Source organism: Hirundo rustica, chromosome 6 (assembly GCF_015227805.2).
Source record: "Hirundo rustica isolate bHirRus1 chromosome 6, bHirRus1.pri.v3, whole genome shotgun sequence".
Lineage (NCBI taxonomy): Eukaryota > Metazoa > Chordata > Aves > Passeriformes > Hirundinidae > Hirundo > Hirundo rustica.
In genome coordinates this window covers 25821217-25893305 of record NC_053455.1, presented here as the reverse complement: position 1 = coordinate 25893305, position 72089 = coordinate 25821217, and the positions used below count along the sequence as shown (strand labels likewise).

Here is a 72089-nt window from a genome sequence, read left to right as displayed (position 1 = left end):
CATATGTACTGCACTTCACTAAATTCACAGGTGTGCCAAATAATGCAATCTACTGGAGCTATAGGCAGCATGATAGAGCTGAACATAGGAAGAAAATTGACTGCCTTGCATAAAGGGCTGCAGTATTGACAGCTGATTGCTGTACTTCACTTAAGTGAAACAAATCTTCAGAGAAGCATATTGACAATTCTATGCAAAAAAATCATTCCATAGCTATAAAGCTGGAAAACACAGACTTTTCCTGACAGCAATATTCTGCTGTCCCTTAAGAGGGCTAGGGCTCAAGGAGATGATACTTTAATTATTGAAATTTTATTGTCCCCTAAAAAGTATCTTCATTTTCATGTAAGTAGCAGAATAAGGGCAACTAAACCAGCTAGAGGTGGATTTATTCCTCTGCTTATAGAGCATCTTTCCAGTATGGCCCCTATCTCTGCAGATTTTGCACACCATAATAGCAAAAAAACCCCCAACATTATTGATGGTAATATTTTTAACAATAATAAATGTTAAAAAAAAATTTAAAAACTCCAAACTAAACACAATAACCAGAGACCAACAAAAATATCAGTTGCTCTTTTGCCATAGGTGAGATATATTAAAAGGAGTGTAAACATCAGTTCTTCTTTCTTTACCTATTATCTTTGGTGGTTAGAGTAAAGGAACATAACACAAAAACAAGGGGAAAATATAATGCAGAACTAATGCAACATTTGCTACTTATTATCTGATTATTGTTCCTGATGATATTTCCACTTCTCTAATCTTTAATCTTCCTGTATGTAGATTGAAAGACCTTCAGGGCAAGACTATTTTCACATGTCTGTATAACATCTAAAACAGTGAGATCCTGATCCTCCCTCTAGCCTCCAGAAATCTATGAAATTAAAATATATAAGTGATAAGAGTCTCCAAGCTTGACTCACCAAAGCATTTGGGAAATACAGTACTTAGGTTCTCAGCACTCCTAGGTACTTTGCCAGCTTGCAGAACTGAGAGTCCCTAATCAGGTGCCAGGTTCCGCTGGCCTGGGTAGAAACAACTGCAGTACGGATAACTAACCAGTGCCAATAACCAAGAATATGCTAGTTAGCAACTGGATGATCTTGGAGGTCTCTTCCAGCCTTGATGATTCCATGAAGCATTGATGGGACCCTTCAGGTCTCCACACCTCCTTGGCAAATCTGCCGCTATCGTTGATGACAGGCTCAACAGAATCATGTGCATGCACATTACTCCAGAGTGCACAGTTGTAGATTTGCCCTGTGTTTTATATTGGCTCAAACAGTTTTGTTGCTAAATGTCAAACTGTGTCTAAAAAGGGGTTACTTAGCCCAGCTGCTGCTCAAGCAGAGCAGTGCTGTTCCACAGCCCCACAATTTCAGCCTTGTTCAGGGCACAGACATGCAAGCAGGAGTCATGAGGTGGGAGATGAAAAGAGAATTCCATGTGTTAAACCAGAGACCTGCTGTAAGGAGCATTGCCCCTGTCTGGTCTGGATGCATAACCTTCAGCTTTCCCCTACACTAAGGAGCTAACCCTTGGCCACAAGTCATACCTAACATAGAGAGATTTTGGTACAACTTTGCTCGTGTTCCTCGTGAATTCAAACTCACACGTCTCACATAATAGGTGTGCATCCAGGACCAGGATGGTGTCAAAACCACCAGACTGAAGCTGTTCTATTTTTTCAATAAATACTTACATATTCCTTGGGCCACAAGAACAAAAGAAAGTACAGCTACATCCTTAAAGCTTAAACTCAAGAGAAAAGAACAAATTCTTCTTCTAATGTATACTTTGATGTTTGATTGTAGGGTTTCATTAATATTAATTGTTGTGTTTAAAGCCAACTGTCTCAGAAGTCTTTCTGAATATTACTTCCCCCCATAAGTAAAAAACTACTGTCATAAAAATTTTGGTAGCTATCAAAAGGATAGATGAGCTGAGGAAATACAGATACAAGATCTCCAGAAAATAATTTGTCTATTCCAACAGTTCTAGGAAAGTTTCAGAAAATTTGATTAGGGAATTATTAAATAGACATTTACATGCAAGACGCACTGTGCAATTAGAATGCAAGATGCACTGTAGAGAGTTTAAACCATGTTCGAACCAAACACAGGACCATAACTTTCTTTTTAAGTTTCTGGAACATGCATTTCTTTGAAGGCAGGCTATTGCCACTCTCATTTTTTTGAATATGGCAGCATACCATTTTCACGCAGGAAATGAAATTTGCCTTCTTCACCCATTAGTATGTGGTTATATGTGGTTACAAGAAGACACCTCATAAAGCAAGTTAACAATGAAAAAGCTATCTTTTTTTCAAGAGACAATAAAATCAATAACAATGCAGGGAGACGACTTCTGCCAGTTGGTCAGCCACAAAAACTGTGGAAGACAGAAAGGTGTGAGCTGGAGGACTCCTCCCTGCTGGGCTCCCACCAGTGCTACAGTGGAAAGTGAAACCCTGCAAGCGAGCTGCAGAAGACAAAGTGGAGTTTAGATGAAGTATCAGATAAATAAATCTATACAAAGCTCCAGTGCTCCTGACTGGAGTCCTCCATGACAACTACACAAACTCATCCCAGGAGGGCTGGATGACTATGCGGATTCAAACAGAGATAGTTCAATGCTCGCTCTTCCTGGATTTGCAACAAAAGGTTTGGATATTTTGAGTATTGACACGTTATAGCAAGAATCATTGCTTCTAAAACCCAGGTAGCACATACAAAAGAGGGTGTCACTATGGGACAGAGAGCAAGGTGGCAGGTCACTGTGACCACGTCTCTTCAGCTGCAGCATGAGGAACAGAAACACTTCTTCAGACCTTTCCCACGTCTGATGTTTTTGTCTCCCGCAATGATCTCTCAGGGCCAATTTGCGCCAAACAGCTACTCAAATACCTCAGGAGCATTTGCAGCCTTCAGAGTAAACACAACAAAAACGTGTGTTTGAAGAAGTAGAGTAACAGCTACCAGCAGGTGGTCCAGCAAATAAAATAATTTAATCTCAGCAACCATCTACTTGAGACTGACAGCTCTCCTTCCATGGTGCCTCTGAGCAGTGGGGAATGACGGCTGAAGGACTCTGTTAAATTGAGATAATACAAGATGTTGACTAAATGTCAAAGTATGTTATTTTAGAGGTCACAGTCTACTACAGAAACACCCAAGGAAAATATATGAGCAAGGATAATGAAACTTTTTAAATGGGAAAAAAACAAAAACAAACCACTAAAACACTTTCCCTGAAGAGCAGTCAGCTAGAGGTTGTGCAGAAGAGGTCACGGCAGAAAGGAATTCACAGTGAAAGATGGTCAGAAATACTAAGGCTGGTAGGGAGTCAGAGCACAAGTAAACAGCACAGTAATATGAAATTAGTCTGGAAGGCATTTGGCATTAAATATATATATATATATATAAAAAATATATGTATATAAACTCAGGTATATGGACATGCCACCAATACCATTTTAACTGGCTTATAAATCATTACTCACGGTTTGCTAATGTCAAGAAACAAAGCTAGTAATAGTACTAGACTGGATAATCAAAGTTAACAGTCAGTTAAGGTGATATTAATTGTATTTGACTGATGAGACGGGGCAGGAGACTGAATAGCTGGCAGAGGGAAAATGTAAAATTTGATGCCTGCTAAATGAGGCATGATGAATAATGGTTTTTCTTGTCAAAACCACTGCTAGATTCCCCTCAAGCTGCGAGCGGGTATTCAGGAACACGTGTCTGGTTTTAACCAGGGGTCTGATCGTTCTCCTAATAAAAGCAACAAAAAATGTGATAACTGATGCAAAAAAGAGCAGAAAAAGACCATGATAATGTCCTACAGCCACAAGCTGAAATTCCATCTTATTTCACAAAATATACATCCAAAGCAAGTTAAAAACAATGCAGGGAGGGTACCTATTATCTTGCATGAACAGACAGCAGTTGTTGACAGGAGTTAATAGCATTTCTCAAGAAACAGGGCTTAATCTGTTTTTTGTTGAAACATTTTTTTTCATGTATTTATTTACAATAAGTAGAATTTCTGACAATATACTCTCTAAACAAAGCATTAAAAGTGGATCTCACCTAAATAAAATAATACAGCAGAAACATAAATCAATCAGATCTTAGGATAAGATTATTCAGAGAATTAGTATCAGTGGTTTGTGCTTATCTTACTTGCAAAATCTTTCCAGAAATTGTTCAGCTGTTAGTCTGCTCTATTTATAAAAGCAGTTGTCCTGTTACAATGTGCATGAGGCTGAATTGCACTTTTTTGAGGAGGAAAGCAGAAACAATTGCATCTGTATTCTAAAACTTCTCTCCGTTCTTGTTTTAGAGGATCAGGACATTTCCTATCATCATTATTAAAAAATGAAATTGTGGTAGGGCAACTAATAAATCATTACCCTCTTTAGTTTTCTTGTTATGCACAAGACAACTCTGTCCAATTATTGGGTCAAGAGCCCCAGGGGTTATGCACATAGAAACTTACTCCACATAACAAACCAATAAAGATGCTGAAAGTCATATGCAGAACAGAGATGTGCAATAAAAGCAACAATGCCTGAGATTCATTCCCTCCATAAACTACCTTTCAGACATTTTTTCTTTATTGTTGCTGAAGCAAACTGATGCTAGATGTTTAACAGCAAGCTGCAGAAATAATTTAGGCACAGAACAAGCAAAGCACGTCCTGGGGATGAACTGCTGAGCGAGCAGAGCCACAGACCCATCAAGGTCCCACTGATTCCAATGAAGAAAACACTGAGCAGCAAGGGCTATGTAACTATGGCTATGTAACTATGTGGTTTCCACATCCAAACTTTTAAATTAAAGGTCAAAAAGAGCCTTAGCCAACCATTCCATTACAGAGCTTCTTACATCTTGCCCAAAGCATCTATTACTGGCTACCTTGAATGACTGTGAAACAAATAGATCCAGTGATTGCCCAGATTGCCAGGCACACAAAGGAAATCAAAGTTTTGAGAGATACAGAATTAGGTCTCACAGCCCACTAAATCATAGGATTGGAAATGAGACCACATCAACCAAGTTCAGGCCAAAATTCAAACTTCCCCCAAATTTAGAGGGAGTTCTAATTTAGATTAGTCCAAGTTCTAATTTAGATTATATTAATTCATAAGCTCAAGGGTCTTCAAAGTCTGTTTATGAATCATGCTAATAAAATCTACGTTACAAGTGCACAGTTGCCACTGAGATCAGTGAGGAGGCCTGAAGAGTTTACAGAGCCCTTCCAACCCTTACAGGCAACACAAGGCACAAGTAGAGGTCAGGCTGAAAAGCAGAAGGGATTTATCCACAGAGCACGACTTAAACCCAACATCCATCTGCAATGTAAATTCAAAGGTACCACCAGTCATGTGTTAGTACTAGCTAACTGATACCAGGAACCTTATATTTGACAGCTTCCTTTCACTATCCTTGCAGCCCTGAGGTTACCCAGTTTTTTCTAGTTCAAGAGCTCTGCTACACTGCTGGAATACTCAGGGTACTACCTCTGCCAAGTTCCTCTCTGCACCACTGCAGAGGTGGCTCCAGGCTGTCCCTGCAATGACCCTGTAACCACAACTCCTTTCTCAGACACAAACATGTCTTCCTGACTCACACACACCTACAGCCACAAGCACCATCGAAACACAGCCTCACAAAGCCTCAAGATGCTCCAGCATTTACCCTGCCACGGGAAATGCATCAACAGCACTTTGCAGATGATGTGGAAGCATCTACCTCCTGAGCACCTATACTGGGAGATGTGGCAGATGAAGCTCTAGCCTGGGTGTGTGCCAGAGGAGGAGTCTGGCTTTGTGGGCAGTGTCTGAGCAACAAAACAGGCAAAAGTGTGCATGGGCTCCATGCAGCCTGCACCCTGCTGCTCAGACCGCACTGTCATGCATCATTCAGAGAGAAGACACTGCATGCTATTACAGCCTTCTGGCTAATAAAGCCCATGATGAGGAAAGTACATACTACCCAGGTAGTAAATAATTCAAGGTTTTGATATCCCCTATTTTGCAGAATTTTTTGTGAGAGGTTTGTTTTTGTTTTTTTTTAATTACAGCGCTTGTGAAAGTAAAAATACTAGCACTGGAATGACATAAACAAATTCCACACAAACTTGTAAGCAGACTCTTACAAACACTTCTTCAGCCCAGCCTGAAATACCCCTGTGGATCCTATACAAAACCTGCCAGTTTCACACAACTGCCTGCTGTTGATGTGACCTTTCAAAGATGTCGAGTTGAAGCGAATTACAGAAGAGTTCAGTATGCCTCAAAGAGGCACTGGGAAGAAAGCACAGTAGTATGTGTTGTTCAGGAGAGGGGAAAGCACTATTATGTACGTGCCTTGCTGGAAACCAGCCCCTCATTTCTTTGTAACAACAGGGTCTCCCACTCTGCGCTCATTTCTGCGAGGAGCACACATCGGTTGGTTTAATAACATCAATGTAAGCAACACACAAAAAAAGGAGAACTTTCACTCCTTTTTGATTTCGCCCTCCTCCCCCAGCCCTGCATGTATGTGAGATTTCCCCCCTCCATCACTTTATGTTGTTTTTAGCAATATGCCTCTTACACAAAGAGGTGCTGAGGTTGATTGGGACCCTTTGTGGGTCATCTAGCCCACCCCGTGCTTTGCTAGAGATTTGTAATCTCTGTGTTACAAGCATGCAAAAGCAGAACATATGCAGGAGATACTCATCCACGCACTTTACAAAGAGCTCAAAAGCCATCTAACCTATTAACTTATCCAGACATCATACTTTTATTTTTTTCCACCAGAGAGAAAAATAGATGTTTTCTTACGGCACCATGAGAAACAGGCAACAACAAATTCTCATAAACACACAGTGAGCATCGACAGTGAATAGGTGCAAATGAAGCCTTTGTAAATTCACATACTTATTAGCAATGGTACTTATTGCCAATGGTAAAACTATAGAGAAGGTCGCACTGCCACTAGGCATCATCTGCCAGAAACTGCAGCAATTCGGGTCACTTTATCTGTAAATGGAAGTACATCATCTGCAGCACCTGTAAAAACAGCCCCCACGTAAGAGCTGTCCTTTACATGTGCTCACACAAGCGTGGGCTGAGGGTCTCCTTGTGCAGGGTCTTGGTGGGATGAAGCAGGGACAACGTCTATCTGCGAAACTTCTGAATCGATGGAAATTTTTTTATTTTCAAACCAAGAGAAACACTGGTGGTGTTGAACTAATATGCAAACACAATATACCAGCCTGCAGTACAAAAAACAACAACAAGTACATGGGCAACATCCCTAAAAACTGTGTCTGAAAATCGGGCTCATGCAGATGAGCTGGAGCCAGGCTGTGAGGCTTCCCACTCACTCACAGCAGAGGGCTGTGTTGGGCTGAGCAGAGCCGGCACTGACAGCCAGGACACTTAGCTGCAGGAGAAAAAAGAGGTTTTAAGCAGAAACAAATCCTCAGGTCTCTCACGGTAGGACAGGGAAGAATCAGGAAGGACCAGTATGACCTCCTCTCGTCTTCCCCCCTCAGAGCACTGGAGGTCCTGTTCTGCTTCTTCCCAGTAATTCACAGTACATTGTGAACTCTGGGCCACGAAACCCACCCTCCTCTGAAATAATCTTACTTTTCCCGTGGTCTCACCCAATTTCAATTCCAAACATTAATTTATTGTGTAACACACATTTATTCCAGGACAGCGTCTCCTTGGCTGCCACTGTACAAATCGATTGTCCGCTCTTTGCCATACGCACACACACATTTCTGCTCGCTCCACTACAAAAGGGATACATCAGCACTGAGAGTCTTTCTGGGACAAATGTTATGGATTATTAGAAACCCAGGAAGTGTAGAGCAAGTGCAAGGAAATTGAGCTGTTATCTAAGAAAGGAGATGGGTGCTACAACATATCCTTTAAAACACCACTGATTCTATGCACCTGATAGAACATGAAATATTTCATTTCAGTGATATAAGGTGGGATATTCTGAGATATACAGTATGCACTGTTGCTATAACAACATGTCAGGAGTGCTACCATCACAGCATTAAAGCTGCAGATATTTGTGATGGAGCTTGATTCATAAGCAAAGAGACAGAAGCCTAGAAGGCTGTAATGAGCAGAAGCCTGAGGTCAGATCAAATACATTTAGGGAAGGAGGGAAAAAAAGAACTGGAGGATTTGAACAAGGCAGAAACAGCATTAGGTGGTTGCAATAACCACTCAGCCCAAATAACTGCCTAGCACCAACGCTGCTTTATCGTAACAGATTCATTTTGCTGTAATGGCAAAAAGTGTCTCATGTCAACATGAGGAAGGGTTCTGTTTCACCTCTTGTATGACTTATGCACATGAGGCTGACCTTCAGTGTAAGAAGTGCTCATTTCAGGGTCAGCTCTTCTGTTCCTGGCACGTCTTTGGAAAAATAAGCTCCTGTTTTGCTCACTGTGACATGTTGATACTCTGAAGAAATGACAAGTCTTGCAATCTAGATAAATCTATTGGTGAGCAGCTGCCTTTCATGTATTTTTGAGAAGTAATGGTTCTGGTGTCTCCTGGAGTTTTATCAAGGGAGCTCTTTCCTGGCAATAACATGAGGCAGAACATCAGCAGAGAGACGTTCTGTATTTATGACACTTTCTGTTGAGCGGGCTCTGTATCCCACTGCTATTTTCATTGCTGAGTCACCCAAGCACTGAGGCACTTCTCACAGGAACACTTTGCATAGAAACCTATTTTGAGTAGGCTAAGGTTCACTCTCAGAGGTACAGTGATTGCACATCAGGCAACTCAGGCTATTCTTAAATGAGTCGCAAAAATCTCCTTACAAGGGTAAATGTCAAGATACACGGGCCATGAGTCACAGCTGTCATCCTCCCTCTGTTCTGAAAGGTTTGAATCCTTACAAACTGTCAGTGAGACTGAGACGGAAGCATGATGCTGCTAAACTTGAAACACTGGAATTAAGCATTTCCACCATCATTTACATGGGTCTGTCCTGTAGCACTATTTTCAGTGACTGAATTAGCACCTGGACCAGAAAGGTGACAATTTATATAAACAGGAAAGAACGAGAACTGTCAGAAACTCATTATCCCACAGTAGCAAATCTCAAGTCTTGTACGAGATAAATCTCATTTAGAGGTTGTGAATTACCGTCTCCCTTTTTATTTTCCTATACATCCAGTACAACCTAGGAATGGGTATTAGTCTGAATATAAACAATCTAATCAAAGCAAAAATTAGGAAGTATGAGAAATTGACAACCATCTTGAAAAAATGGTGGGTCTCATTCAAGAGGTATAAATCAACAACCAAAGACAAATTTAGGAAAGTGCTGCTGCTTTTTCAGGTGAAACTATGAGACTACTAGTCTATTCATACCAGCTTGAAACACACAGTGATGTACTAATGCAAACAAACTAATCCCACTGTCACATAGTTTAAGGTTTTGAATAATTTGCAGCTAAATTCATTGACAGTTTACAATGAAGCTTAATTGGCTCTAGATTATTTCATTGTATTTTGTACACCTGGCTTTGTTTTAATTTCAATTAGCATTGCTGACATTGTAATCCCATTATTGCTATTATGCTGACAAGGAACAAGTGTCTGCACGTGTTGTCTATCTGCTTCCAGAACATAAGCTCCATGACAGGCTGCAAGGTTCATTATTAGAGAGCTCCAAAATCACGGACCAGTGCAGATTCAACCACCTCTTTTTAGTGCTGACAGCTGTGAGCACCACAGTCAGGCCACCTGCATGCAGCATCAGCACCCGTGCCTGGGGACTGCAGGGTGCACCTACAAGAGATAAGCACTGCCCAGGCACAGCACCACCCACATCTGCTTACCTTCTCTATGTCCATCACAAAATCCAAGAGGAGGTGACAGTGAGTCACAAGCTATTAATCAATAACCACTCATTAATTTAGTAACTGCACATTCCCCTATGCAGGGGAGTAGACGGAGCAGGGATGGTACTAAATCACCAGCACTGGTGATGTCTCAGGTTAGACAGGCATTGGTCTAGCCTGATCAACTAGTCTAGCCAGGCATCATCTAGTTCAGCAAAGCAGATGCTGCTGATCTGCACAACTGGTCCTGCAGTTGGATGGGACATGAGCAAAGCCATGTCCAGTGTAATTTTTTCTGTGGAACTCAGATTTTGCTATCCTAACGTCGCCTTGCTCTTTTTCTTTTGTCTGTTCATGGAAACAAACCTCTTGTTGACTTAAAAACCCACAAACGTGCAGAGAAGTGAGAGTTGCCTCCCCCTTACATCAGACTAACTCTGACCCTCAGCAAGACAATCATTACACTGTCTGAAGAAAGGTAATCAAAGGGGGCTGCACCGGCCACTCTGCTCAAGGTCACCTCAGCTCCAAAGCACAGGCTGGAACAGCGTCACACACTGGTCCCGCCTGCAGTAAATAACGTGGGTGTATTGCCCGAGAGTAGCTGAAACACTTCAGATCAAGGAGTCAGGTAAAACACCTTCCAGAATAGACATAAAAGCCACACTGCAATTAGAGGCATGGTTAGGAGCACACCCAAGCCAGACCCTCAGCAAACACATCTGACACTGTAAAACCACCTACTTCTGCCACATTTCACCATGCAAGGAAGAGTTAGATGGAGTTTTGAAAACTACAGGTGTTTGTTCCTTCCCCACACCAACTCTTCTGATAAAATTAGCCAGTAACCTGGTTGTACAAGCCTTCCCTGACAATTCCCAATTATTAATTCAAATTCCCCTCACAATTACTAATTATAATTAATAATATCAATTATTAATAATTAGACCTCTGTTAATATCCAGAAGCTGTGGCTGGGGGAAGGCACTAAATAATAATCAGGAGTAATTTTATGGCAGACCAAGCCAAAACAACATATGGATCCTGGCTCACCAGGGGAGCTCCTAAATAATCTGTAACTAGCAGTCCACAGTTCTTTCCTAAACAAAATATCTACAGCTACTGTAGGAAAACAACTTCGGCAAAGAAACACAACACAAGTGTAAATCGAAATGCTGAGAAAGCTAAAAGTCCTGGGCTTCATTTGTTACAGGGTATGCTAAAAAATCTAACCAAATAAAACCAGAACAGTAGGGTAATAAATATGGAGAGGATATCCATAAGGTAAGTATTACTATCCTTGCCTCAACAGCCTTAAAACAAGGAAAAATATAATCAACCAAAGACTTAGAAAATGGGATGAATTAGGAAACAGATTTTCAGTATAATCAGAAAGGGCACAAATTTAAAATAGCGTGCAAACTGAAAGTGAAAACAGTGAGCAAAGAGGGGACAGGGCCAACAGCAGAACAAAAGCAGGAGGACAGCAGAAAAGAGCAGTCTTGTCAACTTTTGTCTTCATAAACATAGGAATTCTGTCTCCAAGACATCACTAAATTAATAACAACAACAAAACTAAAACAAACAAATAAACAAAAAACCTGCAGGATTTCAAGACTGAAAAGACTCCCCCCCCCCCTTTTTTTTTTTTTTTTTTTTTTTAAATAAAGAACAGGTTTGATCTCACTTTGTTTATTAAAGATTTTGCCTGTGCAGAGCCTGCACTTGGGTGTGCCTTGTTCAGCACTGACTTGTAATACAAACAAACTCCAGCTGCGATGCATGAAAAGCTTAGGAGCAGCAGAGAGCTTAATGTCTAATTAATGTCTGTTTGGACTTAAAATGAGGCATTGGAGACTCTAGATAAACTTTGGCACATAACACATTTCAAAGGGGAATTAGGAACCAGATAAATAGGAGTTTGTCACTACTGTGCTCTGGATATATTTGCAAAATGGAGATGGTGATAAGATCAGAGTATTTTCTTCTGTGCTGTGCCCAGGCATAGTCATTCTTGTGTCTCCCTTTTACTGCACAGCAGGTCAAGAAAAGGAGAAAGATGTGAAAGAATACCATATTTAACTTAGCTTCAGACCCACCCTTTAAGCACTGCAGCTACGTCCAGATTTTACTTGAAACATAAACCATCTAAAACTGGTTTTCAATGCAGATCTGCTTTTCAAACAAAAAATGATTGAAAGTCCTCTTTAAGTGAGGACAAAAAAGACCAGGTTTGTCAAAGTTTCCATTAAACCTACAAGCTCTAAAATAATCATAACCTTTCTGGTCTCTGTGCATCACAAAGAAGAAAACACAGACAGAGTGAGCTTCTGCCACTCTGGAAAACCCGAGGGCATTTGTGGTACAGGCCATGCTCACTCAGGTCCACCATCCTCAGAGCACAGACCTTTACTGGGCTCCATATTCTCCTGCTGAGGTTTCACTGGCTGTGATAAAAGCACAATTAAAGGCAGTGTACAAATACCATTTGCCTGAACTTACAGTCCAGAAGCCAGGATCTTTAGTCCTCCCATCAATACCCCTCCTTATCAAGCAATGCTACACACTTCCACACTTCTGTTTCATCACCTAGGTCCTTGTTACTGCCTACTTGCTCAGGCTTGACCACAAATACTTGGATCCATAATAAAAGAATTTTGAGTCACTGTCCTGTTATGTAACATATCTTCCACCCTTCACAGGTCTCAGGAACATGTCACAACAGGTCTGGCTCTGAGGCTCATCAGTTCTCACCTGCAGTGCTGGCACGGTCACCAATCCCACGGTCCCCAGATCCCAAAGATCTTCTGAAGCCAATTCCAGAAAACAAAACAGGAGTTCAGGCTGCAAGGTGGTGGTGGCTAAGCAGATCCCGTAGAAAAAGGGTTATTTCAGCTTCTTGTGCATAAGAAGAGAGCCAAGACAGCCAGCATGTGGCAGCAAATGTGTGTACAGTAGGATACAGCATAGAAATAGTATGCTCACAGAATGCAAAAATTAATTACCATAGTGAAAAACAAAATAGACACTGAGTCTGGGATAAGTCAGTATAGAACAAAAAGTCAGTCCCTTCTGTTCCCAAAGCAAATCAGACCACTGCGAACCATCCACAAACCCTTCAGCAGAAACTGGCCAGCACAGGGTTGGCTCTAACTCAGTGCACTCAGTTAACCAATTTCCTCAGGTGCCCGTTGGTCACAGCCTTCAAGAAGGGGCTTCTATGAAAAAGGAGTCAGTAATGCCTTCTGGAAGGCTCCATCTCCCCTCAGAAACACTTTATGAACAGGAAAGTTCAGATACAGATAATCATTGAAATTATCAATGGTATCTATACATATAGTGGCTCATAATGAAAACAGTATTTAATGACCAAAATTTTGAAATAACTTCCAGTGCTACTGTCATAATTATGAGCTTCCATTCAGGAAGACAGAAACATTCAATACCAGACAATCCCATCTTTCAGATCATCATCAGCTTTTCAATATTGTATCATATAAAATGGCCCATACTTCAAATCAGGGTTGAATCAGCCTATTACCCAACCAGAAGCAGGGAAAAAGGTATGGAATTAATTTGGATTACCCAATCTTTGGCCCTTCATTACGTCAAAAGAGATTACGTTTAGCACCGCTATAGGTCTGCAGGAATTAAAAATCTGATCTTTTTCTTCTCAGTTAACCCTGATTCCCTTCCACTTCCTCAGCTGCTGCCAAGCTCTGTGTTAAAACTAGCGGAGATCAATGTGCAGAAGATGAGCAGTAGGAATCTTTGGCCCCAGTTTTCCAGGGCACGCCCCAGTCCCACCCCTCACATTTGGGCTGCCCTGCAGGGTGCACATGGGGTAGCACCATCACCAGTGGTGCAGCATGGAGGTGGCAGTGCAATAAATGCCCAAGTAAGGGTGAGGCATTAGGTAAGGTGGAGTTTCATATGACTTTGAGAGGTCTCAAACAGTATCATAAAGCTTATGGAAGTAAGCCCCACTTGAACACCCCGCCATGGGAAGGCAAGAAGCCTTTTTCACACAACTCCCTAAGCACAGCCTGAAATGCAATCTAAACTGAGAGAAGCTTTTTAGGCAGTATGCCAGATATATATTCTTTATGAGGTACAGCAAATGGGACTTTCACCAGAAAGCATATTTTAATTTTATTCTTCACTGAAGTTCAGTGTACATAACTATAAGAAATAAGGTAAAAAAATCTCATGGAACTGCTCTGTGCTGCCACAGACTGAACTATTTGCTGTACTGTAGTCAGCTCAGGCTATCTGAAGTTCTCAGCCCTGTGCAGAGCTGAACTGTTAAGCCAAGGACCTTGTATCAGAAGCTCCCAGTTGATTTGCCCTAAGGATAGAGATCTCCAGCTTTAAAGCCCTCAAATTGGCACCTTTCACCAGTGTTACCTTCACTTTATAGAAGCATTTACACTGAGTACAAGGAAAATATGTGTTAATGCTTTGAGAAGAGACTTTCACTTATTTCTCATAAATATTTAGCTTCACTACAAAGGATTTAGTTGGCTAAAGGTTTGGATATTAAGTAACCACTTACAAAGGGAGAGTAAGTAAGTGCTGCACTCAGCATTCAATACAGCAAGGTAGCACGATATCTCCAAACAGTCCAGACTCACCGAGATTAAATCCTGTCACTTGGTACACCGGCAATACCAATCCCACTGCCTCGAACAGGGCTGGGACTCCTTAGCATTTTGGCCAAGCTACTTGCCACCCTAACAGAAGAGTTACCGAGGCCCTGCTCCATCTGCAGACACCGAGGAAAACTGGGCAGAAAAGGAGAAGCAAGAGCATTGGCTCAAGACAACCAGAGGCGCCTTCTTCTCCTTGCAGCTTGTTGCTGTGCCATCCCCGTTAAGGCACGGGGCTGGCAGAGGTCCAAAGCAGAGCACAGCAGAGCCCGGGGCCAGGGCCCCGCACCTGCTGCCCCTCACCCTGAGGACAGACACAGCAGCCGAGGGCAGCAACAGCTCCACCCTCTCTTGGAAGCACCCAAAGTGACAGGCCCTACCCCTACTGGCCTCAGCAGAGTTTCAAAACGAGCTACGACGTGTTTCCCCAGATAGAATATAAATAAAACCTAAAGAAAAAGAAGAGTCACTAAATTATTATCTGCTGCTATGATCTGTATATCCTACAGTACCGTTTTGTCTGTCTCAGCTTCCTTTAGGTCACCAAAAGGGGGACGGGCGGCAGTGAGCATCAGAAAACCACCTAGGGTTTCTGTGGAATTTGTTGGCTTTTCAAGTTTTGATGACAAGCTGACGATTTTCCCAGCCTCAGTACGCAAAGCTCTGCTCTCAGTTTCAGAGAATGGAAAACCAGCCGTATCACCGTGGGAGAGGAGCACAGCAGGACACAGCCCCGTGGATGGTGATAACAAAAATCCTCTCTGACGTGGAAGGTACAGAAACATGAGGAAGCCTTGCTAGATTTGGTGCTAACCTGTAAGGAGGGATCACCTGGGAAAGCAAAGGTGACAGCAACCAAGGAATGATTGACTGATCCTTTCAAAGACTGAGTAAAAGGGATTAAGAAAATTATCTTCAATACAATGCAAATTTAAAGAAAGGTGCCTGTTACAGACGCATTCTGTATTTAGGAAATTAACATATACACTTTGGCAACTAGAACAGTAGGAAATTGATCTTAGGAATTACAAAAAGAAAAATATTTAAAAATGGCACAAGTCCACAACACTTAATATCATCACAGAAGAGTCTTCACTAGAAACATCAGCAGTATGCAGACGGTTAATAGAATTCATATCAAAACCAACAAAGGTAAAAGACTATATATGGCACTGTTGCTTAAATATTTCCAAGAACAATACTTTAAAATAAAGTAATAAAATTGAAGAAGATTCACAGATTGCTTGAAATTTTTAACCCAAAATCCCTAGTAAGAACAATAGGTTATGATAACTTGGCCATCCTTGTTCATATTGGTAAAGCATAATGTTTTCTGTTCTAGGATAATAATAATAAACCCCATACACACAAACAAACAAACAGAAAACCACGCACCAAAAAAACAAACACCAAAAAAACCCCAGAGGAAGTCAGTAGTCATCCTGAAGAACCCATAGGCAGTTTCTAGAAGGCAGAAGATCTACAGCACATCTCTAACAAGAGGGGGAAAAAAAAGAGCAGCTGGAAATTAAAAACCTGTCATGTTCAATTATCAGAAAACTACTAGAATAAATCATACCATCTGTAAACCCACCAAAGGTACTAAAGCAGGTGAATGGTAGGGAACAAATCATACCACACCAATCTGATTTCCTTCCACAATAGACCAAGAGGCCTTGTGGACAGGGAAGAAGAAATCAGTGTCAAAGCTCAGTTTCAGTAAAGGCCTTTGACTTTACCCAGTATGACAAACTTGTAAACTGAAGAAACAAAGATAGATCAAACCACCATAGGATGCCTCCAAAAGTCATCAGACGCTATTCCTAATGAATAATTACCTGTGATTCCCTTTCAAAAAAAGAAAATGCATTGAGGTGGATATTTCATGGATAACTGCACCACTTCAACTTAATTCAGTGCTTTAACTAATAATTCAAACAATGAAATAAACAACCTTATTAAGTCTTCACATGAGAAAGTAGGAAGAACTGCAAGTATACTGGATGGCAAACAGAATTCAACATAAACAAAGTGGAAAGCAGTTGGGACAAGGAAAAAGGACATAAACCAAGCAGGAACTTATGTCAAGCACTGTATTTTCATAATAAACCCCAATTTAATGACTTTGGACAAGAAATGGCTGTCAAGGTAACAGCTCTTAGGAGAGAGAAAGGCAGCAGATACCAAACAAAAGGCACGAAAAAACAATGCCATCCTGAAAAGAGAAACATTGTATGAACAGGATTAGTTCATGTGGGTTTCAGGATACAATCTGTCTATTTCAGTTGGCACTGATAAGGCCTAGGATGAGGTAACATTCAGTTTCAGGAAATACTTGAGGCAATTTATGGAAGATTATTAATTCCCTGCTTTGTCCCTCCTGCCTTGAAGTATATAAAAACTTGTTGCAAAAGAACAATCACACATCTTTGCACATGGTAGACAGGACAGGCTTAAAGAAACGCAGGATTACGCTTAGAAACAAGGAAAATCGTTATAACTGGAAGGGTAGTAGCCCCATCCCACCAGAGATTACCTGGTTCGTTTCTTTATTTGTACAAGCACATGACACATACAAAGAGCATCCCGAAAAGACACATAGGGACAAGAACAGACCACTTCTGAGCTTCCAAAACTACAGAAGACTCCGCTGATCATAAAAATGAACTCCCTTCTCTTCTAAACCATGTTGCATGTTGCTGTGCCAGCAGTCCCCAAAACGAACCTCTAGTTGAACAGAGCTCTGCAAAAGCACACAGCTGGGAGCAGCTGGGGAATCAGCCACTTGCAGACAGACAGGTGCCATTTCCTTTTCACCAGTGTAAACTCCACGGCTCACTTGACAGCATCTTTGCTAAAGAGTAATTCTTGCAGAGTTGTCATTTGCTGAAGGCTTTGGGAGAAGGTTGTTTTGACTAGAAACCTTAGACTTACAGCTCATTTAAAAGCATAGCACTTGTTTGATGTTTTTAATCCACTTGACATCCTGGCTTGTTATACCAGTACATCAAGATGGTATGACAAGCAGGCTAATTAAATGAAGAGCAGGGACTATTTTCACAAGCTTCACCCCACACTGTAGAGGTGAGCTCTAATTCCTTGAATGCTGTCATTCAAAACAAGTCACTGAATTTAGAGTTGTTGTCAGGGGAATTCCAGGGATCAGGTGAAGGTGCCTGAGGTATATCAATTGAGTTGTCAATGGAAAATCTGTCTCATTCCCAGAGTGAAATTTTCAATCAAAGTGTAAAGAAAAACTGGAAGCTAATGTATGTGAGGCCAAACACACAGTGCGGTCGAGGGATACCTAGCCTGGACATGTGCTAAGAAGGATACTAGTCTCCCTGATACTCTCCTAAATTTATTTGGATGTGAAAGCAATGGTTGGAAGCTGGGTTTCCCCCAGGTAAGTTACTCTACTGCCGCATTTTTAGCTACTTGAGTTAAAGCTGACATTAACTTCAGCTAGAAAGGGTAACCACATCCCCTACCCATTAGACTGGACATAGAGACAAGAGGAATTCATGTTACAGGAATCCTCATGTTTGCCAAGATCTCAGAGACCTTATAGTCTAAAGAAGCTAAAAATTGGGTTTAGCCAGAATAAAATCTCTCTCTCTTTTCAGCTACTGCAAAATGCCAAAAAATAAAGGACTAATCTCCGGCAGAAGGCATCTAGGTGGCATTTTTAAAGTGTTCTGACCCCTACAATAAAAAAGTTTTTTACAAAGTGCTTTTTTTCTTGCTAAGGAAAATTCAGGTCTGGGAAACAATAGAGCATTTCTTTTTAACAATTGTTAACCACATATCATTCGGCATTTCACAAAAGAACATTAAGAGCAATTCTATAATAACCAAAAGGAAAGAAAAAATTACTCCATAAATACTTACTGCAAAAACAAGCTTGTTTTCCCTGGTTTACAGTTTTGGGCCTTTCATGAGAAGAACAAGCTCCCAAAAATAAGCTATTTTCAAGTTCCACTGGAACAGCCTCAAACTGAATGAGTAAGAATTAGATTCTTCTTCTTGTTCTCTTCCAGAAACAATACTTTACAGAAAATGCGAGGAAATATGTTGATTTCTTAACAGCAGAGCCATTCAAGACTATGACATGTTAAGTCTCAAATATAAAAGTCCTCAAATGTGAATAAGAATGAATCAATGTTTAAGCCCAGAAGACAAATCAGGACACGTATTCCAAGGCAAAAATAACAAAGTACAGGGCAAATCCATGAGACACCTGTTCCGAAAACTGAGCTCATGAGAAGGTAAATAACTGCTCAGCTTGCAAGCTGCTCAGTTTTATAGGAAATATACTTGCAAAATATTGCAGCAGATGCCACTCTTGATTTTTTTTTTTTTTTCTCATTTTAAGCTCAAGAAAATAGTGTGGCTTGTTCTGCTGGTTTCAGACTTATGTTTTATTGACTAAAAAGAGCATTGAAGGAAATGCAGTGCTGCTCTAAAGACCATATTGGAATCGCATCACCACTGTCATCTCAGCACATTCCCTATACTTTCACTCTGTCATCCTAGGAGTTTCTAACACTTTGGATTCTGTATCACTCTCCTAATGCCTACTGCTTCAGTTGCTGTTATGATCCATGTAAATACTTTTCTCACACTCCTTCACCTGACTTCTTCCTTGGTCTTTAAAGAACAATCGAAAAGCTGTTTCAAAACTGCTTCCTGGGATCACCTAGTCCAGCCTCCCACTGAAAGCAGGACAAATGCCAACACTAGCTCTAATCAGGTTAGTCATGGCTTTGTTCAGAGAAGTCTTGAAAACCTTCAAGGAGAAAGGTTTCCCAAGTGCTGTAGAAAACTTGTTCCTGACTTCTGTCTTTATAGTCTCTTCTCGATAGTTTCCTACCATCCTTCTGGAATCAAAGAGCCCAAAATCAGACACAGTATTGCAGCAGCTGCTTCAGCAGCATGATGAGGACAAAACTTTTCCTCAATTTGGTGGTCACATTCTCCTACCACAGGCTAGCATGCAGGCTGCCATATCTGTGTTGTGAATTCACTGCTGGCTCATGCTCAGGACACACCACTGATTCCAAAGATCTCTCTCAGCAAAGCTGAGAACTTCACACTTCTCCGTGTCAAACAGCTTGAGGTTTCTGTCAGCCAAATCTGAACCCAGGCTCTGTCTTGAAGCATATTAATTCTTTTCCCCATAGAGGAACGTTTACTAATAATTAGGGTCAGCTATGAAGACACTGAACATCAGCCACAATATCACCTTACAGGGTAATCCACTTTTAGCCGCTTTACAAATTAACATTGCGTAACTGATCTGAGTACAGTGATCCATCCAGTTCAAACCACCAAACAGCCCATTCACATTACTCATAGTTCCTCTGGTCCACATGCAGACACTGTGGGAGAGTGTGTCAGAAGCCAACCTAAAGTCAACGTATGAGAATATTCACCACTGCCCTTGCTGACACAACAGGTCATTTAATCTTACAAGGCCACCTGGTTGTCTAAGCAATGCTTTTGCACATCTCCTTTATAGCCTGTCCCTACTTACTTCCACTACTTTTTTCTTCTTACTAGTTCACTAACAAGCACTTTGCTTATATAAGTAAGCCTTAAAAAGAAATAAAAGAATTCACCCTCACAGGCCAGATATCTGAGCAGACCCTCGGGACAGTATCACAACTGATACTTTCCCAGGTGTTGTTTTCCTTTGTTAATGTAATTCAGTGCTTTACCCTTGGTAACTCCAGTCTCCAACTCTCAAAACACACCTGGTAACTCAGCAGGTGAAATAAAATGGACATGGATGGATTTCTGTTTCTCTTATCCCTGTCTCCTCAACCTGTCTACTGTCCTGTGTAGGCCTGAAAGTATTTAAGAAAGGATACAGTGGCTGAAACCAGTCTAATGCACAATGCAAAGGATTTATCACTGGTTTTATGGAGAGCTCCAATGTTGCTGCAAAGTCAGACAAAAGAGAGTTTTCCAGCAAGACTGCTTCTTGCAGCAAGCAGAGATATCTATATCATTGGTATATCATGGGATGTATAGACATTGGCTTTGAAAGGAATGAGTCATTATCAAATTAGAGATCACCAATCAATGTAATTGCACCTGCTCGTCAGATCAGGTGCAATTGTCACCAGACAAAGGAGGAAGAACTTGAACTACACTTGTCACTCTTATGAACAAGCCTTAAGATTTTTCAAAAGGCACAAGACAGAACATTTGTGCTCACATGTGCACATGACAGTGAGCAGAGACAGTATGGAAACCCAAGATATCCTGCAGATACCTACAAGACGTCTGCCTCACACCGTACAGCAGAGACCAGAACTTCAACTTCTTCATGATTCCTCACAAACACTTGAATTTTTTTTTCAATGCAAGAATAGCTTAATATAACTCTCTTTCCAAGGAAATAGTGAGAAGTGGCCCAAGTCCTTCTGCAGGGTACTTCTGACCTCAGCATAAGGCACCATCACACTGTGCAAGCAGACCCTGCAGCTGTGTCCTGACCCAGAAAGCCTCACATCCACAGAAGTTGTCACTTGTTCTCTGGGTACAGACAGCCCTTGATCCCTTTCCACTGAAGTCCACCTTTCTATTTGATTAGAAAATCAAGAGTTCAACAGTCCTTCTCTGTGGTCTAAGACAAACAGACTGCACATTTTATTCTCAGTCATGCTGAGCTGAGCACTACTTTTTTGGTCCAACCTACTGAAATACTCTACAACACAGAAAGGGTTTTCAAGATTTTTTTTTAAAACACAAGTCTAACAACAAAACATACCCCACTTCATATAATCACCCACTAATTCTATCCTGAGTTTGGGAACTATTTGCTAATTCTGATTAAAATTCAGGAAGTATTACTTAAATATATAAAGTTCTCACATCCTGAGATGTGGCACAGGAGGCTTTCTCTCAAAAATGCTTACTTTGACCTGGTAACATAACATGAGCAAAATAATAAGCTGTCAGTAGTCTAGCACCTAGATAGTAACTAGATATTCAATGTCAGAGTGCATGCATGCCTCTGGATCACTCTCAGATGAGCTAATAGGATAATCCTATTATTCCAGCAAGAATATTATTCAAAGACATCTTCCAGAATTTCGTAACCTTACTAGTGTGTATTAAATAGCAACACAGAGCAAGGTGTTCTGAGGCATTAGTTTCTTTCCTTTTGAAGTATTTCTCTTGAAGTGCAGAAAGAACATCTTGAAGGAAGAGAGGACACCAGCCAATCATTACAGAGGCAGGAAAGGAACATAAAGATGTTGGCCAGAAGATTTTTGGTTTAAATTCCAATGTGATCATAGTTACTTGACTTTTCTCCCTCAGCAGACACAAACAAATTTCACAGAAAAGACAAAGAATATCAATCATTGCCATGATTTTTTTTTCCCCAAAGTTCTTTTGGGGGCTATATAGTGCATCTTCTTGTCATTGTAAAATCTGGGCCTGAGATATGTGATCCATCTCAAATTACAGAGAACACAAAATGCAAGACATGCTGAGACAATTCAACCTGCAGACACAGGCATAAGTAAAAAACAGATATATCAGATGTGATTAGCAAAGTGTTGATCACCAATTAGTTCCAACAATGTGATTGATCTTTTACTTCAGAAACTGGATCACTGTTTGACTAATGTTTACATCAAGGCCTGTTCAACTCTTATCCAACTAAACTCTCAGAAGGAGAGTTCATACCTTCATAACTTCTTATTTTTCCATCATGCAGTGCTAGTTAAGATGGATTAAGGATCTTGTGGTGATGCACTGAAGGTTACAAAAAGCAGAGGGATTTCTGCCCAAATCTTACACTGGAATCCAGACCAGACCTAGATATTCACCTCTCTCCATTACGAGGAGAGGGCAGATCCAGCTCCGGACTATGATGGCACATTTTCTTCTTAAATCATCACCACACAAACAAAAGGCAGAAAAGACAGCAGCCATTGTGTTCAGTGATGACTGCTGTTTAAGGCTGACCTAGCTGATCAAACAGAGAAACAATAAAGGTTTTGGTTTCCTTTTGTCAGGGAAAAAAAAAAAGGGGGGGGGGGGGGAAACAAAAAAATGGACAAAAGCACCACACTGGTATCAGGACAACATGTCAGCAGGTGGGGAAACACTGTCTTCCTACAATAGCAGTTCTAGAAAACATGAGCAAATAAGCAGGTGTAAGGAACTTCTGGCACTGAAAACCTTTATTGGGGTGCCAATTCCAGAGTCCAGAGCTCTTGTATTTTACAGGATGGCTGCTCTGTCCACACCTTTGTGCATAGCCCATGTTACTCAATCTCTTCAAGTTGTGTCTTTTCACCTCAATATAACCTTTATTTGTTGTTAGTCAACAGCAAGTACCCCTTCTTCAGCATTTATAATGCATACTTCATTTCTTCACCTGCATGGAACAAGGCAACGCTTCACACACCAGCTGCACCAGTCTGCAATAACACAATGCCCATCCAACCACCCGAGATTCCCATTACAGCGCTATGCTCCTTTCAGTATTTCTTTTTAATACTGATGGATATACAAATATATTTCTTGTAAAATTTCGTAAAGAAAGTCTCACTTTAGGATTCTCTGGTGTTTTCCTTCATGGGAAAGAAACCAGAAAAGAAATCCCACAGCTTCTGTCTCCAAACTGCTATGTAAGAATTTTTATCAAGAAATAAACAGTATTTTATATATATATACACACACATATTTAAAAAACAGAGTTTGCATGTATAAATGTATATAAAAAGATATAACTGATTCAAGCCATACATACACTACACAGTTCCTGGATCTGTTCCCTGTCTCCAGCCAGATGTCCTGCAATGCAATGACTGTTTTGGTTAGAGCAGCTCCTTCTGCAAAGGTTTTTAATAAATAATTCTAGAGTACCCACCCCTGGAGGCAGCCAAGGAGCCTCTGCAGAGCTGGCTCTGGGAGCCCCAGGGCCTCCATCACAGCGAGTCACCGTGGCTCAGTCGGCCTCACAAACTGGAATTATCAGTTCTGCTATATGACACACCTAATGCATTTTTAAATGCTTGTTTCTAATGATACAATCTAAACCCTAAAAGCTATTACTATTAAAAGATTAACATACAGCCACTTGTAGGTCTCTCAGGTCATTTTTTTTCTCATTTCTCACTTTTTTTCCCCCCATTTTTATCTAAATTATTAATGCCTCGATTGTTAACAACATGTTTGAACAAAAGCATAATTGATCAACTGCCTCCAAATGATACTTGAACTGCCTTTAACCTCCAGCTTGCACAGAAAAAGCTTATGGTTCTATCACAGAGGATACGATCCCCCAACTGATATGACAATAAGGCAGACTGCAGTGAGAAAACAACTTGGTAGCCTTCTGATTCATTTATTATTCAAATGTAATGATTAATTAAATCCTACCAATACTCCTACTTTAAAAAAGAAAGCTCTGCTTTGTAATTATCACCACTTGAACCATCTCTTCACTAGCTCAACCTAAACAAAAGGACACACTGCAAAAACTTTCTTCTAGAAATTTAAACTTCAGTAAACACATCATATTTTATTAATGAAATTACTCCATTTAAGAAAGTATTCAGAATCTAAAAAGAACTGTCCAAGACTAATAGATTCTTGATTTATACTAAAAGAAACACTGAAAAAGACTGTACTCAAATTAGCAAATTGAATTCAGGTATGGTATCAATCAAGCCAACACACCACAAATAATTGAAAATTAATGGTGACTCTTTTTCTTCTCAACAAAAAGCAGACACCTAATAAAAGTCAGTATATCAAAGGCCTTTTATAAAACATTTCACAATCAAAAATCATGCTTAGCATTCCTAATGCCACCACACAGAAGGGGTTTTCTCACCCTCATACAAATAAAATATCTACTGCTGAAAAAAAGGTTATCAATCATGGTAGTAGTTTGCAAAGGAACATCACAATCAAGTATCCATTTAATCCACAGAGAGACTGGATTTATGCTATGTTACTGCAGAAAGAGTACATTAACTTGTCATTATCTCCATCTATGCACTTAAAATGCTCACATACAACTCTGGATACATTTAAATAAAACTACAATAAAACACCACAAAAAAATAACAAAAAACATAATCCCAGAAACCTACCCACGTTTTTTTGGCCAGTTATTAAGAAGTGAAAGCACTGAATTAGAGGGAGACGCCTACCAACTTCAGTAAAGCTCAGGTTCATCTAAGAAGTTTAAGGCTCACTGTTTTTTGTTCCCAAAACAACAACAAGCGGGTTTTAATCAAATACATATGAAGATTTAAATACAGGGAAAAACACTCTTCCCATGAGTACAGGTTTGAGAAAATGAAATAAATCTGAAAGACAATATCTCTATAGATACTGTACAACTATGATTTCTGATGCCAACGGACATTGCATAAAAGACGTAACAGTACCGATTATTATTGGGCCATTAAAATCACAGTTCTTTGGTCAAATATCGCTTTTGGAAAGTTCTGAGAAAAGCAAGCAGCACTCAGAAACACATTAACTTCTCCAAGAAAGTTTGCATCAAAGCTCTGCTTTTTAAGTTTTATTTTTTAAACAACAACAACAAAAAAATTGTCCACTTACGAAAGATAAGTTGTTACCATCTTACATTTCATAATACAAAACTGAAAAAAATCCCTATTAAAAAAAAGACAGGACTTCAGCCAAGTATTCAGCTACGTATTGCTGTAGTTGTAACTCAAGTCCCTTGAAATCCCTATGTTTTGGTCATTTGTAGCGAAAACATGTTTGGAACACTAGCAGCAATAAAAAACCCCTTGAAAACCTAGACATAGTTACACTGTTGAGTGAAAATCAGCAGAAACCATAGCCATTGGAACAAAATAAAGCATCCTGTAAAAGTGAATTGGTAGCTAGAAAAACAGAGTTGATTTAAAGTGCTATCCCAAAGCTATATGTGGGCCAATGCCAGTAAAGAGAAGTCCATCTCCCCCTCCACCCAGATTGAGCCCAGAACCACAGCACTACTCCAAACATAACGAACGCAGTCTTCACTCTGCTTCAATGCCTCATCTCCCCCTCCCTCCTGCAACAGGTAGAATACAGAAACTTGAAACAATTGCTAATTCCAAATTTAGGTGATAACACACAAATATACCGTTGAACAAAGTCTGGACAGCAAACAGTACACCTGAGTTCGGTCATACAAACTAACTTTTGTAAATAGCATTAGACGAATATATCCATGTCTCTAATATGAATCTAGATGTATTTTCTTACAAAACGCATTAATAGAAATATCCAGGCAAATACATACCATACAATAGCAAAAGCTTTAAGCCCCATTTAATAAGATGACTTTCTGATTAAAAATAGAAGGCAATTAAGATTTACTCAAAATTACAATTAAGAAAAGCTTTCACAGTGCAATATTGAAACTGTCACAAAGTTAAGAAAATACTGATATCAAAGTACAATCACAATGTTAAAGTAGACAAAACTACTATACAAGGGCATATCTTGTAAAATTAAAAGGAATGAACACAACATAGGGGACCATCTCATGTCCCTGCTCTACATATCTCATTTCCTAGTCTTCGGAGTCATAATTGTGTCTTTCGGACATCAGTAGAAATTCTGGTAAAACTTAAGAGGTTCATTCTTCTCTGTAGACCAGATTTCAAAGCCCAGTTACTTCTTGAAAATACGTTCTTCGTCACTGCACGATTTCAAAGTAGTGCAATATTGCCATGATGTGCTGAGGCATGAACACATAGCCTGTGTACAGTGCCATTCCAACAATGGAAACTAGCATGGAATCTGAATCACAGTTGAGGAAAAAAGCATTGGAAATAGAAACCACACAAGACATCACAAACTGCAGGATTAAAACTTTAATGGTTACTATCTTACAACATTACATTTCTGAAACAGACACAACCAACGGTATTCAGCAATTATAAGCTACAGAAGAATCTACTGAACACTGAAAAGCAGAATGTCAGTAGAACAATCAGCTGAACTGCAAAGGATGCCTTGCAAGTTATCCACGGCCTTGTCAGTGACAAAAGAGGACAGGCCAGAGCACGGGAAGTGTGATGGAGAACAGAAAATGGGCACTGAGAAAAGACACATTTCCACATTCATCTTCTCAGATGCTGAGCAAGGCTTGCAGAAGCCAGCCCCATTCAGCTAACAGAAAAAAGTCAACCGCCCCAAAAATCTTAACTAAAACAAAACTACAGTAATATGAGCAGACTTACTGAATAACACTGTTCTTATTTGTGGATGGCCACCTTTTTAAGCAGACTGCATTAGATGTTTTCTAACTATTTCAATCACAAAGCCTCAGAGCATCAGCCCACTTAAATGTGTGTACTTAAACACACTCATTAGTACTTTACTATAGGAGATTGCACCGCAAAATAAATTTCATGTGAAGCTATCAGCTAAAAAATCTGCAGATGGCCACTTTACTAGCTGAACTCCTAACAGGGAACTTTTATAAAACTTATATAGAGAACTGAGACAATAACTTATAAAGTACATGTACAGCTGGACTTTTTTCAAGCTCTAGGGCTTTTGAAGCTTTATCTAAACAAATTCTGATTTGCATCAGATTACTGAAAGATTATGGTTTCACAAAGCTTAAGATTTCAGAAATTCAAAAGTACACAAAATGAATAAAAATATGTTCATTTCATCCAACTACCTGCAGAGATTCGGTAAACTTAGCTCGAAACACTATAAAACACACTGAAGATTAACAAGCACGATAACGCCAGACAGCAGTACTCAGTTTCCACAGGTGAAACCAGAGGAGCCGTGCGTGCTCTGCACTTTCCTGAAATCAAGTCTCCCCAGCACAAACGTAACAAGCGCTCTATGACCGACTCGCCCACAGCATAGCAGAGGTATGAGGTGCACTGATTAGAGCTGCCTGGTATATTTATAGTGCCAGAGGATTATACAGTAAGGGACACTAAAATGAAGGTCAGCTCATAAATCCACATTTCCCTATCAGTGCTCACTTCTGATACTGGAGCACAGCCACACGCCATTAGTTCCCAAGGCCACCGTGTCCGCACTGCACCCATACAGCACCTGGCAGACATGATCCACCTAGAGCCAAAGCATCCAGCTTGAGGACAAAAAACATTTGTGCTAATCTGAGATCAGAAGCGACGCGTGTGCCGCTCTTTACATTTGCCACGAGAATATGGACGTTTTATGAAAGCAAACATGCACGCACTTTCATTTACTTAAATATTTTGAACAAGGTAAAAAGGAAAAAATACTTGACTAATGACTAATATAATTGCAGGGAAAACAAAAATTACGTTTCCTCAGTGATAGAGGCATGGCATAAAAGGAAGAAGGTACGTTAACAAGGAATACAGCATAAGAACCCCTACCTGAACAATTGTGCACAGTAAGTCTATAAAAACTTACTACTTCTCTTTTCCAGTAATCTTCATTTCTACTGACTTGATACAGGAAAAATAAATGATCACACCGCTGTAACTTGGGCAACCACTTTTACATAACAAATGTGGGTTTCTTTACAAAACTGAGCAAAATCTCAGTAAAAGCAGCTTCTTGCTACTGTTCATACCCTTCTTTATGTTAATGTTTTAATTAGTTTTTCTCTCTACCTCTCAGCATTAATTGGAGATGGCTCAGGGTCACTCATATTGAGACATCATTTTAAGTCAAGATTGAAATAGTCACACTTCAGAGAAAAATACTTGTGATGCCATAGCAATACTTAATAAAATGCACTGCCTGTATGAAAGGGCCATGTAAAGAAGCAAGCCTATAATCAGTCTTTATAGAGATGCCTTTACATGAGCATCCATCAAGTTCCTCGGCTCTGAAACAGCCAAGCAAACTTGCCAGCCCGAGGATTAAATACCCATGTAATAAAAGCCATGTGACAAAGCAGCATGAAAGCCTAGGCTCGCAAGGTTTCGCAGCGTGCACATTTACTTTCCTCTAGGCAACAATACAAAAGAAATCAGTAAAGACACGTAACAGAAAGCTCGGGATTTCAGAGCAAAAGACAGAACTACCACAACAGAACTACTCGGGATTTCAGTGGAATAGACAGAACTACCATCTTTACATCCAAAGATATAAACTTATACCGGAGAAGAAACGGACTAGGCTGCCAGACGCCCGGACACAGCATGCGAAACAGCACAGTGAGAATCATTCCCTGCCCGGGCAGGATGTTAGTTTGGAAGGGTGAGGAGCTGAGTTCCCCACCAGTGAGGAGGGTTCAAGCCTCGGTCCCAAGCGGAGACTGCCGCCCCTCTGGCCGCCGCGGGCTCTGGCCGCGCTCGGCGCTTCAGGCCGGCTGCCCCGGGCCGGGCCGGCCCCGCTCCCCTCCCGGCCCGACTCTTCTCCACGCCCAGCAAGCCCCGCCGGCGGCAGCGCCTGCAGCACGACCACGGCCCGGGCGCTCCCCGAGCGCCGCGCAGGGCCGGCGGAGCCGCCGCACCCGCCCGGCGGCCTCGGGGCAGCCCCGGAGCCGCCGCCGGACACAGCGCGACAGGGACGGGGGCAGCCCCGGCCCCGCACACACCCCCCGCCCCGCCAGGCCCGGCCGGCAGAAGGATACTGAAGACGGTGCGCTCCCAGGGCTCCAGCATGTAGAGCGCGGTGACCAGCAGGTACTGGTAGTACAGCCACGACATCTGCTTCCACGCCGAGCCCAGCGCCATGGCGCTCCCCCGCCCGCCAGCGGCCCCACGCCGGGCCCAGGCCGAGCGGAGACGGGGGCGGCACGGCCGGGACCGCCCTCCCCCGGCCCCGCCCCGGGCCCGCGCGGCCGCGGCCACCGGCAAGGAGGCGCCGCGGCCTGCGGGGATGGCGCGGGGCGCCGCCGGTGCCGCCGGAGCGGGGGAGAACGGCGGGGCGCGGCGGGGACACACACCGCTTCCCCGGCCCTCCCCGCTGAACGCCGACATCGGGCCGATCTGATTAAATTATACGGCTGACCCTGAACCTGGTGACCTCCCGGCCCGAGTCGCGCCGAGGAAACGGTGCTGCAGCCTAACTTCTCCCATCCTGTTTAATCTGAATTGACGTTCTGGGAATCACGGAAGAGCCAAAGCCTGTGCTTGGCAGGGCCTATGAGAGACATGTTAAGAATTATCAGCACGAGTCTTCAGCTTCGTTGAGTTGTCAGAGGGTAAAGCCCGCCTGAAAACGTGGTTTAGATAAATGCGACCTTAAGATAGGCCAGCTCTGGCGAGATTAATCCATATGAATAGGAAAAACAAAGAGGTGATGAATCAGCTGTTTACTGTGACTGTTCCTAACGTTGCACTACCCTGAGGCACTCGGAGCCAGGAAGCAGAAGGTATAGGATGCCCCTGCCCCGACTGCTGTTTGGCCAAAGACAAATTCCCACTGACTGGTTGGGGACTATGTGATTAGGAAGGCCCTTGGCAGTTTATGCTGGCTGTGTAGAAAGTACTTGTTGAAAGCCTGCTGGGAGGGGATGTGCACAATCATCAGGCACCTTAAATGAGCAGAGCGTGTCAGGCCACTAGTCCGGACTGTACATTCCAACTGTGCACAGCATAGATGTGCACTGGAATTGACCCACTATACTTACTCTGCTAAGTAAATCAATTTGCAATTATGTCACTAAGCAATGTGATTCCGTCCTTGTAGCCATCCCACCCCTACCTTCACCAGTGCTATTTATACAGTGAAAAATAAGGAAATACAACCACAGGAGAATGCACATTTGAGTTACGCAGCTGCAAAATACAACTACAGAATCAGGAGATAACTATGAAAAACAAAAGCAGCTGACAAAAAAAACCCTTAAGACTGTACTATTTAGTGTGGCAGGAATTTGAAGTGGGATTTGATTCCTGAATTTCAAATGGGATTTGAAATGTCCTGAAGACATTTAGACACACCTTATCCATACAGATTTATTTGAACGCAAGGAGAAAGGAGACCATTCACACAGTTAACAGCCCAGCATAACTGCCTATGGGAGCTGTTGCCACTATCCAAGTCCACTGTTGCTTATTGCAATTGCTGCTGGAGGAGTCCTGTGTTGGTGTTGCTGCTTGAGTAAACAGTGGTAATCATGAAAGGTGCCTTTCTGTATAAACATGTCCAAAGTTCAAGGACAAGTGAGGTATCAGCACAACTAAAGCATTACTCCCGTTCAGAGCTGCGGGACCTGTATAAACATGGAACAAACGGGTCCAGTCTTCTCTGTTCCTATGATTCCTAACAAGATGCTCTACAATTCAAGTGATAAGGCAAGCAAAACGCAGAAGCAAGAAAGGACCTGGGATGAGAAGAAAGGTAATGCCTAAAGGCATGCCAGCTTCAAAATCTCCTATATCTGCCCTAACTCACCAGGCAGGTTGCCCCTTACACTTTTTTGGTATGGTGCATACTCATAAATTTTTTTGCTAGTTAGTCCCTTATGGAAATGGACATTATTCCTCTGTATGATTTCTCATCCTTCACCAGCTCCATTCTACCTCCGCTTAGGGACTGTTATTACATAATTGTTTTTCCTGGTACCACCTGCATTGACACTTGAGCTCTTGAACTACCTTCTCACGTGCTCATGTTTCCAGCAGGTCAATGCAAACATCGTTAACTTGACACGACAGAGAGCCTTTGTGTTTCACCTGGAATGTGAAGGGAGGTAAATCGAGGCCAACATGCTCTAGAGCACAGACCATTATGCCTATTACACGTGGTCCTCCACACTTCTACCAAGAAACAGTTCTTCATGCATTCAGAATTTCCTGTGTCCGCCTCTTGGCTCATGGCACACAGTAAGAATTTATCCCACTTCACATGATCCCACAGCTACCTGATGTTGCAAGTTAGATACTTCTCTAATGAGTCTGAATGTAGGTAGCAAAGATGAAACTGAAATCTTGTCTCACGCATATCCCAAGCCTCAGAACCAGTAGAGCTCCATTTTGTTCATAGGTTGCATATGCAGAGGAAGGCACATCATACTGACCAACCACGTGTTCAACACCTGCATCAACAGTTCTCTACTTCATCAAGCAGAGGTTAAGTTTCTGCTGATTTGAAGATAGTAATTCAGTGTTTTTCTTATGTAATCAGAAGAACCAGCATGTTTATTTCTTCCTAATCTCTTGTAACGGCATAGAATGAGTGTGTGTAGATCAGTAAAATACCACACCAGGGATTACAAAAGGTTACCAAAGAGAAGATTATAATCTAAGGCACAAAAGGTGTTATTCAGGTTTCTATCTCCTAAATTTAAATATCTCTGACAATTCCTTAAAGCACATATAACTAGTTATTCCTAGTACTATTACGAGACAAAACACAATTTTTTATTAAATTTTTCAGATAGAGCCTTGTTCAAGGTATAGATAAAAAATACCGAGCTGTAAGAGATGTTAATTACTAATAAAAAGCAAGAGTTTGCCTCTTGGGCACACATCTGAATGAAGACAGGGAAGGATCCAGTACTAATACAGTGGCTTTATAGACATAAATACCAACTAGCAGAAGCTATTTGTGCTTCCATAAAGAAGTTGTAAAGGTACTAAAGAAACAGGAAAAAAAACCAGAAAAAAACCCCACACAAACTAGCTCTATGGCATAAAGTCTATCTGACTCTAAAATTTCTTCTTAAAATGTATCATCATAAGGAAAAAGGACAATAAAGTCCAGTACTTTCTTCATATACATATTTGTATAGTGGCAGTGGCAGAACAGTCCATGCCAGCTAAATCAATATAAGCTCATCTTCCACTCTGTATAAAGAAATGTTTCAGTTTTTTGAGATCTTAATGAACCAAAAATCCAAATATCATGACAACTTCTTTATCAGAGTGTCCTGGTTTGGGCTGGGATGGAGTTCATATTCTTGTCAGTAGCTTGGATTTAGTCTGAGAATAATGTCCTCATGAACACTGTGATGTTTTGGTTGTTGCTAAGTAATAAAGCCCAAACAACAAGCCCTGACTGAGGCCTGAGCCAAAGTTAACCTCTAGATTAACATTCCAACCAAATGTTATGTATATATTCACTCATTAATGAAGTACTGTTATATGTATTAACTTATTGACAAAACATGTATTTACCTTTCCATATCTAAAAACCTGGTAAGGCCGTATTAGGAGAGTATAGTATCAAAGGCAACTGACAATTAGGTGCATTGTTTATCTTATCCTTTTGTAATTCTTTGCTAAGGATTATGAGCATTGCCTAGCCTATCCTTTTGTGATTCTTTGCAGTTTTGCATTATAGTAAATTACACTGTTCCTTAAGTTGGTGTCTGTTTGTGTCTGTCTCTGACCCTGCTCACTGGCAAAACACTAAGTGGTACTTAGGGTAAGTCAGGGACTTTTCAGCGCCTCATGCTCTGCCAGTGAGGAGCTCCACAAAAAACTGAGAGGGAGCGTGGCCAGTACCAGTGACCGAATTGGACAAAGGAATATTCCATACCCTAGAATATCATGCCCAGTATATAAACTGGGGGAGTTACCTGGAAGGCAGATGGTCACTGTTCAATGACAAGCTGGCTCTTAGTCAGCAGGTGGTGAGCAACTGTGTTGTGAGGAGATTGACCCTGGCAGGAGACCCGGCACCCACCAAAGCTGCTCTATCACTCCCCTCTGCAAATGGACAGGGGGAACACAGGAAAAGGTCCATGAGTTAAGTATTGGGAGATCTCACTCACCAAATACCATTGTGGGCAAAACACACTGAACTTGGTGATATTAACTGAATTTATTACTAAGAGAATCAGAGCAGGACAATGAGAAGCACAATAAATCTTAAAAACTCTTTCCCCAAACTCTCCCTCCTTCTTGGGCTCTACTTCCTCCCACACCAGAAGTGCAAGGAGACAGGGAATGGTCAGTTCATCACTCATTGTTCCTGCCACTACTCCAGGAGAAGTCCTTCCCCTGCTCCAGTGTAGGGTACCTCCCACAGGAAACAGTACTCCACTGACTTCTCTAACACGAGTCCATCCCACGGGCAACAATTCTTCCCAAATTGTTCCTATGCGGGTCATTTTTCCGGAGTGCAGTCCTTCAGGCACAGCCTGCTCCAACGTGGGTCTGCCACAGGGTCACAAGTTCTATCAGAGCACCTGCTCTAGTGTGGGCTCCTCTTGCCATGGGTTTGCAGGTCCAAATCTTCCTCCCCACTGGGGGAGGGGGTGGGGGGAGTGAGCAAGCAGTTGTGTGGCCTAGTTGCCAGCTGGGGTAAAACCGTAACACAGACCACGTGTGCAAATCAAGCACACTGTACATTGTTTATCCCTTGCTATAAATATAACCAATGCCGCCATGAAAATCAGTTACTATAAAGTATTTATTCCAAGAAGCCGTTCTAATGCACACTGAGATAATGAATGGATAGTATATATACAGGGAATGATTGTAATATACAGATCTTACATGGTATTTACAAAATATTTAATCTCCAATGATACAACCGCCCGATGGTGGGAAAGAATATTACTCTATATACACACAGTTAACTGTATGCCTTTTATAAACCTTGCAAAAAGTCCAACCATTATAAAGTTCTTAGATGAAAATGTACATTTATAAGACCACATTTTAAAAAAGGTGAGTGTGTCTGCATTTCTAACACTTCTCACCCTCTTAAAAACAGCACAAACTTTTTCTCCTGCATTTGTACATTAGGAGTGGCTGGCCAGAACATTGAAGAAGTGAAAAACTTCATCTTTATCCATTACTGCTACTTCAGTTGAGCATTCAGTACATAATACTGGGTGATATATTTCCTCTTCTTCTTGATTTGATTGTGTAGAGCCAATTTCTTTGCTGTACTTCATTTTCTTACTTCTCTTTACCTTCTTTCTGTATTTCAGCACTTCCTCTTTGTTAACAACGCAGTTCATCACAAACATTGCTCTGTACTGTGTTTTGTAAGATTCGTGTCTATGGAAAGGGGGAGAAAATGCAAGTCATACCATTCATACAACTCTGCTTCCAAGAAATCTGTTACCATCACTGAAAGTGGGATTAAAGATAGGAAGTATCATGCCAAAGGGCTAAAAGCCAAATAAATAGGAATTTTATAAACAGAAGTCACAGCTACAAAAATAATAAAAACATAGAACTGCAGCCATCTGTTGTTTTTTTAAGGCATTTTTAAAAAGTACTGTCTGTTGCTGAAAGAAACACCCTGGAGTACAATGGTTTTGGTATTGCAGCATTATGCACTGCTACATGCAGCTCATACCAGGCAAAAGATCAGGAAGCTGTGAGTGTGAATGACTCAACTACTGGCACTGACATCCCAAAATATTGTGCAAGTCTGAAATTCCTTATTTATAAATAATATCATTGACATATCACACTAGAAGCAGCATGTCTGTAATAAAACATAAACCAAAATTTCAGCTGTCATCAGTCTTAACAACTGTATATCTGGAGTATGTAGCAAAATTCGGTACTGTAGTTCAATTTAACACAATGTCCCTCAGGCCGCAATTTTACAGCAGCCTGAACAAACACAACAGCAGCTACAGAAGTCCAATCTCGAATTCTGCTGGCTTATTGCTTGTATGACACTGTGCTGAGCTATTTCAGTGGATAAAACCTAGGAAAGACCAATCTGACAATAAAAATACAGAGTTTTTTGTCAGCATAGCAAACTGAAATACTTAACTATAGAACCAAGGTCAAGGAGTACCAGAGCCAGCAAAGCAAAACCAGAGGAAAACAGGACCCAGTACTTAGATGATTTTAGGCTGCTGTGGAATTTCATCCTCAATCACCAGAAATATTCAATAAATGACAGGTATTTTATTCCTCGTTTCAGAAGATTTCTTTCTACTTTACTCCCAGTCCTAGAGTACTTTCCACACACAGCATGGGTTAGCAGCACTAACTAGGCCTGCAATGCAGTCGGATACTGAAGAGTATCCAACAAAACACCCTGTGGATTCTCAGCTAAATACCTTCCTGGCACTTTTAAATGGAACTACACTCAAAACCATAACTGCTAAGACTCAAACCAATGAAGAACATACTATCTTTACTTTGCCTAATCCTCCTTTAACAAGGCATTTTTAGACAAAAATAACCTGGAATCGTTTTATGCCTCTAAACATCAAACTAAAATATATATAGACAGGTATCTCTAAAATCCCAAATCAGCCTGAAATACCTGTTGAGTCTCCACGATTATTATTTTATTTTTAAATTTACCTTCTCCACTATGCTAATGTTCTACCCTATTCCACATCTCCACAATGCAGGTTAAACTGATTGTCATCCTTACAAACCAGCATGCAACCCTAAATCTGACTGACATTTACCTGCCTTCTCTTTATTAGGGCCACCTTGCAAGACAGAGTTGATAAAAATCCACAGATCAAACTGAATATACTAACAATACTACTGACCAAAAAAAAATGAAATTACAAGAAGACCCCTTATTGTTCACTGTTGTTACCTCTGGCAGTCCAGGCACAATGTTGTCATGCAAGCAGGGCAGTTCAGAACAGCATCACTATTTGGAACAGCTGCAGGTTTTGCTTGCCGCTGCTGTGGTGCTCTTCTCTGGTTACGGTACCTACCAATTCGAGTGGGGAGGAAGCAGAGACAAAATGTGAAATTACATGCCCTTACTGTTGGTCTTATTAATTCAATGTCAAATCTTTCCTTGCATTAAAATACACTAATTAATACTGGGCTCTTTCTGGACACCTTTTCCATTAACTCAGCGTAAATGAGAAGGTGAGGGGGAAAACACATACCAGTATCTTTTGATTTACAGAATTTTTTCATTTGGTGAGACAAATACATCCAGCAGGAGAATTTGTGCCTAATAAGCCTCTCCTCTGACAAAGCAGGTATCTCAAGTGCGATCTCTGCAGGCAACATTCGTTATCTTATTCAACAGATTTAAGTGGAAAATTTTACTTCTGCTTCACCAACCATTTTTCTACTTCAACCTTCAAAAAACCTCCATTAAAGTAGTCTTGTATTGTTCCTGTTTCCTCTGAACATTTTATGGCTTACTAAATTCAAAGTTTTCCAAAATTAGAAATACAGTATTTATCAGGAACAAACATTAATCAGCAGTTAAATAATCTTGCAACGTTTTAATTCACAACATGGTTGTTTAGATGAGATCTACAGACAAAACTGAGTTACAGAATTTGGAAATCTTGATTTTAAAAATTTTAAAGTTTTGTGTAGTTTTAAAGACTCAACTTCTATTACATACACTTAAAACCTTTTACAGGCTTTTAAGTTTCTTATGCTTTAAGTTTATATATAAAAATAGTTTCATTGCATGGATTTGACAGCATTTGCCTTTTCTCTACATTTGCCATTTTCATTTAAAATTTTCAGTTGATGTTAAGCACCTTACAATTCAAATATTTATGGTTGCTTACCCCCTCCTCTGTGAATCAACCCACTCTTGGTCTCTATTGTCTTCTTCTGGGTCATACAGAAGTTCATCGTTGGAGAGAATCCGACGTTGCTGATGTTTTCTGTTTTTCCGGATATCCTGTGTATCTGGAAAAATTTGTGCAAGAACATGTTACATCCATTAGACACAAATTATAAAAATATAGAATTTCCAATTTTCATTTTCCATCCTTGCAATAAATCTAAACTGAAACTTGAATACATGGTTCATCTCTCCTCCAAGTGTATGACCCCAAAGCATTACAGTGGGATGCATCATAAAATTGCAGCCGCTACACTGAGATGATACAGGCTGGTAATTCCCCTCAAAAATGCTGCCTTCAAAAACAGCCTCTAGACAATCCCAAGAGGATTTTACAGGATCTGAGAGAGTGAGTGGTACTGCAAAGACGCCCTCCTCTTGCCCCTGTCATTTACCTTTTTTATCTTCATCCTCTGAATCAGAATCAAAGTAAATGTCATCATAGTATTTTGAAGTGCTGGAAGATCCAGTCAGCCCAGTACTTGAGGAAGTACCTACAGGTGAAATTAGAAGTGGTAATAACACCCCACTAAAAGGACAGCCAGTATATAGCCCAGAAGAAACCTTTACTTTCAAGTTACTCTGTCCAGACTGTTTTGTTCCACGTGGGTGTGTTAAGTAACAGCTCTCCCAGTTTATTGCCACCCCCTTATTATTCACATCACTTGTGTTACTTCATTCTCAGAGCACAGCTACTCCCTCTCCTCAGAAGATGAACCTCAGATATCATTTGAAGGAAAGTTTCTCCCAACACTCCCTTTAGACACAGAGGACACCATCAAATATGCCTGTCTCTGCCCTACATAATACACACAAGACATCCTTAGTGATGTGAAAGAAACACAGTTGTGGCACATTGTTTCACAAACTTTGATTAAGTTCACTAAAAAAAGTCCCCCAAAATTTCAGGGCCAGAGAACTTCAAAAAAGACCTACATGAACTGCCAAGAAGTCACAGCCACTCTGCACCAAAATTCCTATTCTGTGCTGTATGGACATGGTGATGTAAATATTACGACATATTCTTAAACAGACAACCAAAACCTAAAAATGATTTGGCCACTAAAACATAACTCATGATTGCATATGCAAGCAGGTGTTAAGCGTGATTTACCCATTTCGGGTGATGTCCATTTGCCTTCCATAGTCTTCATGGTGGTGTTCAGTTCTGCTTCCATCTCCTTTTGGAATTCATCATCGCTGGAAGACTCGCTCTCACCAGTCAGGCACTCCCGTATCAGCTTCCGCTTCTGGTCAGGAGTGCCATGTAGGAGCACATCCACCTCATCCTCTGAGCTACAAACGTTTAAGCGGTACACACCTAATTATTACCAATAGGCTAAAATGTGGACATAGTCATTTGGAGAACGAACATCTGAATTGTGCGGGTGCACTGGAAAGCACCTACTCCCATGTTTATGGGCAATGTATATATTAAACCACTTTATTAGCTATGAGGTATTAAAACACTGGTTTAAACGCAAAGGAGCTTCAGCCGAGTGCGTGCGGCCTGCCACAATGCCCCTGCAGCTTTCGCTCCGCGCAGGGAGCTGTGAGGTCAGAAATATAAATAGGCCGGTTTAAAGGAAATCGCCGCGGCTGATGTGCAGCCGATCCTCCTGCACTCCGCGGGCAGCCCGGGCTCCCCACCCAGCGCCGGGCGAGTGCCCCGGCTCTCACGGCTTGGCACCCCCGGCGTCGCTGCGCGCCCGGGCCAGCACACGGCAAGCGGGGCCCGGGGCCCGAGCCCACCCCCGGCCGGCAGCTCCAAGCACCTGCTGAGCGCTCGCTCCTCGTCGCTGGGCTCCTCCACCACGTACGGATCATCCTCCTCCCGCAGGCGGCTCATGGCGGCACCGCCGCGCGCCCGCAGCCGCAGCCAGGCCCGCTCCGGGCCGGCCCCTTCCGGGCTCCCGGCGGCTTCCGGCGGCCGAGCCCCGCCCCGCCCGGCCGCGCTCCTGTCCCCGCCCCGCCGGGGAGAGCCGCGCCCGCCGCCAAGGCCCGGCCCGGAGCGGGGCCCCGGCCGCCAGGAGTGGGCAAGCGCGTCTTCTCCCTTTTCTCCTTGGAGTTGCAAGTCGTCGGGTTACGTTTTAAGCACTTTTTTTCCAGAATCACCGAACCAGAGTTAGAGCTTTAAGAGACACACCCAATACCAAGAGGCTTGGAAAAAATTTAATGAGCTAGTAACACTCAACAGCGAGGGCTAATCTAAAAACTGTTCCCACATCCTACTTAAAATATTTACAATATTGTTAACTATATATACATTGTCGTCGTTGCCCCTTGTAGTCTATTTATAGATGAGTTCCTTAGGAATTATACCTGTTATATCTAGAAGATGAACAGCACAGTATTAGTGTAGTAGGCATTGCTGGGAATACTCTCTGTACTAGGTAAGTTGCCAAGACCCACTGGGCTCTGGTCACCGAAGCCTGAGGTGACGAGTACATGAATCAAAGCACAATGCAAACTTCTCTGCTTTTGCAATGTTTTGATGTGCAAGGCAGGAGGGTAAGTACACTACACTGTGCAATTCACACTGAGAAAAACAAAACAAACACACACCTCTGTGCGGCAGTACAGGGCGTTTGTAATCACAGACACTGACGTACACTGATCCCCATTTCCAACCGTACCGATCACCCAAACTTCACTGCTCCACTGAAAGCCTACAAACAGCATATGTATTGCTTATAAAGCAGCAAGCCCACTGTGAAGAGCAGTTCATCTCTTCATCAAACCTAATTTTATGACATCGTGAAATTACACAACATAGCAGCACCTCTTGGGAAAGGGTCATAGTTCAAGAAAGGGAGAACTATCAATACAACTAAAAATAAATACTGGACTCATAGATCTAAGTCTTATGTCCAGTTAGCAGAATGAGATTCTTTGTTCACAGATTCCTTTATAGGGGTTACCTTCACTTTTTTCCTGAAGCAAAACATTTTATTTGTATCACAGTGGGGCAGTACTACTTTTCACTGATATTTTATGCACCTTCTGAACCCCCTTCTGCGACTTTATTTCCCCTTTCTTGGAAGAAACCCATGAAATTCTCTCAAACGTATTTTTGCCAAAGAAATTGCAGTCAGCCACCAAGCTCAAAACAATTTAAGTATGCTGGATAGGAAAGTCACAGACAAACAGATAAAACCTGAGAATGCAAGTGAAAAAGTACTGGGCAAGTAGTATCCAACCAATCCAATACTTAGTCAATGTTTTTTACATGATGAAATGAATAGGGGAAAAAAAATGAATCTAATTTACTAGAAAATACTAAGCTTATAGATGATAGTGTCTGCATCATTTTAGAAAAATCACTGATTTCATGGTTTATTTTACAATAATTGGATTAGTCTACAAGTTAAGGCAAACATACTAATGCATCTGCTTTTCTTTTTAAATCATAGTTATAAAGGTTACACAAAGTTCTCCAAAATTTCTAAGAAATGTTCACAATTGAAAAAAAGATAAGTTTTTTGATATAAGTACATGGAAAAAAAAAAAAAACAACAAACTAAGACAGTGTATACAATGCCATTATAGTAACAATATTCAAATATCTAATGGTAATACTTAGGCCATTTGAACAATGTGCTTCAAATGGTAATCTTCAGAAATTACTTACAAAGGTAAATAAGATTGCAGCCGTATCATAGTATTCATAACATGAACATTATTATATTGGCTATTTTCACAAAACCCGAGCATTTGGTTTCTGAACAATGAAAGCGTATAATGATTAAATAAACATGAATATGTATGTATAACAAGTATGCGGCTCATATAATCTGGAGCTACTTTCAGGTGTTTAATTCTTTCGAAAGAAGAAGCTTGCTTATGTGCACTTTGTCAAAAGTTTTCTCCAGGGAACTGTAAATGCCTATTTAAAGTCATGAAAACAAAATCCAGAGGAGGGCAGCCCTTGTTAGTGGGAGGACGGAACGTAGCTTATGTGTCACCATTTAACACTGCCAGGCAGCTCTGCAGAAGCTGTAAGTTACCCTGTAAAAATAAAGAAAAATATCACCACATTTGTCTTCTTTCTTTTATGCTTGTGACAGAACAATGTTCTTTAAACATCAATGACACCATTAAAGAAGAATAGACAGGTTTTAAACTTATGGAAAAATATATATTTGTATTAAAAGTTTTTTTAAAGGTAGGAATATAGGGTCATGGAAATAAATTTGTGGTTCAAAAATAAGCAGCTAATACTCTTTCATATTTCTTCCTAGAGGTCTAGTCTGGCCACAAAACGTATTCACTGCAGAGCACTCTCTCAGCAATGAAATTCACAGTTGCAAAGTTTAAAATATTTTATATAGCAGGACCATTGCTCTGCCTCTGGAATGAGATTCCCAAAGTATAAGTATTCATGTGTTACACTGAATAGTGCATTCATCAACAAATATTAAACAATTCATAGCACTCAGGATCTCCCTGCTTACAGCAGCCATTTGAGCTGACAGCTTCGTTCAAGGAGGACAAAGACAGCGTAAGAAAGACTGCTGACTGATTTACATGCTTAGCCAGGTGATTTAGCCATCAAATTGAGTTTAGCCATTGCAGCTGGAGCTACAGAAGTGATTATCAGAACATTAACTGAACTCTAAGCCAAGCTCTGGCCTTCTTTCCAAATACAGTTTTTAATCTTATTTAAAGCATTCTGACTCTACCATCAAAATATACAGACTGATTTTCAGGTACCTGAATGAATTGAGAGAACTGATACCTTTGTGAACTAAGCAAATGTGACTGACAAGCCAGAATTCACTTTGCAAGAAAAAAAACCTACCAAAACAACACAGTATTCATATGTGCATTCATTTATGCTCATATCACTTTAAACTACCAGCTATTCACTATGAAATACCTGTACTACATTTGTTCCCAAATCTGAAATCACTACGTAAGAAAAAAATGTTGGGCTGTTGAGAGTGTTAAGAGTAATTGCACTAAGATTCAGATAAAACGCAGGAACAAAGCAGTCTGAATGCCCAGTTATGAACATGGAAGAAACTGCTGACTTCTAAAAACATTTTTTGAATCAAAAAAGAAACATATAAAGAAAACTTCAGACACACAAAAGCATGTATCTGTGATTTGCATGCCTTTTATAAACAGCCCACAGAAGTCCTTAAGAATTTGTAATTACTTTTTCAGTTAAAAGCATTACAAGCGACTTGTGATCAATAAGCAAGACATTCAATTCCTCAGCCCCAAAAGGTAAATCATAATGTGATGCTCCCTTCAGGTTCTTATAATCCAGATTAAGTAATTAACTGATTTAAAGGCTTGAAAGCAGATTCCCAGTTATGCCTACGAAATCTTCTCAGTCTTATCAAGAAGGCAGCAATTTCAGTTACAGCTTCAACAGCTTTTTTGTCTCTTTATGTCTGTACTGGCAGAGGAGAGTCACAAGCTATTTTTTTGAAAGTTTGTTATTTGGTGATATGAACAGGCTCTAGATAAGCAAGATACAGGGGGACTGGGTGGCCCATCTTCATGGTGTACAGGATTCATAAATTTAAGATCTCTGTTATTGAAAAGCTGATAATTGACTGTAATGAACTAATGAATTGAAAGGAATACTTCAGTCTGAAGTCTTCAGTCTTCAAATGGAATTCAGTCTGAAGTACACTTATGGACTGCACACATTACCTGTAACTAAAGTATGACAATAATCTCTTGGCCATCTTATTACAAAACAATGAAGTGTATTTGTAATTTACAAACCATTATGTAGCACTCTTAAAAAAAAAAAAAAGTTACAGAGACATCTGTTCTGGTTTTGGCTGGGGTAGAGTTAGTTTTCTTCTCAGTGGCTAATACGGAGGTGTTTTTTGGATTTGTGCTGAACATGGTGTTGATAACATAGAGATGACATCATTATTGCCAAGCAGTTCTTACTCTGCCTTTTTTGCTTCTTGTACTGGCACGCTGGAAAAGTGGCTGGAGGTGCATGGGAGCTGGGAGGGGACACAGCTAGGACAGCTGACCCCAAGTGACCAAAGGGACATTCCAGACCATATGACATCATGCTCAGTATATAAGATAGGGGAAATAAGAAGGAAGAGGGGAGCATTCAGACTGTTGTCTTCAAATCACTGTCACACATAATGGGCCCTGCACTCCTGGAAATAGCTGAACACCTGTCTGCCCATGGGAAGCAGTGAGTAGAGTCCTTGTTTAGCTTTGCTTGTGTGCATGGCTTTTGCTTTCCCTGTTAAACTGTCTTTAACTCAACCCAGGAGTTTCCTCACTTTTCTGAGTTGCCAGCTGAGGTTAAACCATCACAATATCCTTTACACCTCAGTCATTTCCAGACTAAGCCAGCCAGTCTAGTAAAATTTTCCAAATAGGCACATAATTCATTTTCATTAGATCAAATTTACAAAGTTCACAAGAACCTTATTTAAATTATAAAAATCAAGGACAATAGAAGCTGTGAATCATTACTCCTTGTGGCTGCAGTATCTGACATACTTGAACTACATCATCACAGCTTGAGAAAGTCCAAAACATTCAGATTCAGAAAAGTGTTTCTTGCCACTTCACACTCCTAAGCTGTAGATATGAAAATTATTGCCAGAATCACAGTGACAGAAATATCCTTTTCAGGAAAGGAAGAATTACTGACAAAACATTTCAGCAAATCCCTTAGCACTGCATTTTGCTTACTTCCTTCTTCTGACAGTTCCAAACAGACATCTGTTACTAGTAACACAAGAAATTCTTTTTCCAAAAAAAACCCAGAGAGGCAAGAGTGTATATATTAATATTTGTGGAAAATATACATTTCTGTTTACTTACGTAAAGGAAGTGGCTGTCTTACTCAGTCACAATTCACATGTCAAAAGACTCTAAATGTACAGCCAAGGCTATGAATGTTCTAAGTATATGATTATAACCTTAGCAGTTTCACCAGCTCTCAAACCTCTCTTCCAGAACATGAAGTCCAACCCAGGAATATCCAACCACTTAAAATACTGAACAGTATACCAAATGCAGCTTTTGCACCAAAATGGCCAAACACTTATTCAGGTCTTACATTAGCTACAGCTGCATTAAGTCATGAAGAAACACAGAGCTAGCAAAACAAGCTAAGCACTACCTAGGGGATAATCAGCCAGAATGGCCACAGAAACAATATGTTTACAGTAGGTAACACACCAATGATAATCTAAAGCTTCAGTTTGGCAGCTATTCTAAATAAATCTTAGCAGCAGCTCTCTTCTATTGCCAGACCTTGCAGCCAAAACTGTGTGTTTTGATACAAGGGATGTTGTGAAAACAAAACAAAATAAGCTTAGGAAAACCCAGAGCAATTTTCAGTGCCTTCTTACTATGCAGCTGCACACATAATTGTGCCAACATAAGGGAAAGGAAGTCATGCATCATCATCTTTCCTGGCAGCAGCCTGCCCTTTCATCAATGTAAAGCAAACTCAACCCACAAAATCAACTGATTTTTAGCTTTTTCAAAAGTCTGGAGTTGTAATTCAAAAGGATAAGAGGATATTTACAATACTTCCAAGAAGTATGTTAGAGGGAAGCAGTATGAACATAATTGGGCAGAGAGGGTTTACTTAGAATTTGTACATACAGTGTCCCTGATTTACTGACTTTATTCCCTATGGCCCTCAAGTCTTCTAGAGCTACAGGCAGGTATAGCTCACAAAATGCAAGCTGTGCCTCAGAACCTTCTCTCAATTCCTTGGTCACTCTGACTTCTTCTGTGCAGCAACCTCTGTATTTTGGGATTTGTGGTTTTATTTCCACAGAGAGCAAGTAAACAGCAAGTCAAGCAGCAGCCTTCACTGTGTCTGAATTCCTCCAAAAGAGCCTCTCACGTGAGTTCAACACCCACTGCTACATCATATTTCACCTCCATGTTTTTTGTGTGAGGTAACTCCAAGTCCAGAAGACACATGGCTAGACTGATTCAGAAACAGCTGTATCTGCATGGCATTTAGTCTGGAGGCACTCACTAATGAAAAAAACAACCCATAATAGAAGACTTCTAGCAAAAGGCTGCGGCAGTGGGTACCCCCTGTTCCCAGACCTCTTCCCAACTTAGCATTTTCACTGGAAGGAAACACTTAAGACTTGGGTAACAGGTCATGTTGCAAAGTTTGTCAGTGCTGTGCTCCACAGTCCATTCACCGAGCAATTGCCATTTTGTTGCTACTAAGACTTCACATGCCTGCCTCCAGTAGGTGAAAAAGCAGAGACAGAGATCGCCAGCATCAGGCAAAGTATTTTGCCAAGAACCTAGAAGCAGGGGGCTTTTGATCTGATGGAATTAATTGACTACCTACATGAAAAACACAGCTTTCACTTATGCTTCTACTAGTCCTCTTCTGGCTGTACTTCAAGAGGAATTAGGTGTCTACAAGACCCGCTTAGCCCAATCAAAAACAGGGCTACCTACTCCTTTTAACGGGAACACTGTTCATGACTTGCATTTCAGTCATATTCCTTTAGCATTGGTCTTCCCACATCAGGGCACAATATTACATTTAAAAAAAAAAAAAAAAAAAAGTCTTTTAATATATTCTTTCTTCCTTTTATGGAACTAACCTAGAAAGCGTCCACCAAACCATTTCATCCTTCAATACTCCATACAGACTAATAAAAACCTATCTATAAGACTTTCTTCGAATACCTTAGTTATTGCATTAATAAGAACAATCCCCATTACAAAATGTTGAAAAATACAATATACTGTACTTGTAAATTCTGTAGTAATCAAACCCAGAATTCACAGAAAGAAAAACACAGCAACCAACTGATCCATCTGTAGTAGCTTAGCTTTTAAATGAAATTAAACAGTGGCATTGAAAAAAAGAGAGCTTTCAAACCTAGTGAGAAATGAAACATCCTTTCATTCAACAGGTTACAGTATTTGTTAATGTTTCAAGATTTATCCTTCTTAGTCAAAATGACCTTTAATTATTGCAAAGCTTTAAAGATTCAAAACTGTCTAGTGAACATGCTCCATGATGAAGTAGGTGAAAAGAGTCAGCAAAAAAAATTCAACTTAAAAAGTACAAGAACTACAATTCAAAGCTTCTATTACAGCTTCATGGACTCCTTGTTAGTAAATTTACTAAGACAAGGTAAGTCACAAACAGACTATTCAAAGAAATGCATGTTAAACACAAGCTGTGGCAACAAACGAAAGCTGAAAATCTTCAAGCGCTTCCAGGTATACACAGGAAGCACATACCAAGCTATAGAAATTAAGCATCTTTCCCTTGCATTCCGCAGTTACTAGCTGTCAAACTTCAAGAGAGTATTACTCCAACATTGTGACATGGACAGTTAAAAGAAGTGACTCTTTAAGGATACTTCAGAAGACAGAGACATTGTCTAAGTATTCCACTTCAAGGCATGTGGAGACTTCAGCAAGAGTCAGTTACAAGAGATGATGAAGAGTCAATGACTGAAGCAGGACCAAAGCATTCCCTTACTAAAACACAACATGGCAAATCAATAAAAACTGTTGCAAATAAGACTGTTAGGACTATTTAAAGTAAGGACTGTTCATCTGAAAAAGGAGTCATGTGTTCCATACATTACTGAATGCTTTACCAGCAATACATAAATATCTCATTAAGCTGAACTTACACCTACAAAGGTATTTTAAAACAAAGTCCCCCAAACAACCATTGCATTACAGTGCATTGGTTTTATAAGCAATGGGTTTAGCAGAATGAAGAATAACACCACCAACGCTACTGAAAAGAGTATAAAACCAGCAATACACCTCTTAATAAGTCCTTTCAACAGATATATTCTGACTTAATTCACAGCTTCCTAACCAATGCAGTTTAAGTTTTGAAGAGAAATGCTGAAGAACTGATTTTTATAAGAAAGCTGCCTCCAGGTATAAGACTGTTCAAATAAGAGACCATTGTAGTTGTCCATTAAATCAAATACATAAGTGAAATTTAAGGACAATATAGGCCTCTTAGTTTCCCACAAAAATTTATTTTCCTGAAAAAGCTATCTGAAACATGCTTCTTTTGTTAATGGTGTAAAGTTTAAAGGCAAAAAGGTTCAAAAAGCGTACTTATCATACCAAACAGGCGAGTGTGATCTCATGCTTAATATCCTATCCAACAAGTCCCAAAATCTGGCTAACAGGAGAAACCACTTCCTATCTCACAGTGAAATGGTGAGATGAAGTTCAAAAAATAGTTAAGTTTTCAAATTCTGCAGCTGTAAATATCAAACAACCAAATAAACATAAAAATGAAGGCAAAATTTTCTTCCAGGATATGAGTTTTCCAAAGGCACCTCAAGCACACCAATCTCTCAGAGGCAATTCACCTGCACTTCATTTTCTCTTTTATTAAAGAAAGTTCATCTTTCTGGACAACACTTAACTTACAATTCATCTTCCTGAATGTGAAATGTGTACCATCATTTTGGTTAATCAAGCATACAATATTCAAAATTACTTGAAATATAGGCCAAAAAGGATCACAGTTACCTTAGCATGCTTTAATTCCAGTTCTGCTAGTTCCACCAGATTTTTTCTGAATGCTGCGACTCTTCTTGTCTTAAAGTCTATCAGTTCTATAGAAAATAAAAATGGATTCATTAACTGTATCTCTGCAACTGACCTCAGCTATTAACAGACATTCCTTCAGGATGGAAGAGGTAAAGGGTGAGAGAAGGAAAAAAGAAAAACCTCACGTTTAATCTCAGCACATTCTGGGCTCAAAAGTACTGCGACTTAGTTGGAAGAAAGCAAACCATCACTGCAGTTCCTCACCTCTAGGTAACCTTTTGTGGACACAAAGCTCTTTTGAAAAAAGATGGCCAAGTGGATGCTTTTATTTCTCTTTTCCATCTGCACTGTTCTTTCAAGGCTGATACTTGAAAGTCTTCAGGGAATATACTAAGCTAAAACTAGGATGAACAACAGTATGCCTTTTGCATATACCTTTGTGGCTAACAGGATCATTCGTTCTCCACTGTCTCATTTATAGGAATCATTAACCAGATTTACAGGCTCAAAAAACTCTTCAATGATAAAAACAGAAGAGCATGGTGTTTAAACCTTGAACAGATCCGCCACAACTGATGAGTCAGATACCTACTAACTCACTGAAGTATTAACCTAAAAAAGACAGTAAGTTTCCAGAAGAAAAATAACATGTAAATAAGGTTCCTTTTCTCTAATTCAGTGAAATCTCATTTCATTATTTCTCCCTTCTCTAATGTAATATCATATCTGTGACAGACTGCCTTCACAGAAGAAAGCATAAAACCAAACAGGGGATTTTAACAACACTAAAATATTTGTTTACTATTACTGCTAACAGTTATCATTTTGTATCCTAGCTTATGTATGTGAAAAAAAAGCTTAACAAGTAATTTGCACCTATACTTTGCTCTACCTATCAGAGCTATGAGAAGTCAAAGAAAAATATAATTTTAACTTTATAAAAATAAATAAATAATAATAAAAAGATCATATTCCTGCTTAGGAAACAGTATAAAAATGTATTTGCATTAATTGCATTCATTCTCAATAATAACATACTAAAATATGTTAATTTTCAAGTAGTAACATATGATCAAGGACCACCCAAATACCTTGTTTTGCTGATTCAGAAATTTTCTCAAATTTTTGACAGCATATTTGCTGAGTAGTTTCAGCTTGCAGCACATCTTTATTTTTTGCTCTTGCTTTATCCAATGCCTTATTAGCATTTTCATAATCCACTAGTGACCTAGATCTTCTATACAGGAGATCCTATTTAAAAAAAAAAAAAAAAAAAAAAAAAAAAAAAAAAAAAAAAAAAAAAAAAAGTATATGGAGTTTATAAGACTCTACCCAAGGATTTTTATTATATTCCAAGTAATTTAAAAAATCGAATTAGTTTTAGTCCTTCTTGCTGTATTTCAGTTCTTGCTAAATTATTTGCATTCACTTTAATTCATCCTGCAAGTCACAGGAATGTGCATACTAGATTAGATCCACAACATAATACTGTTTGGTCTCCATCTTGTCTGACAGAGTTAGGAACAGATGGCTTAGATCAAACTCCAAAAAGCCAAAGAAGGTAAACCATGGGAAATTTCACAGCTTCTTAAATTAGAAACAAACTACATTTAGATTATGTATTTGAAATACATACTGAGCCCAGGAAACAGTAGTAGCATTTTTTTGTGCAACAGTTCGCAATCTTCTAACTACAGACATTTTCTGTCAAACACTTGCTCATTCTGTGATGTTATTTAATCATCTCATATCAAACAAAAGTAAGAATGAATTTTTCTGTAAGTACTGAGTATCAAATTCAGCCCACATGTTTTTGTATCAGCGCTAGTAGATTATACGGAATACCCAATTTTATTATTTTTTTTTAAAAAGCAGAATTGCTTGCACTTTCAAGCACCAAACATACTGCAGACACACAAACAGCCCTTCCACTGTTTCTAGCTACTGCATGATTTGGCCTTGACAAGTGGTTCACACAGTTCCCCACAGTCAGTCCCACATCAGCAACTGCTTTGTTACTCCTTATATTCAACAGAGACAAGGTTTTATAGCTAAGGGAAAAACTGCAGGCTAGAAGTGGCAGCATTTTAGTCTATCTATATTGTGAGTTGGTGATCCCACGGGTCTTTTTTTTTTTTTTTTTTCTCTTTTTTTTAATGTTAAAAAAACCACAGTTGCACTGAACAAAACCCCATAAATTCACCTTAGCAGCTTGAGATTCCCTAAGGTAGTATTTCAGAAGATCAGAAAGTTTAAGATCTTCATCAGCAGATACACGAGCCTCTATTTTCTGGAAAAACAAAACACCACCACCACCAAACAAAAAAAAAAAAAACAGTAAGCAAAAGGTTCAACTTAAAAACATCCAGACTTTGGGTACTCATTTGTATGATACAAATTCAATGTAAAATATATAGTACACAACAGACTGTCTTTTTCAAAAACTAAGATCAGGCATTAATGACAGGATACTTAAAGATGCAAAATGAGAATCAGTATTAGGATTTTGCATTAAAATGTAAGGAATAAGCTACTCTGTGAGCAGTAATTGACTGGCTTTCTATACTAAAAACTGCTTTTTTCCCCAATAGCAATTATATTTATCATATGCTACAAAAAAGGTAGAGAAGCAAACTGAGTTGCACAAGCAGCCTTATGTTGTTGTTGAAATCAAAGGAAAACAAATTTTTAAGGCACCTTTACAGACTCATAGTGTAACTGCATGCGCTAAATGGTCTAAAAAAGCAATAAACTAATTTGCTTGCATTTGAAACAGATTAGAAATAGTCTGCAAATACAGTTTTTAAACCCTAATTTAGAAAAAAAAAATCTGAAATGCAACATTTTGAGTCAAAGCAAGTGATTATGTTAATTTTCTTAAAGTATGTGTTTATACAGATACAATTGTCAGTTTAGGAAATGCAGACATTTTTCATTTGGAAGCTTTCCTGATACATGGCATACATCTTCTGTCTACCAAGCCAAACAAGTAAGGCAAAAGAGAATATAGTTGAAAAACTAGTTACAAGCATAAGCAACATTACTTTTGAGTCAAATAATTGCAGAAACAGATTTTGGCTCCAGAAAAAAAAGCAGCATGACCACCATTTTTTTTGATTAAGGATTCCATTTCTTAATTTCTTTTATCCATAACAAGTTCTGTGATTCTCAGTAACAAGTATGGAAGATCTCTATGGATTTCAGAGGAACAGCAGCTTTACAAGGGTATTACAGCAGACTGCCTAGAAATGTTTAGTAGACTGAAGAGTCCTAAGGTTCATTTTACAAACATGACTGAAATCTTACGCTTTCGCATTCCATACTACACATTGCTTAAACACTTCATCTAGAAGCACCCATATTAATCCACATATTAATGCCTTGTTGACACACAATGTCCATTTCATAGTACATACCCTTGTTTTGTCAAATAATTCTGACACCTTCAGAAAAAACCTGTGCAAAGAAAACAGCTCATATTACAATATTGTTTTGAATAGTCTAATTACTTTTTAGAACTGACACTATAGTCTGTATCTGGCAATAAAGACTGCAAAGGCATTGCTTACAATTATAATTCACAAAACTCAGACAACGTACTAGTTTCAAACTTCAAACGTGGGAACTGTGCAACGTAAGAAAGGCAGAGGACAAGCAAAGCATAACAGATGGATATTTTTAAGTAAAGAATAATTGCTCAGCTCCTCAAGGATTTTTTATGCCTCTGTGAATTAAACCCCAAACACCAGCTACATGGTCAATGGTCTTACACTATTATCAGCTGTCCTTTACACAAATTTGCATGTACTTTTCTTCACACAGTAAACATGACATATGTCCAACTTGGAACTCAGGGATGCTGAGCAACAGTGCGGCAACATCTCCATTGCAGGAGACAACACAGGCTTCAGTCTTACAGCAGACTGAATTACAGTCAAATTATACTATTTTGACAGAAGACAGATGTGATTTCTAACACACTCTAACAAACTACAACAAATACTGATATTATCATCAAAGTATCTGGTATATAAGCTATCACAACATTTGGAAGTATATCACTGCAATTCAGGTAAATTAGAAAGTTATCTTTCATATTCATGTCCTTCCTGGTGTCACACTGACACCAACATCACTCTAACTACATCTGTAGGTTGACAAGCACTGACATCTTTAAGCTAGTTAACTAAGTTTTATTGTCAGATACACCAGACATCATCTTTAAGCAAATCACTGAAAGACTGAAGGACAAACATCTGTACGTAGACACCCTTCTAAAGTTCTGGGGATCTCTGTAGATTCCTTTGTTTTCCTAAGGGCAGTAAGCTTGCCAGAACAGCAGAACTATTCTTCAAGATGTTGTTACACTTCAAAAAAACCCACAGACTGAGACCTGCGCTTGCTGCATATGTCAAAGCATTTGTAATATTTTTTTTAAAACTGTGAAAGAATTCTGTGTTTTTCCTTATTTGATGAGGACTTTTCCATCTCAACTGTGCAATTTTCTACAGACTCTAGAAATTAGCATTTTTTTTACAGACGAATATTAAAACAAAAGTGTTAAATGCAGCCTGCTAAATAAAGAAATGCTAGAGAAGAAAATGTCATAATGTGACACAGTTGTAGTAAGTTCTGGTTTTCTCCTAACAAGAGCTACCAATCTCAGCAAGTCAACATTACGACTGTTACACAGCAAAATTACCCCATAGGTTATAAACTATATCTTACTTGCATATATCTGTGGAGTCCTGTGTTCCTAATGCATATAATGAAGAACCAATTCTATTATAGTCATCCGCCACATCTAGAAAAACAAACAAGCACTTGTTTTACTACCTCATTCCTCTTCTTTCTGGAAATTTTGAAATTCCTTTCTTCAAGAACAGGTATTTTTCTAAAAGGACATGCTTTAACACAAAAGTAGAAATAAAATTGCAATCACATCACTTAATAGGAAGGATAACTTCACACACTAAGAAAAGTGATTTCACCAAATTGCACAATCTGTAATTTCCCTAGAAGTATTTTATGCTATCATAACTGGCTAGGTGAATTTATTGCACAGTTTTTGTAGGTTTTATTTTGGTGGAAGATGTACAAACTTAATGGCTAAAGTCTGAATTTAAGTTTTATTTTAAAACTATTTGGAAAAAATAAAATCACAGTTTAACAGTAACAGAAAGTCTGCTTGAGAGCAGCAAATTGACTACAAACCCCAAACTACCAAAAATGAAGCACTATATACACAACACATTTTCTAGCACATCCCTATTTTTAGGAAACTCTTACCTCTTCAACAAGCAGCCACTGGTTTAAGTAACAATAGTGTTAAATTACTTTCAACAATGAAATTAGAAGCAATATTTGTAAGAAGGCTGCATAATTTGACTAGTGGGCTATTGCTATATAACCAACATAAAAAATAAATCTTTGCACACAGAGCTTTTTTAAAAAGCTTTAAGTATTAACTCAATGGATGATGAAAACTAACAGATCCAAGCAATGAACAGGAAAATGCATTTGTTTATTTCTGAAGTTTACATGTCTTTAACAGAATTACTTTTTCTTAATAATACAACCTTAACAGATTCAGTGGGTCAATTTCCATGCAATTCATTACTCCATATGTCATCAATGCAGTTGGTTACAACTGAAGAATGGTATTAGGAAGCAACTAATCTCCCCTTCTATTCCTCCCATTTCAACATCAAAATGGATTTTCTGCTGGAAATAGCAAGTCAGTGTCTTTGTAAGCCCTGCAGCTCTCTCTTGATCATGTTATCCATAAACTACAGATTGCCCATTTCCAATTCAGGTTTCCCAGGTCATTGCTCTACTCTTCTAGCCAGAATTTCAAAAAGCACCATTTGTCCCAATTCACAGTTCGGCAGAAGCTGTCAATAAACATCATATGTGATTTGAGCCTGGAAACCAATGAAGCTTTGTCATGAGTTTGATCAATCCTTTCCCATCAGACCCTCTACAACCTCATCTCAAAGGATGTTCCCAATTCTACAACCAATGTAAAAGCCCTTCTCGCTCTGTAAATAAATCTTGGCACTTCATTACCATGAATGAAGTTTGGTTGTCATTTTAAGAAAGCAACCAAAAACAGCAGAAAGCACTTCAGGTGTGAACTGAATGCAGACACAGGGCCTCTTAGCTCACTGAACCACAACTGACTCTTTCTACCTCCCAGCATAAATACTAAAACTACAAAAGACTCAGTGTTCATACAATGGCAAGAGAAGCATCTGAAAAGCTCAGGAAATTCTTGGTTTAACATCTCATCCAATATCCATTTTAGACGTCTTATCAATGGAGATTCATAAAAGGTTTGTTTTTCTATGAACTGGTTTTCTGTGAACTTTATTACTGCAGACAGCAAAGACAGTATCTGTAAATCAGATCCAAACTTCAAGGAAGTAGACAGAATCTGGAAGATCCATTTTGATTTTTCTAGGCAGAAAAACTTAAAATCAAGGGCAACAAGGTCAGTTTCTTCTGAGCGTCTCAAAACATAGTAATCCTAAATTGAACACGATAGTCCTAACCCAAAGATTTTTCATTTTCTCAGATAAATGAACTGCACTTGAGAAACAATTTAAAGCTTTCAGAAATCACATTAGCTAGCACTCAGCTCACAAAGACAAATCAATTGGCAAGTGGTAAATCTTGTGCCTGTAAGAAAAGGGGTCGTGCAAACCAGGCTACTGAATGCACACATTCCAGTCTCCATTCTAAATGGCTAAAAAAAGGAAACCTAGTCTAGAACTAACGGCCCAACAGGAGTTTGCTATGAGCAAAGGTAACTTTGTCAGCAAGGTAATGCAATGCCCAGTTTGCCAAGAGATTGCACTCAGTGGAATCAACCACATCCCATCAAGAGCAACTGCACTAGGAGTAAAATTGCAAATATTGCCATATTACACACCTCTACACCTAAATGACTACATCAGACTCCCAAAAAAAAAAAAAATACTCAAAGTGTATTTGTTTTCAAGCAGACAGCATGAAGAATCAACATATCCTCAGTGTTGCACCAGGCTGTTCTTACTCCATCTAGTCTACTGCAGCAAAGCCTCAACTTAGAAAGCCAGATTGAACTTAAGACTCTGAAGGCTACACTTGGAGAAATGAATTCACTTTTCACATGCAAAAAGAAAACTAAAAATTACTTCTCCTCACAAACAACTTCTGTACATTTTAACCAGTACTATTTTCACCCTGGAAAAAAACTCACTTTTATGTGATCTTGTCATTTTATCAGATTTGGCAGAGGCATCTTTCACTCGGTTGTGATATTCTACAAGGAATGTTCTCTCATGTTCAAAGAAGTCATCCACATCCTGCCAAAAAAGGGGAACAATTAAAAAGAACAGGATTTCACCCACTCTCTACAGAGCAATTGCAGAGTAAATTTACACATTTCACTGTTGCTGACAGGAACTTTATATGAACTGATTTCTTCTTCACTTATATCATGATATTAAGTTTTATTAAGAAGATGAAAGTCACCCAGTAGCACAAGACCCTGTTGTCTCAGACAAGAGGATTTGAACTCCTATCTCAGAACACTGATCGTAATGACAGACTTCTTTCAATTTGGTAAACACAGGTAGATGTTAAAATTGTCTGTATTATAATTTGAGAAAAATAGTTTATACTTATTTTTAAAGACCCTCTAAAATAACACAGATGCTCAATACCATGGAATAGCCTACAACATGGGCTTTGAACAATGTTTCTTATGAAACTGGAAGTTATTTGGACTTTATATTTTTCTCCAAGTCATAGTTAATCCCTGGTTATATCCACTTCCCAGCAGTTTCAATAAACCAAGATTTTAAACCTAGAAACTTTTAACTCTTGTAAAAGTTGCTACCAAATGGAAGGGTACCACTAGAAAGAAAAGAGAATAAAAATCATCCTCTGCAGAATTTCTGCTTGCTGTAAAAGTGATCGTGTCGCTTTTGGAAAAGTAAAAAATTGAATTTTTGTTACTACTTTTTTTCTTCAGTTACATTCTTACATCTACTGGGAAAAATCATATAACTTTTACAAATTCTACAAAACTCGGAAAATTCACTCCACTAGTAACTTGTGAACAGAAGCAGTTGTCAGACCTAGATCTCCTTTCCACTATATAAAATGGCAGGCCTGAACAAAACTAAAACAAAAACAAACACACAAAAACCCACAATGCCCACCCAACCAGATTATCAATTATCTATGTAGAGAAAAAGGTGTTTAATTCCATAGAGTACTGAAAGCCCACAAGAAAGCTTTTAGTTATTTTGCATCCAGGCCACAAGTTCTCACCCATGGTCTGCCACTAATTTTTAAGTTAGATATCACTATAAAAATCCCATTTTTGTACCTATGTAAAATTCTTCATTAAAAAAGGTAACAACGTTAATACATTTTAAATCTTGGTACGTTAAGCAGTAATCACCTTTACTCCTGAAACAATGACACCATCAGCTGATTTAACCATATTTTTGAAGAAGTCTTCAAGTTTCTCTTTCTTATTTTTCCCACGAACACTCAACTGAAAAACAAATGAATTTATCAAGTTCATTCATTTTCTGGAGCAATAGAAGCTTTAAAAAAATTAAACAGAACTACATACCCCTACTTGCTAAACCTAAAACAGTTTTCCTGTTCTCTCTTTACTCTGCACTAATGGGGACAAGGCACGGTGCATCCAGAATGACGACTACCTCATTTACTAGATTGTCTATTACCTAAAACACCATTCTAGGGGAAGAAAGAAAAAAAAAATCAGCCGCATTCTAGCACCTGCAGATAGTACCAAATGTACAGAGTGTACATTTCAGTTATCACTAACACAGTATTTATCATACACAGTATAGCTGAGTTGATGTAACAATGGTTAATATAACCATGTTTCACTTCAGTGAATAGCAGATCTTTGACTTCCAGAGGATAATGCTGGTTTAAGCCTCCTCACATTCCTCCTGTCCATCTGACTTCACCCAGTTTAGGTAAACTGAGTGCCTGAATCTGTAAGCATTTCCACATCAAGGAACCTTTGTAACGTATTTTGAATTAAGTATGTATGCAGTTGAGCCAGTCTTTGTAGTTATTTCTTCCACTCGGTGTTGATTCCTGCAATTTTAAAAAGTAACTGAAACTCTTTGCAGAATAGGAGCAACCACTGACTCCAACACTGAAGAGTTATGAATCCAAAAGTACTCTCTATTATCTCAATTCAGTATGTTACATGTGGATAGCCACACTAGTCCAATACTCAGAAAAAAATTAACCACATTTTCACTCACATCATTTACAAAAAGGTTTTACTTATCAGAACATTTAATCAGAAATTCTCTCTAGTTTTGTTAGCAAGAGAATTTACACTACAGTTCCAAACCCTAAGTTAGTGTTCCATTTTGTTGCATCATTCTTCCCTGCAGGAAACAAACAAACAAACAAACCAAAAAAAAAAAAAAAAAAATTTTTTTTTCAAGGAGTGGAAAAGTGTACTGTCAAGAGGAATCACCACCAAAAGCTCATCTTTTAAATCCAAAATATACTGGATTTCCAGTAATATTTTTGATGCTGAGGTTAAAGCATATAGTGCATTTGGTTCCCCAGGTGGCAGAAAATGAACTCCTACAGACTAAATGAATTTCTAACTTTTACAATACAAATATGTCTGGCATGAAGGAGTTGATGTAATTTGCTCCAGGAGGTAATTCCCTCTTAATCAATTTTCCATCCTACCATAAAAGTACATCTTGATTTCTCTCACCGGCAATTCAGTTTTCAATACTCACATCCTGATTATATTCCAAGAATACATGGAAATTTAAGTCCTTTCTCAAAATAGGATGTGCTGCCACGCGACACAAAAACACTTCGTGCATTGCAACAGTCTTCTTGAATATTGCCAAATATTCACTAAAAACAAGAAATAAGACAGACATAAGAATTTCATACAAAGCAATAAAGTTTGAGATAAACCTAGTGAGCAGCTTAAAGAGATCTTCAGTAAGGGTACAAAATTATAAGCCAATAGAATGGAGTTTATCACTCCAGTGTTTGATATAGACATAAATAAATAGCGCAACATTAATACTAGGGAGAAATTTGAAGCCCAAACACATTACAGACAGACCTTTGATGAAGAGTCAACAAATACACTCTAATTTTTATGGTTAGTTAACAGACACTGGTTTGCTGAAAGCGTAACCTCATTTCATTGTCCTCTCCCCAGCACCCCAAAAATCAAGAAACTGAGGTACAGACTACAGTCCCTTGGCACTGTGTATTGATGTGAAAATTCCTTCCTCCCCATCTCCATCCCCTTGCCCATTTGCACCCTCCTTACTTAGTTAAATGTTCATGTAGTTCGGTTAGCTCTTTAGACAGTCTTTTATTTCATGTTAAAGCACCTAGCCTTTTTGAGTCAAAGCTTACAAGGATGTCTCGCTTCACAGTGGTTCTAAAAGTGAAATTAGGAGCTGCATTTGGTAGGTACAACAAAAATAACACATTTAACCATGATAATCATATAGTTGCCCAGTTCAGCCAACTCAACTTCAAAGCAATTACTCACTTGCAATTTAATTAAGAGGAAGGCACTCCTATCAATACAAGTTTGCTAGAATTCATTGTGCTTTGCAAATTCAATGAGTAAGATGCAACTCATCTGAAAATGAGGAAAGGGCTTTTTCCCGTTCTGAGGTCAAACAGTGAAATTATAATCAATGCTTTTCCTTCCACTATGTGCAAGGAGGTCAAGATTTACATACCAGCAAACCAGCAGGGCCAGTGTTGGGAGATGTTTGATCTCAGTGAGAGTAGTAGTCATTCAGTGAAGACAAAAAAGGAGGATGCAGAGGATGGAGGTGGCAGTAGAAGAAACCCAAAGTTTTCTGTGTTATCCAACCCCTAACCAGACCACAAGAGAATCATGATCAGGGCCGCTGGAAAACCAGATTCTTTAAAATCTATAGTGTTCTGCTAATTTCCAGTTTTCTGCATATGAAGTGTATATCTACTCTGCTATAAATTATATTGTACATATCACTAATACAGAGCTTTTTAAGACATTTGCTCACAGCAGCTGAAGTTCGGAGAGAAAGCAGCAGTTCTAAGAGTTCTATGTACTTTTCTTGCCAATTCAGAGCTCTTGATAGAAGCAGTCTAGAAGCAGCGTAAATATACACTTGAAAACTGAAACCAATGACAGGAAAAAGATCAAAGAAGTGAATGCATGATAAAGAAAATGGACGAAGCAAGGAGAAACTCCACTGTGTAACTCATATGGAACCAGAAGTTTCAGAGTAGTTATTTCAATATAAATTAAATTCATAGTACGGGAAAATAGTATTTTCAGGAAATACATTCTCCTTGTGCAAAAAATTAAAAAAAAAAGTGTCAAAAAAGGATTTTTCTAGTAATCTTGGTATTTCTTGGGGAACAGAAGGTTGGCACCTACAGTACCAACCACATGCACAACTCCCTACTCCTAATCCCTGCATGTATAACCTTAAAGTCTAATTATATTTATAAAATGTGGAACACCAGAACTAAAAATGATAGAGGTTATCTCCTTCCTTTGCAGATATTCTGTGAAGAACAGGACCTAAGTACTTTCTTTCTTACAAAAGAATGCTCAAGAAAAAGCTGATTTATTTCTTGTTTCAGAAGATCTTCCCATTAAATTATTTCTACAATTTTCCTAATGGCACTGATCATGATCACTAAGATTAACCTTGGTTATACAGCAACTGGATTCTCAAGTCTGTGTTTCACAGAGAACCATTTCAGTGAAATCGGAAACATGGGACAGCAAACAGCATTAAAAGTTTTGGAATATAAAAAAATTAATAAAGTAGTAAAAATCTACATACGCTTCCAGTTCTTGTTTCATCTTGGTGAATTCTTCTTTAGTCATTGATCCCTCCCCTTCTCCAAGTTTCTGCAGTTTTTCCCGGGAGGCATCAAAGTCAGGCCTGGGTGGTGCTGGTGGAATCTGGAATTGAATCCAATTTTTTTTTAGTTCTCATTTTCTCAGTCAAACAACACCCATTCACAGTACAGGAACTGTAGATTGCCTGCAGCTTTTTAATACATATTTCTCTCTTTCATCATTCATTACAGCACTTCTGGATAAAGTCTCTCATTCATGAGTTATATGTGCTGCATTACTATACCAATTTCGGTCAAGAGTCCTTGAAGATTACTGAAGTATTAACTAATGGCTTCAGTTTAATTACCACCGAAACCAAATAATAATTCATTTCCCATGACAATGCCTTAAAACTTGAAATAATTATTTTTAAATTAGTTTTGGTTTAGCTTATTTGGTAAGGATTATTTCTTGTTTAAAGGGAAAAAAAAAAAAATAAAAAAATTCCACAATTGTTTTCACACCATCCATTTCTAACTCTCCAAAACTTTAAACCAAGAAAACCATTCCCTGTTGTTTGCAGGCACTAGCTCTTTCTTGCAGCATGTTGACTTTAAAGACGTATGTGTTGAAATAACAAAGCCCTCAGTCAACAAGTCTCTAGGTTAATTTTTTTAATACATATAGTATATCAACACTGAAAGATAAAACACCAGTCAAACTAAACATGAATTAGTGCCAGGGAAGGAACACAGAACCAACTATGTTTAAATTTTAGTTTACTGATATTGGCTCATTACATCAACACATTACCAAAAAAAAAAAAAGAAAAAAAAAAAAAAAAAAGAGAAAAAAAAAAAAAAAAAAAAAAAAGAAAAATCTAGCATCTTGATAGTCAACCACCTGAAACTAGTTATTACTGCACTGAAGGTCTAGTCACTTCAAATAGATTTTCTGACTAAGAAAAGACTAGCTCAAGAATGGTATGACCATCACAGATTATACTCACTATAATGTACCCACTAAACAATTAGAAATATCTGTTCACCCTCTGAATCAGCAAACACCCCCCAAACACAAAATGAATATCTAACTTTCACACCAAGATGACAAATATTCCTCTTTGCAATTAATGTATGAAGAGCTGCACCATTTTTAATATCATATGGTGCCTGTTTAGAGGCCTCTGTTCCTGGAAGGCCTGAAATTAACTTCAAACTTTAAGTTATTATATATTGAGGTTCCCTCTAGTTCTACATGGCATTTAAAATGGTTTTTCCTTTCCTCTTATTTATGAAAAAATGATTCTGATCTTTATAATGAGAACTCAAAAAGTCTAATTACTTTACTCTGCCATTCCAGCTAAAACAAAGGCAACATGAAACTTGTAACTAAGTTAAACATTAGCTTGCAAAAACAATACCACCAAGTTATACAGTTATACAGCTCTCTCCCACACTTTTAACACAGCAGCATAAAAATACACTTGGAGACAAATTAAACTACTCATTTCTTAGGAGTAAAGGGCAAGAAAGTATGACAGCTACTATAGCTTTCTTCCAAGCTTGTTTCAACCATTAATTTTGTGTCACTGCATAAAATTAAGTATTAAGAGAAGCTGATCTGATTTTATAAGGAATGAACACCCGCTGTTTCCACTGCATTTAAAAGCAGTCTCAAGCAGTTTTGATCTAACCCAGAAAAAAAACGGCACATATAAACCAAAAGAATACCAGTACTTACAATATAGCCAGCATAGTCCTCATTCTCAACAAAAGAATCATGAAGCCAAATAAACTCTTCGTGTTGCCGCACAACAGAAAATTCATTTTGCTTGAAATTTGGTAAGGAACTCTAGAAGGATAAAAGGAGGTAGAATTATGGCAGGGAAGGAGGTAGTGAGGCAGAAAAGCTCAACAAAAAAACCACAAGGTTTTTCATTACTACATGAGAAAAATCTTGAGGGATCAACAAAAATGTCCCCAAAAATTCATACCACAGTAATAACCCTCTCATCTTAATTAGTGCACCAATCAATTGGCATGGGCTGCCGTAAGAGGTTGTGGAGTGTCTGCTCTCATAGACATGTCTAATATCTTTTTTCAATTTAATTCTGGAGTTCTCTTTAGTGTCATTTATCAATTATCTGGATGAGGGGACCGAGTGCCTCCCAGTCAGTTTGCAGATGACACCAAGTTGGGTGGTGGTGTTGATCTGCCGGAGGGCAGGAAGATCTGCAGAGGGAACTGGACCAGCTGGATCCATGGGCTCAGGCAATTGCAGGAGGTTCAATAAGGTGAGGAGCGAGTCTGTACTTGGGTCACAAGCCCAGACAGTGCTACAATGGGGGGCAGAGCAGCTGGAAAGCTGCCCAGTGGAAAAGCCACTGGTCAACAGCGGCTGGACATGATCCAGCATGTGCCCAGCTGGCCAAGAAGGCCAATGGCATCCTGACTTGTACCAGAAACAGTGTGGCCAGGACCAAGGAAGGACTATTCCTCTGTACTAGACACTGGTGAGGCCACACCTTGAGTCCAGTGTCCAGTTCTGGGCCCCTCATGACAGGAAAGACACTGAGGTGCTGGAGTGTGTCCAGAGAAGGGCAACAGAGCTGGTGATGGCTCTGGAGCACAAATCTGATGAGGAGTGGCTGAGGGAGCTGGTGATGTTTAGTCTGGAGAATAATCAGGGGTTGACCTGATCACTCTACAAGTATCTGATGTGAGGCCAAAGCCATGCTGGGGTTGGTCTCCTCTCTCAAGTAACAGGTGACAGGACAGGAGGAAGTGGCCTCAAGTTGCACCAGGGAAGGTTTAGATTGGATATTAAAAAAATTTCTTCACCAAAAGGGTTATCAAGTTTTAGAGGGGGCTGCTCAGGGAAGTGGTTGAGCAACCATCCCTGGAGGTATCTAAAACACATGTAGATGTGGCACTTAGGGACATGGTTTAATGGTGGACTCAGCAGGGCTGAAGTAATGGTTGGATTCAATCTCAGAGGTCTTTTCCAACCTAAGTGATTCTATGATTCTATAATCGAAACCCAAATGGACAAATCCTGAGCAACATGCTCTTGTGCACTCTAATTTAACGGTGAGAGTGAGGGAGGAGATAGGATTAATGATGTCCAGATATTTTATTCACCTTTAATTATTCTGTCACTCTGCAATCAATAAACATTCAAATCTTAAATAAAAAGCCGTAAACAACAGTAATTAAAAATGACCCATTAATGTAATACAATTAAAAAATATGCTTTTAGAATCTGAAACTATAATAAGACCTAATTGAATTTAAAAAACTATACTGAAGTATATTCACGTATATTAAAGATTCTACCTGCAAATAGACTACTTAATAGGCATGGGAATGGCATGACAACATATCAATATGAAAAAAATTAACTAACTTTCTTCTAAACAGTTTTTTAACTCTTAGTTATCTTTTTCTTATGCATTGCAGCTACATAGCTATCTCATAAACATGAGATAATTCTACTTTCTCATTCCCTCTTGAGGGTGTTACACTTTGTTTCAACAAACAGTTTGAGCAAATTCTCTTTTGTATATAATTACAAACTGTTCTGTGTACAAACCCAGGTTTTTACCTTTGTATGGACTGTGAATTTCACTTTATCCCTCTCACTTAGTGCATCTGAGATATCCACTTGCAGAGCAGCATCAGTCTGGAGATCTACATTTATTGCTCTGAGCTAAAGAAAGAAAAAAAAAGGTAAACTGTATTTCTATTATCCCTCCTTTGAAATGAACCCTGATCCTGCAATGCTGAAGACATATCACAAAACCCCCCAACATTAAAAGATAGTTTCCAGCAAAAAAAGAAATTCCAGCAGTAGTCCTTACGAACAACCATATAAATAATAACCTCCTTTACAGTACTCCTTGTTAGTGCACTATTTTCATTCCTGTAGATTGTTAACTTGGTGGAGAGATGCTCAAGACAAAGTACATTTACAGACAGCAACAAGTTTGGTAGGTTTTTCTCTTTATTGTCTCCATTCCTCTGAAGTGACAAGCTGCTCTATGTAAATATACTGATAAAGGTAATTACAAAGATATTAACAGTTGGAAAGATACTTTTAAGGAGAAAAGTGGTTCTATATTTCAAAGAAGCAGGAGTAGTTATAGACCTGATTTACTCACACTGTCTTACACTACTCTTCTGTTCAACATATCTCATAATTAAAAAGCTTAAAAAGAATATCCTGAACGTCACAGAGCTAAGTCTTCTTGGAAATATTTTTCTAAAAACCCCAAAGCAAAAAACTCAAACCCAAGACTTCGATGTCTTCAAAATGAATATGAGAAATACCAAAAGTGCAAGGAATACACGTGTTATTTTCTACAAGACATGAAACATGAATTCTTTCACAAAATAATTCCAGTCACATCGGGGGAAAAAAAAAAAAAAAAAAAAAAAAAAAAAAGACAATGATCACATATAGCAAAACTGAAGTATTATCTGAGCATGAAAATATTTGGCATAACTGGACCAAAAGCTTCAGTACTTGGTGCAACCTCATCTAGAGCCCAACTGGAAATTCGAGTCCCCTCACCCTTGTACCCTTGTTGTTCGAAAGGAATTTGTCCCATGACAATTTCATCATCATGACCAACAGACATTTGGAATGCTTTTACAAGCACTAAGGCTAACCCTGAAATCTTTTCCAATCACATTGTCAAAAAATATTTCAACATCATGCTCAGGAGGCACACTTTTTACTGAGATATGGTATTTTCTCTGATGCTGCATTTTTTCTACAAATATCCCATTCTACAGTATTAAAAATGCATTGCCATACAGAGATTTGGGCTTTTTCTCCACAATCTTTTTTCAGGATTGCATTTCTAAGCCAATACCTAAGTACAAAAATGCTTTAAGTATTCATAACACATAGTACAGAGGTTACACATGAGCAGATTTTGAAGATAATGCTGTGAGGCACTGGAAAAGCTCTAGGACAGAAGCATGAACTGCCACATCCCATTTTCTGTAAATTTGCCTTTATCTTAAATCACAGTGGTCAGATCTCACTCTAGTCTTGCTGTTAACCTTGATGCATGGACAACTCTTATCTTTGTAGCAGCAACCAGACTCATGGATCTTAGAATTAGCATATTAAAGTAAACCAGAATCATGCAGTCTAGCATATTCTGCTAAGGCTAGCAAAATGTTAACTGTTCAATAGCTCTTACACAAGTAGTAATAGCTTTTCCTTACAGTGAAGTTGGAAATCATTAAAATGTCTGCACAGTAACATATTCACACCATGTGATTCAGGCATTGCCTTTTGTTTTGTTTTCCCAAGGTTTAGAGGGTCACTGCCTCACACAAAGGCGTATTATCACGCAATGGTTCCTTGCAGATCACTTCTCAGAGGCAGAATCTCCTAGCTCCTACTGAGTTTCCAATGTGCTTATCATCTCATTTAGGAAAGAAAAATATAATGACATACCAATGTCTTCCTTATGTCATGACACCACATTTTTCAGCGTGTAAAAAGGTTTTTGCAGTTACACTGTCTGGGGTACTGTTTGTTTTTCTCTGGTCCCCCCAGAATACATTAACAGACTGAGTAATCTCAGCAAATAATCTGGATTATCTAAATGGTATTTTTGTAGTCTTTCACAGGTAACAAATATTTCTACCAAAATACTTTTGCACCTCCTTTTTTTTTTTTTTTTTCCCCAAAGTGGTACTATACAAAATTCTAGAATTCAGTATAACAGCTGACCAAGTTTGTCATTAGAGCATACCCAGTGCAGTGCAGCCTGATTACACGCACTATTCACAACTTCAGATACAGAAATCCTATCTGTGCTGAGGAAATCAAGAAATAAATATGACAACTTCACCCATGACATACAACTGTAAAGGACTGTTTGTTTGATTTATACTAAGTTTGTAACGGTTTGGAAGAATTTAATTACATGTTAAATTATGCCATGTAGCCTGACTGCCAACAGAGAATGTTTTCATCTGCAATGGTAATGAAGCATTTATGAAAGGTGTCAAAGACAATCAGAAAATTGAAGGACTTTAAATGTATTCATGTGACACAACGATTCACATTGCATTACTGGAAACCGAATTTACTAACAACATGATCACACCACAAACTTAAACAAACTCTGCATCTCTACTTCCAAAATAAAACTGCCACCACTGGATGGTTTTCTAGTCACAAATAAAGTAGAAAATGAAAAAATAAAAGAAGTCTGAAACAGATGAAAACTGCAATGAAAGTACCTTGAAGTATGGAAAAATAGAGATAGGATAGTCCCTTTTTATCTTGTCCTCCTCCAAGTCAAACACACAACATCGCATAATAATTTTATGCTTACATATGTAATCTACAACCATGCTGAACAACTTCCAAAGCAAAACCTGATTTAGTTACTTTACAGTTTTCTATGCCTTACCGAGAAAGCCCCTGTTCTATTCAAAGGGTCTAGAAAACACCAGAAGCCAAAACCCAGGTCAAGCTATGTTAGATGTTACAGTCCTAAACGAGAACACAATGCAAGGAGAGGACTTAACATCTAAGCTCTTGCTTAAGGTTCAATTATACTTCAAATGGTAATGGAAAGAATCTGGTACAGACAAAGGAAACAACCAAGTGTTACATTCCCAGGTAATGTCATCCATTAACAGTAACTTCCCTGCTCTAAGCTCTTTCAAAAATGTTAGAGTAAAAGGACCCTTTCTTCAGCTGGTTCTTTACAGGCAGATAAATACACAGAGCAAGGGGACAGAGAATACCTTTACAACAAAAGCTTTTGAAGTGTTTTCACAGCATTAAGTTTCCAGCGGACCTTTTCTAAAGGATAGCTCATTTCCACTGAATGAGTGTTAGCCAAGTCAGCTAAAGATTATATAGATATAAAATACACAAGGCAGTACTAACGGAGCAATACTACACCACTTTTCAAAGCACGTATTGTTTATGTTAGGGAGAGCACAAAAATCCCAACAGCACCCAAGTTACACCAAGCAAACTCAATCCTATCCTATTTCCTAAGTGAAATTCAGAAAAGCAATTCCCTCAACTTCATTTTATGCAGACCATTTATAGTAAGTTCCTTCTACAGACCACCCACTGCTACTTCCTCAAAGATGATTCTCAGTGCTCTGTTTTACAGTTCTCCAGAAAAGGCTCCATATGGTGTAACACCATTGTTTGAGAATTACTCTTCTGTGTGGCATCAGCATAAATTCCAGCCCTCTTTCATCCCATCACCCCAAGGTTCAACTTAACGCAGCTGTAGCCAACAAACATGTTCCTGCAGCATTAGAAGTACAGTTGTCACAGCAATATCTGAATTCAACAGAGGCAAGAGTACTGATTTTCTGATTTTTAGTTTTGATTCTAATGTACTGATTTTTAGTTTTCAAGACTAAAAGCTCACTTACTCCAACCAGAAGTTGCCACCCATACTTTCAAATAAAAGGCTTGACCTACTCATTAAATTGCAGAGAATGGCAACAAATCAGAACTAGGGAATCACTTTATGAAAAGATGTTCGTTTTTACTACTTCTGCTTAGGGTAAAAGGTACTACAGTTTTGAAGACTAAAACACAGCAAATCCATTCATGAACAGACTGCCGTATTGCTTTTGATTAATTTCCTGTATCACAAACAAAATAACGCAGATAACTAACAACTTCTGTTTTAACCCCAGGCATTTACACAGAAGAGAAAAAATTAAACCCCCACAGTGATCGGTGATTGAAAATAAGAAACCCTAAAAAAATCTGGGAAATGAGAAAGCTACTGTTCTAATTAAATTCCTCAATGTTGGATGAAGATGCATGAGAGAAAAAAAACAACTTCATTTGGCCAACTGAGATGGTAAGTCATACAACAGTACAAAAGTGCAAACAAGACTGCTAAGAGATTTCTTAAGGTTTCCAAATTACCTTATGAACTCCTAAAGACCTACAGCCTTAGAGGGAATACTAATAACCAGCCAAATAGACAAGTTTCACAGGAGGTCAGATCCGCATCACTATGTTCCACCGGCATCTTCAGATAAAGGCAACCTAACTGTGCACATCAAAGGCTGCTCCTAAGTACCAGGGACAATCTTTGTAAAATATCTATGTAAATAGAACTCCGCAGTTAGTAAGCTCTTCAGTTCTTGTTCTGAAGACACTCAAAAGACAACAACGACAACCTCCTCTCTCTTTTATCCAATATTCTTAGTAAAGTTGCTGGATACCTTAGGACAAAAGCTTTACAGCGGCCAGAACTGGCCTGATACAATATTAGAATGCCTTTTTAAATTTCTGGCCATAAACTCGAACACAAAATGCACTGAATTTAACATCTGACTATGGTGTGCATGATAAAAAATTATACAAACACAGTGTTTCTCAGATTTTTGTATTTTTAGTAATATACTGTAATATACAGACACTTCAGTAACCACAGCTTGGCTGTGAACAGCCAAGGGAACCAAAGCAACCCTAAAGCTGCTCTCCTACCTTGCTCACAGTTGGTCCTTCTCCAGATACTGAATGACAGGGGTAATCAGTCTGACTGAATTATACTAGGTTAGCTGATTTGTTGCTTAAGTGAAGAAGGCAAGTTAAAGAAAGATGGATACAGCAGTTCAGAGAGCCAGAAACAGGAAGGTAGAGAAAAAGGTTTTCTCAGTAAGAAACATAATTGTGGCATTCTGTCCCAGCAACAGAACTTCTTTTCAATAGAGTTTATTACGCAGCGTGTGTCTGCAATGTAAATGCCCCATTGTTATCTATGGGAGAACCCCTCGGGCCTGAAGGGAGAAGGGAGGGCAGGACTGCATCACCCAGGCCCTAGATCGCAGCTAGCGATGGAACCTGGCGCTGCCCAGGGCCGGGCAGCCTGGGCTGGGCAGCCTGGGGCAGCACCGGCCCCGCCGGGCGTGTGCAGCGGGCGGGGGTCGCAGGGAAAGAACATGCATCTCCGGCCACAACCCCCGCCCAAACTATTCCAACGACAGCGTGTAAGAACTGTCCTTCCAAAACTTGGGTGACAAAACAACGAAGAGCACACGCAGACAGACGCCGGTATCGGCGGGAGGCTGTGCCAGGAGCAGATCCCGGAGGGCGGACGGACGGACAGACAGACGGACAGCCCGGACGCCCGCCGCCCAGCATCCCGCCTCCCTCCGACACCCACGCGGCGGGCTCGGGCCAGCAGCGCCCGGAGGCCCCCGAAGAGGGACCGATCCCGTTTCCCTCACGCCCAGCCCCAGGCGCCGGGGTCCCGACGCCTCCCCGCGGCACTTACACCTCGGTCCTCCTCCGAGAGGAAATCTGGGCCGTCGTCCAAGCCTTCCTGCTTGGGGGCGAGGCGGCGGCGCGGGCAGGGGGCACGGAGGGGCACGGCCGGCGGCAGGGAAGGTGAGGGGAGACAAAGCGCACAGGTTAGCGAGTGCCCGGCCGCGCCGCCCGCCCCGCCCCGCCCCGGCCCGGCTCCGCGGCCGCCCCGGACCCACCATCATGGCTGCTCGCGGCGCTCTGCGCCCGCCGGAGCCGCGGCCGGGCGGGGCTGCGGCGCGCGGGGCGGGCCGGGGCGGGGCGGCGGCGGCGAGCGGCGCCTCTCGCGAGGGAGCGGCCGCGGAGGGCAGCGAGGGGAGGGCGCCGGGCGGCGCTTCGGCGGCGGCTGCGGGGGACGGGAGAGGGCGGGGAGCGGGGCCGGCTCCCGGCTGGGCGGCGGTTGTTCGTGTCGCAGGCGCGCCGTGCGCTGCGAGGGCCGGTCGGGACCGGAACGTGGGTGTTTGAGGGCGCCGGGCGTGCCCCGTGCGCGGGGGAGCGGCCGCGTTCGGTGGGACGCGGCGGGCCCCGCAGCTCCGTCCGCAGGCCGGGGCCTCCGCGCTGGCCTGCGCTGCTCCCCGGCCTTGGTGCGGAAGATGGGCTTCGCACGTCTGTACAAGCCTGCGCGTGGAACTGTGCAATGACAGCGCGAGAAATTAATAGGCTTATAATACGGCTTTGATTTTTGGGCAGGTGCGGGATTTAAGATTGACAGCTGCCTATTTCACACCAAGGAGTGGAGCCTTTAAATGCCCCTTTGTCTGATGACAGTGGAAAAGGTCAGCATCCGCAGAATAAAGCGAATGTAAGCGTGGAGGGAGTCTATGCCTGAAACTGTGTTTTTGTGTGAATCAGAGCTAGGACGGCCAAGAAACAGCCTCAGGGTGGGACTTCGTGATCCGCATACTCCGACCTCGGTGTTGCCGTGGGATGCGGGCAGGTGTGGACATCAGCACTCCCGTGGGCCTGCGCTCACGCAGAGGAGGGCACCAGCCCGCCTCCAAAATAAGACTGCAACGAACTTCGTAGTTTCCATCCTAGCTGGCTCCCTAGCCTAGTCCACAGTTAGTTTCACAAGCACTAGTGGGACAGGAGCGCTGCTTGCCGCAGCAGCAGCACCGTGTATTAGGTGAATTAAGCCCATCAAGAAACTGCACCTTGAGAAATGGTGTTCATGTAGCCTCAAGATAAGTGAAGATAATGCTTTCTGAACTTTGCACTGCTTAGAAGGGTGCTTTAGGACTCAGAAAAGGAAATCGTCTCTTGAAAATTGTTCTAGTAGGGAGGAAAGTATTTGAGTACGCATTTTGCAAATAATTTTAAAAGCTGTTCTTTAAACAATTTTCAAGTATGCAGCCCGTTTCTGTCTTGATACAGACATGTGCAACATCATCCAAAATACTTACTACTGAGGTAGGGAGAAATAAAAATATTTTATGAAGAAAGAGTATGTGACCTCTGGTTAAACACCAACTTTGTCCTTCTGAAGAGGTAAAGACAAAGTCACACAGGAATCTGATTTCTGGGGGTCCACCTGCATTAGTATCCTGTTCTGTGCATGGTCTGGGTTCAGTATTGTATACCATTCCACTCAGCAAACATCTATTTTTGTGGGGAAAAAAAAAATTGGTGACAGATTGAGTTTGTTTTTTTAATATTTATTATTTACTGCTGATACCTTTTATTAGGACCAAAGAATCCAGATCAAAAAGTTGAAGAAGTGCTTCACAAGGAATAATGACACAATTTTTTCTTACAGGCGAGAGCTAAGTAGATCAGCTGACTAGTATGAATCTAGCAGGATTATCATCTCAGTTGCATCTACAAAAAAATAAGGTTATATAGGTTTCCAGAGTGGCTTTGGGAGCAGTCTGGTCATGTTTTGGGTGGCACAGAGGCTCATAAGTGATCTGGTCTAGGGAAAGTGTCCCTGTCCATAGCAGAGGCATTCAAACTAGGTGATCTTTAAGGTCCCTTCCAACCCAGCCCGTTCTATGATTCTGTGGTATTCCAAAACAGCAGCAGTTCTGTGGCTCTAAAAGTTATACCAAAAGGATTCATCTTTCATCCTGCTCTGATCAACTTATCATGTTGATCCATATCTTGCCCTACATTTTCCCCCATGCTCCTCCCCGCTGGCAGAGCAATTCATGCTGCCTGCTGTTTCTGCTTCAGCAGTTGAGACAGATCATATATGCCATGGGGACACCCTGGCTAGGAGGTGGGAGAAGAGCATTACCTCTTCTCACTGCTCTTCTGTCAAGACTCAACTTAATAAACCTGCTCGGCAGCTCCAGGAGCAGTTTCCTTTGAGAGCTGAGCTCACCCTACCTAACGAGTTTCCATCTTGTCTGCTTGCACACTCTTTTCTATGTCTACGTAACAATAACAATTCAAGTCAATGAACTAAATATAACTCAGGAAGAATGAAATTGCAAGTTGCAACTGAGACAATCTGACAGTCCTTTGGTGTGACCGCCTTCCTAGCCTCCTCCACACACCTGGCTGTCTTCACCAACTCTGGTCTTCAAGCAGGCCCTCACTCCTGTCAACCTGCCTCACCAGGCGGAAAATTACATGGGATAAGGGAAGGGGAAACTCTTTTAACAGTGAGTTCCACTGACTCTGATAAACTGTAGTTTAGGCCCAAAGGAGAATGCAGTTCAAAACCAAAAGAAAGGAAAGTTTTGGGGCTTTAAAATGACATCTTGAGAACTTACTCCCTTTGCTAGCAACATCCTCCTTTAGCTCCAGGACTCACTTCGACTTATTCAGCTACTCAGTTTTCCTCCCTTTTTTCGTCGTTTGTTCCATTCAGATACTATGTTTTCTTAGTCTCATCTTCAGCTGCTAAGGCCTTGAGGCAAGATCAGCATTATCTTGAGTTTACAGAGCTGTAAATACAAAGAGGAACCGATCCCATGAACGCTGCTGTGCTATTGTAAGCAGTAGGTCTCCCGATTTTTAAAAAACATCCACCTGCAAAGACCCATAATATCAGTAGATGGTGCCATTTCCGTATTTTTCGTCATTCTTTTCGGCCGAGGTTTATCCGACCAATACCATTTCCTTTGTGTTCGCCCTGGAAAATCAGAAGCCATACAATTTAAGAAATATTTGGCTTTTATCAGAGAATCTCTCCCCATGGCATCATGTCATAGAGCACTATCTGCCCTGGATGACTCATCATGGAATGATTCAAGGGATGCAAGGGTTTGATATAGGCAGGAACTGTAGTTCTGGTATTTCATTAGCTGATATGGGGGGGGTTTTATTTAATTATTTTATTATTTAAAGTGTGAGGAACTATTCTTCATGCACTTTTTTCTTTTTGAGGAGCTTCTTGACTTCCCTTTCTAAAC

General features: G+C 40.0%; 3 protein-coding genes across 4 annotated transcripts; all 3 read right to left on the bottom strand.

Annotated features, from left to right (window-relative positions):
• Positions 1–25064: 25064 nt before the first annotated feature.
• On the bottom strand, positions 25065–29314 carry SPTSSA (serine palmitoyltransferase small subunit A). Its single transcript, XM_040068513.2, has 2 exons — positions 29134–29314; positions 25065–26330 (listed from the first exon to the last, which is right to left on the bottom strand). The coding sequence occupies exons 1-2, from the start codon at positions 29234–29236 to the stop codon at positions 26227–26229; spliced, it is 207 nt and encodes a 68-aa protein (XP_039924447.1). The 5' UTR covers positions 29237–29314; the 3' UTR covers positions 25065–26226.
• A 4534-nt stretch (positions 29315–33848) lies between these two features.
• On the bottom strand, positions 33849–38895 carry EAPP (E2F associated phosphoprotein). Its single transcript, XM_040068515.2, has 6 exons — positions 38768–38895; positions 38107–38288; positions 37388–37486; positions 36934–37057; positions 35985–36104; positions 33849–34462 (listed from the first exon to the last, which is right to left on the bottom strand). Exons 1-6 carry the CDS (start codon positions 38839–38841, stop codon positions 34201–34203), a joined length of 861 nt encoding a protein of 286 aa, XP_039924449.1. The 5' UTR covers positions 38842–38895; the 3' UTR covers positions 33849–34200.
• Positions 38896–40300: 1405 nt separating this feature from the next.
• SNX6 (sorting nexin 6) lies at positions 40301–68960 on the bottom strand. 2 transcript variants are annotated; one of them, XM_040067169.1, is made up of 14 exons: positions 68910–68960; positions 68702–68749; positions 63010–63114; positions 61147–61257; positions 59405–59526; positions 57323–57446; positions 55975–56070; positions 54763–54868; positions 52248–52323; positions 50936–50975; positions 49723–49809; positions 48611–48770; positions 47499–47584; positions 40301–41000 (listed from the first exon to the last, which is right to left on the bottom strand). In XM_040067169.1, exons 1-14 carry the CDS (start codon positions 68913–68915, stop codon positions 40947–40949), a joined length of 1221 nt encoding a protein of 406 aa, XP_039923103.1. In that variant the 5' UTR covers positions 68916–68960; the 3' UTR covers positions 40301–40946. The 2 variants fall into 2 exon arrangements, with proteins under 2 accessions (XP_039923103.1, XP_039923102.1); XM_040067168.1 differs by having other exon boundaries at positions 68702–68752; positions 68910–68952.
• Between the last annotated feature and the right edge of the window lie 3129 nt (positions 68961–72089).

What these genes read in the sequence shown, in the direction of transcription:
- SPTSSA (XM_040068513.2), bottom strand. Translation starts at nt 29,236, where the DNA reads ATGGCGCTGGGCTCGGCGTGGAAGCAGATGTCGTGGCTGTACTACCAG. An exon ending in CTGGGAGCGCACCGTCTTCA is followed by an intron (nt 26,331 to 29,133) that starts GTATCCTTCTGC and finishes ACTGTGATTCAG; the next exon opens with ATTCCATGCTAGTTTCCATT.
- EAPP (XM_040068515.2), bottom strand. Translation starts at nt 38,841, where the DNA reads ATGAGCCGCCTGCGGGAGGAGGATGATCCGTACGTGGTGGAGGAGCCC. An exon ending in ATGGACATCACCCGAAATGG is followed by an intron (nt 37,487 to 38,106) that starts GTAAATCACGCT and finishes TTTCACCTGTAG; the next exon opens with GTACTTCCTCAAGTACTGGG. An exon ending in TTGTGCCTGGACTGCCAGAG is followed by an intron (nt 34,463 to 35,984) that starts GTAACAACAGTG and finishes CCCTTTCCATAG; the next exon opens with ACACGAATCTTACAAAACAC.
- SNX6 (XM_040067168.1), bottom strand. An exon ending in GGGAATCTCAAGCTGCTAAG is followed by an intron (nt 48,771 to 49,722) that starts GTGAATTTATGG and finishes TTTTTTAAATAG; the next exon opens with GATCTCCTGTATAGAAGATC. An exon ending in TGGAATTAAAGCATGCTAAG is followed by an intron (nt 41,001 to 47,498) that starts GTAACTGTGATC and finishes TTATTTTTACAG; the next exon opens with GGTAACTTACAGCTTCTGCA.